At 44.5% G+C, this 72,089-nt stretch overlaps 2 long non-coding RNA genes across 2 annotated transcripts; both read left to right on the plus strand.

Annotated features, from left to right (window-relative positions):
• The first annotated feature begins 20,809 nt into the window (after positions 1-20,809).
• Positions 20,810-47,874, plus strand: LOC115081408. The gene is made up of 3 exons (XR_003853794.1): positions 20,810-20,944; positions 40,565-40,770; positions 47,810-47,874. It is a non-coding gene; the product is annotated as an uncharacterized LOC115081408 (long non-coding RNA).
• A 1,338-nt stretch (positions 47,875-49,212) lies between these two features.
• LOC115081416 lies at positions 49,213-50,983 on the plus strand. Its single transcript, XR_003853796.1, has 3 exons — positions 49,213-49,324; positions 50,011-50,132; positions 50,930-50,983. It is a non-coding gene; the product is annotated as an uncharacterized LOC115081416 (long non-coding RNA).
• Positions 50,984-72,089: the final 21,106 nt, after the last annotated feature.

Raw genomic sequence — 72,089 nt, forward strand, 5'->3', positions numbered from 1 at the left:
ATATGCAATGCAGGGCCAGAGCTGGTGTGTGCGCTCTGGCTTTGCTTTTCCTTTTTTTTGTTCGTTTTTCTAATTTATTTTACTTTTATTTTTTGCTCATTTATTTGGGAAAAAGTGTGAGTGGGTTTTTTTTTTTTCATATTTCCTTTCATTTTGTTACAATTTCACTTGCTGCACAGCCTCATCATATGCTGACTGTGATGCCTCCCCGCCAGCAGAGGTCTTCTCAGAGCTTCGTTCTGTGCTATCCACATCAGCTCCTCACAGCTCATTAAATTCAGCCTGTGGTACAGCCTCCTCACTACCAGGAGTCCTCACTATACCTACTCTTCAGCCTTGCCCAGCACCTCCTCCTTGCCTGTACCATGCCTAATCCTCAGCCCTATATAACCCTATGGGTTCCCTTTTTCGATGCCTTCACAGCGAGTCAGCTTTGGTCCTTTGCCTTGCCTTGTGGCCTCTTGGCCTTCTCGCTCCTTGCTTTGCCTTGTGGCCTTTGGTCCTTCTGACCCTTGTCTTGCCTTGTGCCCTTTGGGCCTTCTTGCCTCTCGCCTGGCTCCCTGGCCTATCTAGGCCTTACTCTGCGAGGCCTTTCCTGTCTAGCTAGCCTTCGGGTACCTGGGTTCAGTGTTCCTTGTTCGTGTGTCCTGTCCTTGCTTGCCCTGCCTCAGCCTGGGTCTCTGCCCAGTCCTTGTCCTGTGTCTGTCCTTGAGTCAAGCTCCAGTTCCAGGCCTTGCCTACACTCCAGCCTTAGTTCCAGTCTTTGTCTGGACTCAAGCCTCAGATCCAGTCTTTGCCTGCATTCCAGTTCCAGTCCTAGTCCTTACCTGCACTCTGTTCCAGTATCAGCTTCTGCCTTTGCCAGCAGTCACCAAGATGTACCGGTGCCACAGCCAAGCCCTACTGGCTCCCAGATCCCACGGCTCAATCTGCGGAGGAGGGAGCCAGCTAGGCGGAAGACCGGCCCTAGTCCTGACCTGCCGTCTCCTGGCACTCTCCTGATGTTGTTCCCTTAGTCCCAACCAGCCAATCCTAACACATTTACTTCCATCTGCTTTCTTCCTTCTCTTTGCATCTTTTTCCTCCATCTTCTACTTTTTACTTTCCTTCCATCTGTCTCCCTTCACTGAAGCTCCCTCCTGTCTCTGCTTCTGCTGCTCCTGATGGCATTGTCTTCAGCATCGTGGCCCTGCCTTTGCTGATTTTGTGGCACTGCTTCAGGCACATATTTTGTTCTCCAGAGCCCTGTGCTGGGCCACAATAATACATAGTGCTAAGCAAAGCCTGACAGTGCCAAGCATGTAAATTTACGCAATTAGACATCTTCAGGCTAATTTTAAAACAAGTGCACATGCATCCACACATGCGATTATAGGTGCATGAGCAGATACAACTCTCCTGTGTAAGTATGCTCCTAATTTTAAGAGATTATTCGTGCAAACCTACTTCACACATCTTCCATAGGACTTTGCCAGCTTTAACGCATATATGTAAGCAGATTTTAAAACATGTTCATGCGAGGGACATTCCCAGTTTATCCAGTTAGTCCACCAGTTTGCCCAGACAATGTCGTGGTCATCCAGACCCCTCTGGTTCTTCATCCTGCATGCCACCCTGTTGACCTGGACCCCTCCTCCTGTTGGGTAATTCCCTAAAACGCAAGATCTGCAGACTTGCTCCTATCAGGAGCAGCAGTAAAGTTACATGGCTAACAAGCCACCAAGTGCTACGGCCTCCAGGTTTTAAAATACAGAGTTACGTGTGTAACAGTTGGCCTCGCCCTGGAACGCCTATGCCTTGTTCCTCTTATTTTTTGCTCGCGCACATACACAGGTAAATCACGGCTTTTAAAATCCGCGTTGCTCATGCACGGCACACTTACTTGTGTATATGGGCATTTTTGCGCAAGCAATGCTTTTAAAATTGACCCCTTGGGATTTTTTTCATTTGTAATTTGTAATTGTCAATCACATTTTATACTAAATATCTGTCGATAAATCACTGCTTTAACCTGATACCCCATAGGCAGTATGAAAAAAAAAATCTCACAGGCCAAAATTTTCCTGCAATCAGGTCCTCTTCAGCTGCTAATTGCAGCTAATGAAAGAGTGGCTGCAGTACTCACACAAGCACAGAATGGTGCCTGCTGAGAAGCACAGGAGGCTCATGGTGCTGGCTGCACCAGTAAGAGACCAGAGCCTCGTTAACGTGAGTTAAAGGAAGCTTTCACCCCTTAGAGGTTCACAACAGTCAGTCTTTCAGTTCATTTTTTTTTTCTGCAGTTTGTATTAGTATGATTTTATGTGACTTTAAACATTACTACAAGAAGGAGGGTAGTTTTACAAATGCAAATATTGAGTTCTGGGCACAGAGACCTACAGTACACCTCTAGGGCATGCATATTTATGTCCTTAAGTCTCATTTCATAGGGCTTTTGCACAGACTGAATAGCATTTTGGTAGCCTTTCTCTGGATTTTGTCAACGCTGTTTAAATCCTTTTGGAGGTACAACCTGAAGAATTGGACAGACACAATACTCCATACAAATGACCTGTACATTATCACCTCCTTTTTCTATAGGTTATACCTCTCTTATGCACCTTAGCATTCTTTTGGCTCTGGCTACTGCCTTACCATGCTGTTTTGCATCCTTGAGCTCTTTTAATATGATCACTACAGGACCTCTTTCTTGTTTGGTGTATGCCTCTCCTGTATTACTCACTTGGATTTCTGCACTCCATATGCATGACTCTATTCTTTGAATTTTATCATACCACGTAATACAAGCAAATAGAGAATATCCCTTTCCTAGTTTGTGAGAACCATCTCAGAAAAAAACAGAGTTCACCTTGCTCTGCATTCTTTGAGCAATGGTCTGGGCAAAGGTCAGTATTTTCTTCTTTTCAGGCTAGATAATTTATGTTCATATAATATGAACTATGTTTGTTTAGTCATAGGGTATCTCTATTGAATATTAGTTTTTTTTCCAAATATGTTTATTGTTTTTTCCATATATTACACATTACAACAAGAACATCTGAAACACATAACTTGATAGTAAGAATTACAGGATTGAGAAAAAGCAATGATGGTGCTGTGAATCAGGCAATACTGAAATAAGCTAAATAATAGCCAAAACCCACTCTGAAATTGTAGAACCAGATTTACAGATTGAGGATAGCTGTCTTGGTTTTGGTGGGGACTATAGCTAAGAAGGGGCACCAAATCGCCAGCAGGAGTTCTTGTTTGTTCTTAGAAGATGACTGAGCAGAAAAATGTTCCAAGGTGAGCAATTTTAACATACTCACTTCCCAAGCCACCAGACAGGGAGACATTTTGCCTATCTAGAATGTTATTATCACTCGTTTACAATAACTCCAGCTCTATCTAAGAACAGGAATTGAGATTTGGGCAATGGCTTGTGGAAAGAAGTGGAAAGACCAAATAATCAAAAATGAAGATCCACAGGAAGGGGGACCCCCAAAATATTGGAGCATTTTGTAGCAATTGCAGATCAAAACACTTGAGTCTATACACAATACCAAATACTACGCATGTAATCATTATCCGCAGCAGAACATTTTTCACATATCGGAGATGGGCAGAGTTTAATTTTAAAAGCAGAGGAATGAGAAGTATATATCTGCCAGATAAATTTAAACTGTATCTCTCGTAATGTAACATTTTACGAAACCTCCGGGATATGAGCAAAATAATATTGAAGGTCTTTAGAGGACAACTTTACCTCTGGCTAATGAGACCAGCGAGCGGAGTGAAATCCATAGATTCTGCCAACAGGAATAAATGTTTAGGAAATAGAGCACAAGAAGGCTTCTGTTTCTTAGATACCTGAAATATTGTAGATAAATTATCAAGATAGCCTAGATAGAAGAGAAGTGATGTAGTGGTGTAGCTGAAGAAAGGCAAAGAAGTCATTACGCGGCAGGTGGTACCTACTCTACAAATCAAGAAAACTACATAATGTGCCTGAGCTGTCTATGAACAAGTGTCGAAGTTGGGTGAACCCTTTCTGTCTCCGCACTTTAAACACACTTTGTGATAACCTCAGGGGGGAAATCTGGATTATCACAAATCTCCAAAAAAGCTGTAATTCTATTATTTAGCCCAACAGTTGCAGAGCAAGTGCCAAGCCTGTCAACAAGAGAGAACTGTCATAAAAGATTTTAAGAACTTTGGAAGAGCAGTCCCGTTCATTTGCAACACAGAGGAAAGAGAAAATCCACCCAACCACGCCCATAAATGATCATTTGGTAAAAAGAGAGAAGAACCCATCAGCCAATCCTGAAGAATACGCAGCATACAAGCTAAGTTGTAATGTCTGAGGTCGGGACACTTAAGCCTACCTCTTACCAACGGCAATTGTAATAAGGTTAAGGAAAGTCTGACCCTCCTCCCTCACCATAAAAATGTTCTAAACACTTTCTCAATCTCCCAAATATCTTTTTGGAGAAGCCAGACAGGTAACATTTGTAATAAGTAGAGCCACTTAGGAAGCTCAATCATCTTCCAGAGATGAATCCTTCCAGTCAATGAAAGTGGTAAATTAATCCAATTACTGAGGTTGTTGCGCATGGATTGAAGGAGTGGCTGTATATTTGCTTTATAGAGGGATTGTATATCGACTGGAATACGGATCCCCAAATATTTCATTTCTGAGTAGACTCATCTCAAGGGGAAGGAGCCCTCCTATGTCTGATGCACTGTCCCATTCACGTTCAACACCTCTGTCTTATCTTGGCTAACTTTCAATCCCACAAAAGAATCACATTTTGCTTGGTATGCTAATACTTTGGGTAGTGAGATTTGAGGAGAAGTGAGAAAAATGAGGACATCATCTGCGAATGCAGCAATTTTAAATGAGGTATCTTCTACTTCTAGTCCTGAAATGGAATCGTCAGCAATGATTCGCAGAAGGGGGTCAATAGTAAGTAGACATAAGAGCGAGAAGAGGGGCACCCTTGCCGGACCCCCAATGAATTGGAAAGGGAGCAGACCTGCCATCGTTCACTAAGATGAGTGAAGTGAGATTGTCATAAAGAAGGGAAGTATTGGTCAGAAAATTGCCACTTAGTCCGAATCTACCCAACACTGAAAATAAGTCGGGCCAGGAAACTCAATCAAAAGCTTTTTTGGAGTCAAAACTGACAGCTATGGCTGGAATTCCCCCTTTTCCACAAAAGTTCATTGCCAATATTAATTTAATGATGTGAGTCCCAGCAGTCCTGCCCCTAAGAAATCCCACTTGATGCGAAGATATAATAGTGGGAAGGATGAGACTCAGTCTATCGGCAAGAACCTTTGCAAAGATGTTCAAGTCGCAGTTAAGCAGTGAAATCAGTCTGTAGGATGCTGGGAGAAAGGGATCCTTACCCGATTTAGGTAGGACTGTGATGTGCGCAGCATTAAAGTCTTTCGGAAAGTGACCACTACGAAAGACATCATGAAACAGAGCCTGTATCAGCACTGTGATGAAATCCTTCAAGATTTTATAATAATCCTAGGAAAATCCTAGGAAAATCCATCTGGTCCTGGGGCTTTACCAGATTTACTAGTTGAGATCACATTGAGAATTTCAAAGGTCTGTATAGGCCTATTAAGAAATTCGAATTGAATTTCTGAGATACTAGGCAAGCAGAGTCTCCAAAAAAAGGAGCTCTCTTCTGGAGGAATGCCTAGCCTATCCTCGAAATATAGATGTTCATAAAACTCTCTGAGAATATCACATATAGCAGATTGTTTAATGGCCCAAGCACCTTGAGGGGTCTTTAATTTCTCTATAAAGGTCTTCCCTTTCGATATTCGTACAGCATTAGCAAGCAGTTTACCTGCTTTGTTACCAAAGCAGAAATAACGGTGTTCTGAGAATTGTAATATACTTTGTGTCCTTTGGTGAAGACACATATTCAAGCTGTTAAGGATAGAGAAATACTTGGACCTGGAGGCCACAGACAAATTCTGAATCATTTGGTCTTTGACTAGTTTCAATTTGACCTCCAAGACTAAAATCATTTTATTTAGTTTTCAGAAATGCAATAATCTCTTCCCTGAGAACCGCTTTACATTGGCAAGGCAAAATCTTACCATTTTGTTTTAAGATGTTTTTGGAATTCTTTATTATCATGGAGGAATGAAGGAAACTTCCAGAGAGTAACCTTGTCTTCAACCTCAGTGAGATGAAAATCTACCCAAATAGGTGTATGATCGGAAACATCCATGGGACTAATCTCTGCTTGGAGAATTTGAGAGAAAAAATCATGAGAGCCTAGAATATAATCAGTCCTGGAGAGAGATGTGTGCACTCTGGAAGTATGTGTATAGTCTTTTAAGGTTGGGTTGAGAGTTCTTCATAATCTTGGACCTGCAGACTGTCACAAAGATAGGTGATGCCCTTCGGTTGAGGAGCTTCTCTCTTGGCCTGGTTGGGGGGGGGGGGGCAGCCTATCTAAGAGGGGATCATGTACACAATTAAAATCTCCTGCTAAGAAAGTCCAGCTCCTCTTGTTGAGAAGCAAAAGTTGAGTTACATTCTCAAAAAAACTATGATCAAATTCATTAGGACCATAGAGATTACAGATAGTTACATCACGTCCCTTAAGAGAGCCTACTAAAATTAGATATCAACCTGCAGGATCCTTAATCTCCATATGGAGTTGAAATGCGGTGTTTTTGTGAAAAAGTACAGCTACCCCAGCCTTCTTACCCAACACTTTAGAGTAGTAACAAGAGCCTACTCAGTCCCGCTGTAGCTTTATGCTCTCTATATCTGACAGATGGGTCTCTTGTCTGCAATGTCTGCTTTGTGTCATTTTAAAGTTTGCAGAATTTTTGCTCATTTAATAGGTGAACCTAATTCATTGACATTAAGAGATACCAGTTGAACACGATCACCCATATCCCCAGCAGAAAATTCTTAATGGATAAAGATAATATCCTCTCTGAGAACCACTGGCTCCTCAGCCAAGGCCCACGGTCTTGTAACAAGCCCCTACAGTTCTCGATGAAGAGCAATAAAAAGAACCCAGTCTCACCAGAGACATATCCTCTGAGAGGCCAAAAGAAGAAAGGTTTTTGCTATCTCCCTTAGTATCCAAACTATTCTCCCTCCCCCTAAACTCAACCATTGTTCACCGGTAGGAACACTCGGCGATTGGGGCCATGTTTACAAAATATGTGGGCACCATCCCCTCAAAGAAATAATTACCCAGCTTAAAGAACATGCAAAAGAAGGAAAAGTCAATGGGTTTCATAATAAGATCAGAAACAACACTATTAAAGGAAACATCAATACACCCAGCATGATAGAACCATCAAAATAATTTTTAAAAAGTCCCTTCTGGAACACTGGGGAAGACCCAGTCTAAGATTTGCCTCCGGCGTGACTCCCTCTTTCCATGGTACTCCCGATCACATCACATCTTATACCAAGACATGCATACCCTGATATCTCTCGTCAACGTAACTCTGGAGCAGGAAGAAGGAAACCATAACACCACCAGGAGATTGGCCGGGAGCTGACCCAAACAGCTCCACCCCAAAGTATTGGGTAACCAAGGTCCGAGATGACAACTGGAGAACTGGAGAGTAGCCACTGGGACTCCGAAGCTGTTGAGCCATGCCTGCAGGTCAGCTGGTCGGCTATGCAGACCCCATGATGTCATTCTGGGTATTGTGGCAACAGGACTTCGGGATTTCGATGTCTCGTGGGAGTTGAACAATGGGGCCTCGTGTATGTTGAGAATTTTAAAACTTTATTCACAGTTTCATTGTAAACAATACCATGAGACCAGAACCCCCCCCCCCCCCCCAAAAAAAAAAAACCCCAGAAGAACGAACCCCGGTTCAAAGCTGCAACAGGAACATGCCAGTTTAAAAACTCTGGAAAGACCCATATCAAATCATGCTAAACCATCCAGAAATGCTTTGGCTCACTGTGCATCGTCAAAGAAGTGAGTAGTGTTAGAATGCCAAACCTTCAGTCTTACCGGAAATTGGAGCATAAATTTCACTTGTTTTGCTGCTAAAGCCGAACAAATCAGAGAGAAGGCTTTGCGTTGCTGTGATACTTGGGATGAGTAGTTCTGAAATATCCAGATGAGTCCCCCCTTGATATTTAATGTCACGGTGCATTCTGTATGATTGCATAAGCTCTCATGTATGGGACCAGTTGAAGATCCTTGCTATAACAGTCCTAGGTCTCATGTCGCCTTCTTTCTTACTGCCCAATCTATGAGCCCTTTCAATTTTAAAATTAGCAGAGAGGGACGGGAGCTCTAATGCCTCTGGGAGCCAGGTCTCCAGAAAGCTCGCTGCTGATTATCAAGGATAGCTTCAGGGAGTCCTATAATTCTGATGTTATTCCACTGAGACCAGTTCTCTAAATCTTCTAGCTTCTCTGCTTGAGCCTCGAGTTGTTTTTCAAGCTTAGAGATTTGCACAGCAGCAGTGTTCGAGTCATCTTCTAAAGTGGTGATCCTGCCTTCGACCATATCCAGATGTGGCTGTAATTCAGCCAGAGAGTTTTAAGATCAGTTAATTGTGTTGAAATGTTGGTTAGTTTGATGTCTAATTCAGCAACCACTACAGCAGTAACTCTCTCCGTTAATGAGTTCAGAGAAGTAAATGGTAGTGAGGTGTCTTGAGAGTCTTCTCCCTCTGCAGACATTTTCTCCAGGGCAGGCCTTGATTTTTCTCTATCCTTTTCCCCCTTTAAGGGGCATCATTCCTGGAGATTTATGCATATATTTATCAATTGACATATATTCTTTAAGAGCTGAAAAAAATATACACGCTGGGGTTAGGATGGTTCAAGAATTGATGGATAGAGAAGGGATGGTGCTCAGAGCTCAGGAATCCACGTCTTCCTCAGCTCACCTCATCACGTGACCTCTGAATATTAGTTTTCAGCATTAATCAAATAGTTAATGCTGATTTAAAAAGAAGAAACAGAATATAAATATAACAAGGAAAGGCTACATTTTGCTTTCAGAGTATGAAATGTCATAATCCTTCAGTCATTAATAAGTTTCATGAGCTTGGCAACATGAAAATCAGGAATGTTTCCCAAAGGAGTCATAAACTTCCTTCTTTGTGAACAATAGCTTAGCTACATTCCAACTTACAGAATGCTTTTGACAACATAATACTGTATCATCCAATATTTTCAAGTATCCTGATATGCAGAAAAAAAATCTTGCCGCTTTTGAGCACAGTACAATTATCATTGCAGTATTCCCTCATTTTATTTGTATACCTGTAATTTAAAATGTGTACTCTTTTTCTCTCTTTTATTCACTGTAGCAGTAATCTTCCATCTTTTATTAGAATATCTTATTGTAAGGATCCGTTGCCGAATTCTCTTCCAGTCCACCCATCCCAGGCCCCATGATTTTCCCCCAACCTCCAGGCAGCCATCTTGTTTCTATTATAGACTGAGGCAGTCTTATCAGTCAGTCAGTCAGTTGACAGAGCTTAGTCCTACTTTCTGGTCCTCGAACTCTGGCTCATTTCTGTATCCAGAAGACTTCTTCATCTCTAGACTCTATCATCAGTGTCTGTGCCTGTTCTCCTTCCTGGATTCCTGGTGTGCTCCAGTCCTGGCTCTGATTTCAAGCTACATACTCCTTGCTGACTTCAGGAATTACCCCCGTTTTTCATGCTGCACCAGCAACCAGAACCTGCAGGCTCAACCCAAGAGGAAGGTGGTCTGCCTGGGTTTGCCTCTCTAGATATTAGACCACTCATTCATGGGATAACCCACAAATAACAACTATCACATCAAGCTCTGACTAATATAGACCCCCACTGAGCTGGACTTGTGTTTGGCAGCCAAGGGTAAGCTCCTAGGAGAGTTGAACCAACACTTGGGAGAGCTGAACCAATACCTGTAAGCCTGCAGAAGAAAGCTAATACACTTGCTCAAAACTCTCTCCCTGGGGCCTCTGGATCATAGTCACAGTAAGCGCCTCCTTCTGCTCCTTCACCCCCCTGAGCTTTTCTGGAGATCCAAAAGCATGCCCAGGCTTTTGGAATCAGTGATCTATAGTCTTTACCATGCAGGCCTCCCATGTTCCTGACCATAAGTGAACATATCATTACTAACTGGGGAGGCTCTGGGCTGGGCCTCCCCACTCTGAGAAAAACAAGACTCCTTGGTTTCAGACTGTGATGTTTTTGTCACAGCATTTAAATGCATTTTTGATGACCCAGACTTTTGCTTGATTTCTGTTTCTTCCTTCTCCACATGAAGCAAGAGACCTATATTGTGAGGCAGTATGCTGCGGAGTTCCATAAGATTGCAGCAGAGTCAGGCTGAAATAATGAAGCCCTTTTTATGGCATTCGGGAATGGATTAGCAAATCAGACCAAAGATGAGCTGATCTGCTGGATACCTTGATCCTCTTGTGTCTATGCAAGGATGCCCTTATTCATGAATGACAATCTGAGCTCCAGCCTTCTGCCATGAGTCCTACACCCTATGCAGTCTCATTGGCCAATCCTGCTCCGCCACTCAAGGGGCCATATTAGCACTTGCCTTTCCCAAATGGAGAAATATTGCAAGAAGCAGCTGGGGCTTTGCCTTTATTGTCCTGACCTTGGACACTTAGTCAGAAATTGTCCACGTAAACCCTTTGTCTGGTCAGCGTTCATCACCGGTTTCCCAAGAGCAAATTACTTTGAACCTTGTTGAGGTGTCCCTCAATTATGTGGCCCAGCGTTTCTCAGTTTCAGTCTCCTTGCATTGGCCATTAGGCCAGTGGAGACTCTTGCCCTTATTGACTCTAGGGCAGCAGGCAATTTCATTAGTCTGAATTTTTTCCGCCTGCATGGAATTCCTACCCAACCAAATCCTGCACTAGTCTCCATTGTCACCATTGATAGCTGTCCCTGAACCAAGGAGGGGCACAATGGGTCACAGTGGGCCTGAATCTTCTAGTGGGTACATGACACTCTGAAACGATTTCACTCTGGGTCCTTGAATCGCCTTGCTGGTTCTTTTGGGGTTACCATGGATTCAGTTACATAAACCACTCATTGACTGATGTTCAGGACATATTGTCACTTGGTCTCCTTCTTGCTTCACTTCTTGTGTTCCAGACCTGAGATCTATTGCTTCCACTTTTGTGGCCTCTGTAATGGAAATACTCCCAGGCCTTCCAATGCAACACCATGCTATTGCAGATGTTTTTAGCATGAAGCAAGCAGAGACAATCTTGAGGCATCAGGAGTATGATTGCACCATTGAACTGCTTTCTGGAACCATGCTGCCATGAGGCTGGACATAATTTTGTCAGGCCCAGAAACTAAGGCCATGTCTGAATATATTCAAGAAAATTTGACTCGAGGTTTCTGTTGCTTCTTCATACAAAAGAAGGATGGATTCCTTAGGCTTTGCATCTATTACCAGGGCTTCAATAAGATCACAGTTAAGGATAGTTATCCCCTGCTGCTAATTCCTGAAACTTTTTGATATATCTCAGAGTGCTAGATTTTTACCAAGCTGGACTTGTAGGGGGCCTACAACCTTGTTTGGATTCGAAAGGGTGACTAGTGGAAGACTATCTTCAAAATCAGGAATGGACACTACAAATATACAATTATGCTTTTTGGACTTTGTAATGCACCTGCTGTATTCCAAGTCTTTGTCAAATATATTTTTGAGACCTTCTCTCTCAATATGTAATAGTCTATTTTGATGAAATCTTGATTTTCTCTCCAAAACTTGCCACCCATATGCAGTATGTAGTAGAGGTCCTTTTTTGTCTTTGCCAGCACTAACTTTTGACAAGTTTGAGAAATAAGTGTTTGAACAAAATCAAGTCCACTTCTTGGGATACATAATCTCAGCTCAAGGGTTTAAGATGAAGCCAGATAAGGTAATCACAGTACTTAATATGCTGAAACCTTTGGTTCTCAAGTTGCTCCAACATTTTCTGGGCTTTGCTGACTATTATCAGCTCTTCGTTCAAAACATCTGCAAGGTAGTGGCTCTGCTTTCTGCCCTTATATATAAGAGCACACCATAGAATTCTTAAAATCCCCAAGCTCAGTGAGCTTTTGAAGAACTGAAGCAACTATTACATCAGCTCCAATCCTGCATCACCCTGATCCAGCCAAGCCTTTTTCATAAAAGTAGGTGCCTCCAAGGTGTAGTCTTGTCTCAAAGACCCGACTGGATTCTCAGCTCTACCTATATGGTTATCTTTCCCAAAAGTTCTCTCCTGCAGAATGCAATTTTAATGTGAGAAACTAAGAAATTCTTGCATTAACTGGGCTTTGGAAGAGTGGAGACACCTGTTGGAAGGAGCCACTTTTCCGATTACAATCCTTACTGATCACAAAAAATCACTTTATATTTGTCATGGATGTCAGCCCTTGGGCTGTGGCATGGTTGATGTTGCCTGCCAGGTGAATCTACTAGGACTAGAACAAGGGGGAAAGCCGACAGTCACTCGGTAGTGCATGATTCGGAGGAAGGTATCTTCGAAGGATTCTAAGGAAATGAGAGAGTTACAGCATCCCAACAGAGAGAGTCCAATTAAAAACAAAAGTAGTCTATGTGCCTGTAAGTAAAGAATCACCTGAGCTAAAGGATTCCAAATTATCCCTATCATCTGAAAAGTAGGTTGTTAATACAAACAAAAAACACACTTTGAAATGACTGCATGCCAATGCCAGAAGTCTAAGAAGTAAAATGGGAGAGTTAGACTGTACAGCAGTGAATGATGAGATAGACATAATTGGCATCTCAGAGACCTGGTGAAAGGACGATAACCAATGGGACAGTGCTATATCAGGGTACAAATTATATCACAATAATAGGGAGGATCAACTTGGTGGGGGTGTTGTGGTTTTATGCCCAGGAGGGCATAGAGTCCAACATGATAAAGATTATACAAGAAATGAAATGCTCAATAGAATCTGTATGGGTAGAAATCCCATGTGTGTTGGGCAAGAGAACAGTGATAAGAGTATACTACCATCCACCTGCCAAAATGATGAGATGGACAATGAAATGCTAAGAGAAATCAGGGAAGCTAATCAATTTGGCAGGGCAGTAATAATGGAAGATTTCAATTTCTCCAATATTGACTGGGTAAATGTAAAATCAGGAAATGCTTGAGACATAAAGTTCCTGTATGGAATAAATGCTTCTTCATGGAACAATTGGTTTAGGAACCAAAGAGAGGGAGCTATTTTAGATCTAATTCTTAATGGAATGCAGGATTTGGTGGGAGAGGTAACAGTAATGGGGCTACCTGGCAATAGTTATTATAACATTATTAAATTTGAACTAATGACTGGAAGGGAGACAATATGTAAATCTACAGTTCTAACACTAAATTTTCAAAAGAGAAACTTTGATAAAATGAGGAAATAGAAAAAATCTGAAAGGTGCAGCTGCAAAGGTTAAAAGTGTACAACCGGCATGGACACTGTTTAAAAATACCATATTAGAAGCAAAGTCCAGATGAATTCCATGCATTAAGAAAGGTGGAAGTAAGGCTAAACAATTACCGGCATAGTTAAAAACTTGAGGTGAAAGAGGTTATTTTAGCAAAAAAAAAATCCTTCAAAAGATGGAAGAAGGATCCATCTGAAGAAAATAGGAAAAAGCATAAGCATTGTCAAGTTAAGTGAAAAACATTGATAAGACAGCTAAGAGAGAATTTGAAATTAAGTTGGCCATAGAGGCAAAAACTCATAATAAAAACTTTTTAAAATAGATTTGAAGCAGGAAACCTGTGAGGGAGTCGATTGGACCTTTAGATGACCAAGGGGGTTAAAGGGGCTCTTAGGGAAGATAAGGCCATTGCAGAAAGACTAAATTAATTCTTTGCTTCCGTGTTTATTAATGAGGACATTGGGGAGATACCGGTTCCAGAGATGGTTTTCAGGGGTGATGAGTCAGATGAATTGAACCAAATCACTGTGAACCTGGAAGATGTAGTAGGCCAGATTGACAAACTAAACAGTAGCAAATCACATGGACCGGATGGTATGCACCCCAGGATTCTGAAGGAACTAAAAAATGAAATTTCTGATCTATTAGTTAAAATTTGTAACCTATCACTAAAATCATCCATTTTAGCTGAAGACTGGAGGGTGGCCAATGTAACCCCAATATTTAAAAAGGGGTGATCTGGGAAATTATAGACCAGTGAGCCTGACATCAGTGCTGGGAAAAATAGTGGAAACTATTCTAAAGATCAAAATCACACAGCATTTAGAAAGACATGATTTAGTGGGACACAGTCAGCATGGATTTACCCAAGGGAAGCTTGCCTCACAAATCTGCTTCATTTTTTTGTAGGGGTTAATAAACATGTGGATAAAGGTCATATGGTAGATGTAGTGTACTTGGATTTTCAGAAGGCATTTGACAAAGTCCCTCATGAGGGGCTTCTGAGAAAACTAAATAGTCATGGGATAGGAGGTGTTGTCCTTTCATAGATTACAAACTGGTTAAAAGGCTGGAAACAGACAGTAAGATTAAATGGTCAGCGTTCTCAGTGAAAAAAGGTAAACAGTGGAGTGCCTCAGAGATCTGTACTTGGACAAGTGCTTTCTAATATATTTATAAATGATTTGGAAAGGGGTAAAATGAGTGAGGTGATCGAATTTGCAGATGACACAAAATGATGCAGAGTAGTTAAATCTCAAGTGGATCGTGATAAATTGCAGGAGGACCTTGCGAGACTGGAAGGTTGGGCATCTAAATGGCAGATGAAATTTATTCTGGTCAAGTGCAAGGTGATGCACATAAGGAAAAATAATCCATGCAGTAGTTACATGATGTTAGGTTCCATATTGAGAGCTATCATCCAGGAAAAAGATCTAGGCATCATAGTGGATAATACATTGAAATTGTCAGCAAAGTGTGCTACAGCAGTCAAAAAAGCAAACAGAATGTTAGGAATTATTAGGAAGGGAATGGTGAATAAACGGAAAATATTTTAATGCCTCTGTAACACTCCATGGTGAGACCACATTTTGAGCAGTGTGACAATTCTGGTCACTGCATCTCCAAAAAGATAGAGTTGCATGGAGAAGGTATAGAGAAGGGCAACCAAAATGATAAAGGAGTTGGAACAGCTCCCCTATGAGGAAAGGCTAAAGAGGTTAGGGCTGTTCAGCTTGGAGAAGAGAACGCTGAGGGGGGATATGATAGAGGTCTATAAAATCATGAGAGGTCTATAATGAGTAGATGTGAATCGGTTATTTACTCTTTAGGATAATAGAAGGAGTAGGGGGTACTCCATGAAGTTAGAAAGTAGCTACCTTAAAACTAATCCGAGAAAATTCTTTTTCACTCAATACACAATTAAGCTCTGGAATTTGTTGCCAGAGGATGTTAGGGCAGTTAGTGTTGCTGGGTTTAAAAAAGATTTGAATAAGGTCTTGGAGAAAAGTACGTTAACTGCTATTAATCAAGCTGACTTAGGGAATAGCCACTGCTATCATTGGCATTGGTAGCATGGGATCTATTTAATATTTTGGGTACTTGCCAGGTACATGTAACATAGTTTGGCTACTGTTGCAAACGGGATGCTGGGCTTGATGGACCCTTGGTCTGACCCAGTATGGCAACTTTTTATATTCTTATGACCATGCTAACAGCAAGTGGACTAGCTCTTACTAGGACTGGAGTTGGAGCTTCACATATACCAGTCTCATTCCCCCAGGCTGCGCCTTTGGATTCCAGTGGCCAGCAGGGCTTAGGAAAAAGTCCCATAAGCAGAGGTCTGACGAAGTCAAGTCTCAGGCAGAGTTCAAGGCTGGCAGTGAACAATCATTATCTGGGTCCAGGCCAATGTCAGGGCAGGCAGCGAGAAAGCAGGTTGAGGTCCAAGCTGGTGTCATGGCAGGTGGCAGTCCAGAAGAGTAGTCAGTATCCTTAGCAGAGTCAGAACTAGGAATCAGGCAGAGACAGATGGACAAGACATGGCACAAGGGACCAAAGACACAGGAAGGGTGGACAGACAAGGCAGCAGAGAAACAGGACAAGATAAGGAGAAAATGAAGCATGGTGGAAGGTAACAAAGAGGTAAGGCTGGATAAGAAGGAAGCAAGATGAGGCAAAGGCACTGAGATGAGTAGCAATATACACTGAAATACAGGAAGACCTGCTGCTGAGGCACCAGCTGCAAACAAGGCTGGGATTTAAATCCCTAGCCTGCGCTGACGTTATATGCTGGCACTGCTACTGTTTCCCACCACAGGGTCCTTATAGTTCAGTGTGTGATGTATGTGCACACCTAGGGTGACCCAAGGAGGCAAGATGGTGGCATCCATACTGCATCAGCGTCAGGAATAAGTGCGGTCAGTCGCGAGGCTGTCCCGCTGCCAGCCAAACGCTACAATATTGAAGCTGCGAAACGTTTGAACTCTCGGCAAGCCCATTGGGCCATGTTCTTCACTCGTTTTCAGTTCATCATCTCCTATTGTCTTGGCTCAAAGAATGTTAAGGCTGATGTGTTGTCACAACAGTTTTTCTCTGAGAAGACTCCTGTACCTTGTGATAAAGACCCCATTATACCAGGCTCCAGGATCATTGCAAAAACTCAATTGTGATGTGATGTAGAAAAGTAGTCTGAAATCTTCAGTCTGGGAACTTCCTGTAGGGGTTTCTATCAGGAGTAATTTTGTTCCAGACACTTGCTGCTCAGATATTTTTAAATGGGGGTCATGATTCCAAATTCTGCAGACATCCAGGGATTAAGAACATTTTTTAATCAATTTCTGTGGGGGGGGGGCGGAGTTGTGGCCTTCTCTGTGCAAGGATTGTAAGACTTATGTCTTGGCCTGTCCGGTATGTGCTAGAACCAAGGTCTCTTGTCTACTCCAATTCCTTGTACACCATGGACTCACTCAGACATCATCATGGACCTTCTGATTTGCACTGAGTGTACTGCCATTTTGGTGGTAGTGGACATTTTTCCTGAATGGTGCAGGCCTACGATACTTTAGAAAATGAGGCCCCTAGTTTGTTTATATCTTGCTGCACCAGCTATTGAAATTCCTGCAGCCAATGACTTGGTTCAACACTTACAGAAAACCCAATAACAGATGTGCAATAATTTGGAGAAAACTGTGACCCAGCAGAAGAAATTCACTGACTGTCATTGTAAATGTGAACCCCGGTTTGTCAGTGATAAGGTCTGGCTCTCTACAAAGAATCTATGTCTGATGCTTTTTTGTGCTAAGCTTGGTCCCAAAAACATATATGCCTTTATTGAGAAAATCAATCTAGGAACCATGGACCTTCAGCTTCCCAACACTCTTAGGATACCATTCTCATTTTATGTCTCCTTGTTAAATTTGCCAATATAACACAGGAGCAAAGATGCACTTAACATATCTGATGTATACACTAAAGCGCAAATAAAACTTTACTTGGTCAAGTTTAGCACTTTAAGTTCCTTTATTTCACCTCGGTAGCTCCAAAGCGCAAATAAAACTTTACTTGATCAAATGTAGCACTTTAAGTTCCTTTATTTCACAAGTAAAGTTTTATTTGCGCTTTGGTGTATGCATCCTTGTTAAATTCGACCATGTCAGATCCTTTCAATAAGTGAGGAATACCTTGAGATCTGGCTCTGGTTGATAGTCAGTCTGAATTTAAGGATGAGGACATTCTGGAATCTAAAGTGTCCCATAAGAGTACACTACTTAGTTCATTGGAAGAAGTAATACCCGAAGAAAGATCTTGGGTTGATGCATCTGATCTTGAAAAAAAAATAACACAACAACACAACAAGCATTCCAGAGACCATCCCCAAAGGGGAGGAGGTGGGGATACTTTAAGGATCCTTTGCCTAATTCTTCTTTAGCTTGCAGTGACATTTTGAGCTGCTTGGACTATCTATCCAGTCCTCCCAGCCCTGTGCTCCTTGCTTCCCCTCTGGCAGCCATCTTGTTTCCTCTCTAGACTTGTATTTATACTGAGGCAGTCTCATCAATCAGTTGCCACAGCTTGGTCCTACCTTCTGGTCCTCGTACTTTAGCTGGTTCCTGTATTCAGAAGACTTCTTCATCTCCAGATTCTATCTTCAGTGTCCGTTCCTGTTCTCCTTCCTGGATTCCTAGTGTGCTCCTGTCCCTGGCTCTGATTCCAAGCTTCATACTCCTTGCAAGTAATGGATTACCTCAGTTTCTCATGCCATGCCGGCCACCAAAACCTGAGGGCTCAACATTAAGAGAAAGTGGTCAGCAATGCATAAGTGGAAAATGCCTAGAGTTCCTGCTTTCACTGCCATTGTCGTACTTTCACCTCTCTAGATATTAGGCCACTCAATCCTGGGTCAATCCACAGATGACAACTGTCATACATATGCCATATGCAGTCACACATAATTTGTTTACATCTTGCTCTTCCAGACAAGTCTTTCATAAGCTGTTGCAGGTTCACTCTGTGGGTAAGGTAAGAAATATATCCACTGCCCTGAAACACAAGCAAGGCCGATGTTCTACAAGTCTTTCACTACAAGAACTGCTGAACTGAAACACAAACAATGCCAGTTTCCTGAAGGCTTCCTTTCTAAAAGGGTCTCCTACACAATGCTGAGTCAGCATAATTGTAGATTCAAGGATAAGCAGTGCATTATGTTGCAGGCGTGGACTCTTGGGCCAAGGCAGAGTTGACGCAATCTGCAGGGAGGAGTCCTACAGATCCCCACTGTCAGCAGGTGGACCCAGATGAGGCAGAGGCCCAACTGGAGCTTCACCTTTACCAGCCCACATTCCCCTCGGGTTGAGCCTTTAGGTACCAGGACTGGTAAGTCTTAGGTGATCCTCTGCTTGTGGAGATATTGGTGGACATAGTAGGGTCGGAACAGCAGAAGGTGTGGCGTTCCCAGTGGCAGGCTATGGTCGAAGGCAGGCAGTAGTCAGGCTGGTTCAGGAGTCAAGCAAGGTCAAAGGCAGCAACAAGAATGCCTAGAAGTTAGGTGAAGGTCAATATCGAGTATCAATCTGAAGGGAAAAGAGGGAAGGATAGGCAGGGCAGACAAGCAAGGAGCAGAACAAGCAGGTTAGGAACACTGAAGAGGCAACCACAAGAACCGACAAGTAAGACAAGAGCCATGGAGGCTAGAGACAAAGACGAAAGCCGCTGGAGTTGAAGACAAGGGCAAAGACCACTGGAGCTGGAGACTGAAGACACAGGACGAAGGACGCTGGAACTGAAGACTAAAGACTCAGGATGAAAGATACTGGAAGGCAACTCACTCTGCTAGGACGTAGGGAGACCTGTTGCTAAGGCAAAGACTGAAGGAATCAAGGGCCTTTTATAGGCCAGAGCCTATGAGTTCATCCATGGGCACGGCAGGAAGTTTCCCACAGTAGGCCCTTTAAATCAGGGCATGTTGGGCACTCGTGTGCCTAGAGGAGCCTGAGAAGAGAGTGCAGGAGTGGCGGCATCTGCTGCATGTCAGCAGCGTCTTGCCGTGGCAAGGAGCAGCTGGCTCAGCCGAGATTACCAGTGGCATCCTGCCGCATACACAGGACCAGGTCTGAAGACATGCGGCGGCATTAAGCTGATGGCGGTAGCTCAGGCCTGGGGGCTGGAGGTAAGAGTGGCGGCCTGTGGGACAACCTGTTGTCTGCCGATCATAACACTTTATTACTAAAGCTAGGTTACGCTCCAGAAAGAAATGCAGCAAAGGTAACATACAGATATAGCAAAGACAATAGTTGCAATAATGCAGTACAAATACTTTTCTTACGATTATTAGGAGGGCAGATGAAGGTTCAGAATTCTCTCTGTTTGTCCCTCTCGTGCCTCTGTTAATTGTACCTCTTTTGTCTGTACTTTTGAAAACATGTTTTGAGAAGCATATGCGATTTCCCAAAGCATGGCCCAAGGTGCAAAACAGTTCTTTTTATCTTGTGACTAACTCTCTTCCTGAATGCATCCTAAACCAAACTTAGGCCAAGCAATCCCATTTCATAAGCTAACTTAAGAAAATCTAATTCTAATTGCACGGAGTGCTTTTTGGAGTTGATACTGTAAACCAGCCAATACAGTATTTATAAAAAAAATATTTTTCAATGAGTCATAAAGAATAACCACCAGGAAATGGTAAGGCCAGTTTGGATGATGTCTCAATTCTCTCTCTAGTTTAGCTTGAATATTCCAAGCTGTTTCCAACTTTGACTAGCTCTGTGCTCTCTTGACCTACCTCTGCTGTCCATTTCTGAGTTGAATCAATATTAGGGCTAGTGAATGAGGCCCTTGTTTCCAGCTGGATAAGGAAACAGTCTTTTCAACAATATTAAATGAGGTGGGAAGTTTACATAAGCTGTGCTGATGCTTTTAATCTAAAGGCTGAAGAAAAAGGATGGGAGCTAGCATTGCCAACTAGCTTAAATTCTTCAAGACAAGCTCATCCAGTCCTGTATTTATCTCACTGCATACATAAACTTCCGTCATGCTTTCCTTAGGGAATTCATTATAAAAAAAAGTATTTTGGGGTAAAACTAGAACTGGATCAACCTGTCAGGATAAAATGAAACCAGTTAATAACACTAGATGGCAGTTAGATTGGTGATTTACCAAAAGAGACACACTACAGTGAGTGCAATGTGATCAGTCTTGTCAAGCAGTTCCTGTACTCCTGCATGTAGAGGGGACGTGATGAACTGTAAGATAAACTGAACTGAAGTGCACTGCAGCACAAAAAGTTATTGGTGATTGCTGTTGGCTGATGTCAATTTGATGACATGCAAAAACAAAAATCAGTGTGTGAACTACAGAGTCAGTTCTGGCAATTCAGCTCTGGAGAAAGGGAACAGCAGAGAAAGTTTGCACCTGCCAACCACACAGCCCATGCCTCTCAATAGCCAGAGTGTTATTTGGATGTGTGAACACACTTTCAACAAAGTCATGGGAACTACATAATTTTTATTGGCGAGCAGACAGCAGGTAAGCAGTGGCACTACAGCTTCTTTTAGCTGAACTTTAGAAAATGAGCTGAAAGGCTCCAGCATTCTCAGATTTTCTGTAAATATATTTCTTAGACTTCAGGCCTTATTTTATTTTAAAAAATGACTTTTTCCTATTCTGTGTCTATGGAAAAATCTTTATTGAATAAAACTATCTAATATAATATTTATTTTTTATGTTATAGCCCTACAGCTGAAAATCCTATACTAAATTTACATTTATATGAAATTGGTTCTTCGAGGTGAACTAGTTAGCAACTGAAAAGATACTCTTGCTGTATGATAGATTTTCACCAGTATTATTTAGTATTGTGTGATGTCTACTTAAAGTTTTAATGTCCTTCTGAGGACTCCTACCTAGTAACAGGCAGTTCTTGGTCGAAACTATGGTAAGTATTTAAGAAACTGCTTTCTAATCAGAGTCTTTCTCAAATCCTTAGGTATCACCAGGCAAAGTCCCTATTTTAGTTCTTTAATGTCCTCATAATTGAAGTTAGTTGAAGTTGGTTCTTCTGGAGTTTCTGAAGGAATATGTTTTGAAACAACAATTTGGTATTTTCCACCATTGGGAATTGAGTCGGCCTTTTGAAATAAGGACTGGGCATTTGAAACAACAATTTTATATCTTCTTTCATCATGGGACTTTTGAAATAAGGACTGTTGAAACAATAAATTATATGCATTGAGCCATTATTGGGAATTGAATTTTGAATCATTGAGGATTTTATCTTTTGAAAAAAAAGGAAAAAGATTTAGATGTGAATAAGAAGCTAGCATTTATTTTGAAATGTTAAGGTGGATTTTTTGCACATTTGTGGGTATGAAATAAGAGTGGGGTTTTATGTATATATTTTTAGGGGGATGTGGTTGTGTGAATGAGGTGTGAATGATGTATTTAAATAAGTGAAAATAATGTGTATATAGAAATTTGGAAATAAAATTAGTAAATTAACATGATGATGTGTATGGAATGGTGAATTGGTGAGCAGAACAGTTAATGTTCTCTTGTTTTGTTGAAAAATAATCTCAAACAGCTACACAAAAACACTATGGAATCTTTTTTTAATATACTAAATTTATGATCATTAGTGTTGTAGCTGTATGAGAAGTCTGGCTTCTCTGAGAGTTATTTTCTAGCTCTTTGGTGGTCATTTATTAAAATACGTTAGGGTATTATCGCCCTAACACCCACTTAATCCTTATGCAAATTTTATTTGAGGGGGAGGAGTTTGGGCAGAGTACATGGAAATGAGGGCTAGTTAACATTACGTGCGGGATTTAACACTGGAAATAACTACACCTTTTTTCTGGGTGTTTTGCCTGCGATAGCTGTGCGTTACGGCCAAAACAGGATTTATCGCAAATCCTGTTTCGGGAGGGAGAGGGGAAGACGGGGAAGGGGGAGGGAGAGAGAGAGAGAGACTCTGTGGAGGCCCACTGATTTTTGAACTTTTTATACCACTTGAAGAGGGGGCGTAGTAACTTGGGGTGAGGTTTGTGGGGTGGGGTGGATTCTGGGGGGCAATTTGACATGCATAGTCATACGTACAAACAGCACAGTTTCCATCAGTGAAGATTTTATGTGATTTAGAGGGATGAAAGGTGAAAGAGGAGAAGATTTGTACCATGTTCTCTCTACCTAGCTTAATGCATGATCTACCTAGCTTGATGCAGATCTACCTAGCTGCAATCAAGCTAGGTAGAGAGAACATGGTACAAATCTTCTCCTCTTTCACCTTTCATCCCTCCAAATCACATAAAATCTTTCTTATATTTCATATTTCCATCTCTGTATCCTCAGGGGAAGAATCTAGTAAGAACCAATATGATCCAGGAGGAGATTCCAGTTATGGTCTGTATCAGTTGCAGGCTCTGGACCTTGGTGGTCTGAACTTGTGCCCTGATCAGCCATTCAAAGTAATTCCGCTGAGAAAAAATCTAAACATGCTAAAAGACAGCAAATGTTAGTTAAAGAACAAGCTCTGGCAAACGTTGATAAAAAGGAGAAGGTGAGAGATGTTCCCTATCTGGAAAATGTAGTTAAAGAACTGACAGAAACTGCCAACATAAACACATACAGTATGGGCTAGATATAAAAAAAATAAGTGCACGCATCCATGTGTGTGCGCTCCCCGGTGCACACACATGGATGCGTGATTTTATAACATGTGCACGCCGGTGCGCGCGCATGCGCAAGGGGGGGTGTCAATTTTGGCAACATTCGCCTGGCATCGCATCAGGGCCTTTTCTACCCCCTACCCTAACCTCCCTTCCCCTTCCCCTTCCCCTCTCCTCCCCACCCTCTAAAATCCATTTTTTAATTTTTTTACCCTTTATTTTGCAAGTTACTTCAGGGCCCCACCTGAAGTAACTTGTGCATGCCGGCAGCCGGCCGGCACACAAGGCTCTGGGACAGCGAGGAATGGCACTGTCCCAGACCACCCCTTCACAGAGGCCTGGCTCTTGTGCGCGTAACAGAGGTTACAAGTGTGGCCGGGCCTTTTCTAAAATGCGCGCAGCGCGCACAAGGCCTGGCCACATGCATAACCCCCGTTTTTTACACGCAGGGAGTATTTAAAATCTGGCCTTATGTGTCCTATAGTCCTTCTGAAACAGAGGCATCAGTCTGTGGCAGGCATGAGTGTTTGCCAGGCCTAATGTTCTGGTAAAAGCTGAAATGGCATTTGAAGAGTTAAGTACTGGGGGGAAACAAAAAAAAGTCAGATGTCAATTGACAAAGGAGATGTCTATTTTATAAAAGTTATGGATTATAAATGAAAACAAATTTTGTCACAATGATAAGTTATGGCTACTACTGATTCAGTATTTGAAAGTCTTTACTTGAGCCTCATTGTTTACAATGAAGGACCTTTTGTTTTCAGTTTTTATTTTATTTTAGCTGGGAATTTCAATGTTTATAACAACAAAAATCAATGGAAAAATGAATTTTCCACCAAGTTTTCTCCTCTGTTATAACAATCATTTTTTCACTTTTTCTTTTTATAGCATTGAAATGCCCAAGAACAATAAAAGCTGAAAACGAAGGTCCTTACTTATAGTGAAGAGCAGGCATGAAAACTCACTTATGGTTTAACTGCTAAGTTTGAGGTGGTTAATTCTAGATACTGTGACAAACGCTACAAGGGAGGTGGTGCCCCTGAGAAAGTTTAGCTTTGGATCTGCAGTTTTCTGAATTGTTGATAGTGAGAAACTGGCTTGTGTTAGTAGCAGGAAGATTTTGTTATGCAAAAATAACTACTTAGATTTTGGAATGCAAATAAGAAGCAATGCAGGCTGCACCAATTGTCAGTTCAATATAATCACAGAATCAGAAATCTGTATGTATGCTTATTAGATTGATGTACTGGATATTTCAGCAGTAGTAAAAATGTCTTCCTCTGGGTCCTAATTACTAAGCTGTGCTAAGATAGCAATGCTAAGTAAATGCTGAATTTGGTGTTAAATGTGCATTAAAACCATGTTAACATGCAATATTGGCTATGTCTACGCGAAAAGTGCCAATATCACAAAAAACTAGATTCAACAGAAGGAAAATATTAATGAACTACATTGCATGCAAATCAGCTCATTAATATGAAAACAGAGTAATGCAGATGGTGATACATTTTGTGATCCATGTTAATCCTTGTAAAGTTAATTACAACCCTCCCTGCCACCATAATTCTTAAAGGGGCAGGAAACCCCAATAAATACTCCCTCACACTCAAAACCTCTCCCAGCACTGAAAAGCTCCTTCACAAAGCGGATTCTCCTCTGGTTCCCCTTCTCCAGGAGAGCCCCCCCCCCCCCCCCAACAACTGTACTACGTTTAGCTCTGTCTACACATTGCTGAAATCCTGCCTCCACCCAAAATGGAAATATCGAGGTAAGAATGCTTGGGAGGCTGGAATGAAAATGTGTTTCGTAGGTGCATAGTTGGTCCCCTGTTTGTGTAGTTAGCATTAACCAAAGGGGCTGTGGGTGCGGGTCCAAGATCAAAGGGTGGGGGGAAGCTATCGTCTTGGGCCCTGACGCGGGCAGTCACTACTGCAGACTAAGGAGCTCATTCCAGCTGGATTAATCCCCACTATGTGCACGAGTGGCCAATATAAGAGCAAAAAAGCCAGAATTAGCAAAGTGGGTAGAAAGTAAAAATAAAACCACAGTGTCCATCCATTCAGCCAGTGCATGGGACAAAAGAGCAGTTGTTTTCTTTAATTTAAATAGGAGAATCCAGCCAAAATCACAAAGATAAAAAACTAATATAAAAATATTAACACAATGAAAACAATGGTCCATTTTTTTTATCTTCTCATCACTCTCCCTTCTCTTGCACCTTCATCTATATAGAAAATATCCTCCTCTTGTAGGGTAGGATAACTAGAGTGAGCTAAGTTCCAGCATATGCAGGTCAGGGTGGGAAAAATATCCCCAAGCACAAAAAATATCTTAAGCAGGTTCCAACAAGTCAAAAAAACTCCAGATATAATCCAGTTTCTCAGAAGTCTCAAGTCTCTTGATTCTCTTCCCAAACCACAATTTCTTCTCACCCCAGCTGTTAACAAGTGTAGCCTGAGCAAAAAGATCCTTTGATGCAGCCTTTTGAGATACATGGGGGATCAATCTTTCTCCGACATTCTTCTCAAATGCAATAGCAAGTCTTCAAGTCACTGGCTCCCAGGGATGAGGCCATGACTATCCAGAGTTTCTCTCCTTCCTCTCCTTCCTCTTTTCTTTCTCCAATCTCCTTCCACCCACCAAAGACTGGGCATGCTCATGGGGAATTGTTGTATCCCACACAAGCCTCCCACGAAAAGATGGGGTTATGGCAAGGTGAAGAATCCTGACATCAGATCCCCTCCCACTGACCATTGATGGAAAAACCTCATGGAAGCAAATATTTGTGGCTGGCATAATCCCGTCACATATGCATATTTTTCTTTTACTGTTACCACTCAGAGTTTTGTTCTAATAAAGCGGAAATAAAATTTAAGTAAATAAATTACAAAATGGGCCGCCCTCGCTGGATCTCCATATCCACCCTCTTACCACTCTCTGGCAGCATCTGGGTCCTCCCGGAACAGGAGCGATCCCCTGTTGCTCATACTGATGTTATCATGGAATTGTCTCTTTAAAAGCAGTCTAAAACAGCTCTAAAATGGGACTTTGTTGTTGCAACTTTTTCCTAAGTCTTTTTTTTCATTCTATTCCAGCGGTGCTGGGTAGAGTAAAAGGTAATAGTGTGGTATAATGACTGACTTCCATGGGAGGAAAAGTATATTTTAAAAATGTGTTTTTCCTCCCATAGAAAATACTGGGAGCTGTGCAGGCAAAATCAAGGCCATCAATCTTCTCCTGCTCTGAACTGGAGAAAATATATTTAGAATGGAAGCCGTAGAGAGGTGAATAAAACCATGCATCTAGTATAGAATAAATCTTTTAGGGCTGGGAGCAGAGATGGAGAGGAATCTGATAACAGAAAGCATGGGCAGACTCTATCTCTTGTTTGCTCCAAATATTATGATTCAGCTCCTTGCGTATAGTCTTTTTAGATTTTGAAAACACATCAAGAAGCAATTGAATAGCACTTTTTATTGCAGTAAATATTTGGAAAACTATAATGTTTGACTTCTGAAGGCCAAAACCAATATGGTGGGGGATATTTGAAATGACTCCTATTTGAATACAACCGTAGCCACCCCTTGTCCTGATTACTCCTGAAACATCATGCAGGCCCAGTGGATCCAGCACGGAGCATTTTAAGCTTCAGGAAGGTTATGCCAGCTAATTGAACGGGATCCCTCCTGATCCACTTGTTAATAGTGAACCTTAGCAAGTGAGAATAAAATGCTGGGTCAGATAGAGTTTAAGTACCGGTTTTAAATACCATCTCTCTGTGTACTCTGGTATAGTATTAATCAACTGTATAATAACATCTACCCTGCTACTGGGAAAGGTACTGTGATGATGTCTTTGTGTTTTGGAAAATAAACAAGAGAGATGGATTTCACTGAAATGTCCTAGGTGTTTACTGCAATGCATATGCCTAAGTTTGGGTTTAACAATGGAATAGAAATTCTGCTAGAAATTAATGACTCTTGTAACATCATACATTAAAGATGTGAATGACCATCATATAATGTCTGCTGTGTCAATAGCTGTTTCAGTAAAGCCTTTTCTGGCACAGTGACCTGGTGTTTGTGGTGCAACTGGCCCTTATGATGTGGCCTTAGAGCACAATACCCAGCTTAATCATCGGTCATTCACTAAAAATGTCCTTATTGTGGCTAAGAGTAGCTGTGACTGTAAATATCATGGGATAGTGCACACATGAAGGTCATATACTGTGCACTTATCTCTTTGTGCTGCAGTCCTAAAGGAGGATCACTGCGCATAAAAGTATAAGCAAAACCCAGTTTTGCGCATACTTTTATGAACACTGGGAATATGCATTCTGTAAGGTGGAATCAGGGCAGGGATATGACTTACACGCATACTTTCATATTTTAAAAAATATGCATGTTAAGTTACCATGCACAAATTATGCCCTGCTTGGAGGAGGTCTAAATTTATGTGTTGACAATTCCGCACAGATCCAGCCAATCTAATTTAGGGAAGGATTTTCAAAGCAAACTTATGTGCTTAAGTTTAACTGTCAAGCTGCTTCTTGATAAATAAAAAGTTTCAAAAATATTTCTTGCTAAGATCTGTGTGTATATTATACCACTATGTGCGCAGTTACAAAATTAACCTTTTAATGTGGACAAATGCAAAGTAATGCAGATAGGGGAAAATAATCCTAATTTATATGTACACAATGCTGGGTTCCATATTAGGCGCTACGACTCAGGAAAAGGGTTTTGTAGTCATTGTGGACAATACATTGAAATCCTCAGCTCAGTTTTCAGCAAAGTCATAAAGCAAATATAAAGTTAAGAATTATTTGGAAAGGAATAGAGAATAAAACTGAGAGCATCATAATGCCGCTGTATAAATCTGTGATGTGACCATATCTTGAATATTATGTGCAATTCTGATTGGCCTGTCTTAAAAAAGATATAGCAGAACTAAAAAAAAGTGCAGAGAAAGGCAAAAAAAATGAGAAAGAGGATAGAATGACTCTCCTATGAGGAAAGGAGATTAAGACTCTTCAGCTTGGAAACAACAAGACAGAGAGGATATTATAAAATTGTGAGTGGCTTGGAACATGTTAAAAGGGAGCAGTTATTATCTTTTCAAATAGTACCAGGACTAAGGGACATTCAGTGAAAAGAACTGGTAACAGATTTAAAACAAATGTAATTTAAGAAAGTGTTTTTTTTCAGTCAACTCACAATTAATCTGTGGAAGTTGTTTCCAGAGGTTGTAATCAATGCTGATAGCATAGCTGAATTTTAAAAAGTTTGGTCAAGTTTCTGGAGAACACACCCATTAACAATAGTCAGGTAGACTTTGAGAATGACAGCTCTTAATTCTTGGAGTAAGCAGCAAGGCATGGATCTCCCCATGAGGATCTGCCAGGATTTCCAAGTGATTTTGATTGGCTACTGTCAGAGATAGCAAATGTTGCTTACCTGTAATAGGTGTTCTCACAGGACAGCAGGATGTTAGTCCTCACATATGGGTGACATCATAGGATGGAGCCCAATCACAGACTTTGACTGGCACCTACTAGGCATGCCCAGCATCGCACTAAACCTGCAGCCAGCAGGGGTCCCCCTTCAGTCTTGTTTAAAGGTACAGAAAGTGCCGAAAAATAAAATAAGAAAACGAACCGAACACCGCGGGGTGGCGGGCGGGTTTCGTGAGGACTAACATCCTGCTGTCCTGTGAGAACACCTGTTACAGGTAAGCAACATTTGCTTTCTCACAGGACAAGCAGGATGGTAGTCCTCACATATGGGTGAGTACCGAGCTGAGGATGTCCGAGAAATGCACCAAATGTACCCAAGATGTGCAATAGGCACAAGGACTGGGGTGGAATTTGGTAGAGGGTATCCTGAACCTTAACGGGCGGGTGGAAGGGTGTTGGTACATCAAGTTGTAAAAAGGTTGTGCAAGACAGACTGGCCGAAGATGGAATCTTGTCTTCCGGCCTTGTCTAAGCAATAATGGGCTGGAAAGGTATGGAGGGAACTCCAGGTGGCAACCCTGCAAATGTCAGGAAGCGGCACCGAGTGTAGGTGTGCTACTGAAGTCGCCATGGCCTTCACAGAGTGTGCCTTAACACGGTCTTGAAGTGGAATGCCTGCTTGCTGATAACAAAAGGATATGCAGTCCACTAACCAGGAGGAGAGAGTCTGCTTACCCACAGGCTGCCCCAATTTGATGGAATGGAAAGAGACAAACAATTGAGTGCTTTTCCTGTGGGCAGCTGTACGGTCTAGATAGAATGCTAGAGCCCGTTTACAATCAAGGGTATGCAAAGTCTGTTCTCCTGGATTAGAGTGGGACCTGGGAAAGAAGGTAGGTAGTATAATGGATTGATTAATGTGAAACTCCGATACTACATTAGGTAAGAACTTAGGGTGATTGTAGAGTACTGCCCAGCCCTGCAGAAGTTTAGTGTAAGGCGGATAGGTAACTAGGGCCTATAACTCTCTAACTCTGCGAGCAGATGTGATTGCCAAAAGAAAAATCACTTTCCATGTGAGATAGCGAAGATCACAGGATTGGAGAGGTTCGAATGGTGGTTTCATGAGCCGACCCAAAACCAGATTGAGGTCCCAAGAAGGGGCCAGAGGACGCAGTGGAGGCTTGAGGTGAAGCAAGCCTTTCAGAAAACGTGTTATGAGGGGTTGTACCGAAATAGGAACGTCCCCGACACCTTTATGGAAGGTGGCCATCGCACTGACATACATTCCGATGGAGGAAGTTTTTAGACCTGATTCTGACATGTGCCAGAGATAGTCTAGAAACTTTGTGGTGGAACAGGTAAAGGGATCAAGGGATTGAGAAGAACACCATGACTTAAACCTGTTCCATTTGTAGAGGTAAGAATTTCTCGTGGAAGGCTTCCATGAAGCAATCAGGACATGGGAAACTGGCTCTGAAAGATTAAGTGGTTGAAGAATTAACCTTTCAACATCCAGGTCGTCAGGGACAAAGCTTGAAGATTGGGGTGGCATAGGCACCTGTCTTTCTGAGTGATCAGAAGCGAGTATGTTCCCAAGGGAATGTGCGTGCGAATGGAGAGATCCTGAAGTATTGGAAACCACACTTGGCGAGGCCAGTGAGGTGCTTTCAGGATCATGCATCCTTTGTCCTGACGTAACTTCACGAGAGTCTTTGATAGAAGTGGAAGTGGAGGGAATGATTATAAGAGACCGGTTGCCCATGAGAGGGAGAATGCATCTCTTGGCTGAGAGTGTTGGCTACGAGTGAGAGAGCAAAAGTTCTCTACTTTGTGGTTTTGAGGTGACGCAAAGAGGTCTATGTGAGGATAACCCCAACATTGGAATATTGAGTTCGCTACTGTGGGGTTGAGGAACCACTTGTACGGAAGGAATGTGTGACTTAGCTTGTCCGCCAACATATTGTCCACTCCCGGCAAGTAGGTGGCCTTGAGGTACATCGAATGGGAGAGGGACTCCACCCATATCTGCGCAGCTTCCTGACACAGTAGGTAGGAACCCATCCCTCCCTGTTTGTTGATGTACCACATGGCCACCTGGTTGTCCATCTGAATCAGGATGACCTGATTGGAAAGGCGATCCTGAAAGACCCAGAGAGCATATCTGATTGCTCGCAGCTCCAGGAAATTGATTTGGTGTTTGGCTTCCTCTGGAGACCAAGTTCCTTGTGGCTGCAAATCGGCGACATGTGCTCCCCAGCCAAGGTTGGAAGCATCGGTGGTGAGAATTATTTGAGGGTCTGGAGCCTGGAAGGGTAGGCCTTGGAGGAAATTGATCTGATTTTTCCACTAGGCTAGAGACTGATGAAGTGAGTCGGTGATGTGGACAGTGGTCAATAGAGGTTGGATGGACTGAGTCCATTGTGACCTCAGAGTCCACTGCATGACTCTCATGGCCAAGTGGGCCATTGGGGTAACCTGTACTGAGGATGTCATGTGTCCTAGCAGGATGAGGAAGTGGGGTGCAGTCGTGCGGTGCTGAGACTGTAGCTGGTGTGCGAGAGAGATGAGAGTGAGACCTCGCTGTCGAGGCAGAAATGCCTTTGCCTGCAAGGTGTCCAGGTCTGCACCTATGAATGATAAAGTTTGAGATGGGACTAAGCAGGATTTTGCGTAGTTGACGAGAAAACCTATCAAAATCAGAGTGTGTAAAGTAAGATGTAGGGATGACAGAGCAGCTTGCTGAGTGGGAGCCCTGATCAACCAATCATCTAGATAGGGGTAGACGTGAACACCTTGAGTCCTGAGGAAGGCTGATACTACTATGAGGCACTTGGTGAAGACTCATGGTGCAGATGCCAGGCCGAATAGTAGCACTCAGTACTGATAGCACTTGGGGCCTACCAAAAATCTCAGGAACCTGCGATGAGATGGAGTTATCACAATGTGTGTGTACGCGTCTTGGAGATCGAGAGAGCAGAGCCAGTCTCCTTTTTTGCAGAAGAGGAAGGAGGGAACCCAAGGTTACCATCTTGAACTTTTCTTGGTGGAGGTACTTGTTGAGGGCACGTAGGTCCAGAATTGGACGAACGCTGCCTGAATTTTTGGGGATTAGAAATTACCGTGAATAGAATCCTAGGCCTTGTTTGGAGTAGGGCACTGGCTCTATTGCTCTGGACTGGAGGAGGAGGGAGACCTCCTGCTCCAGGAGTAGTGAGTGGTCGGAAGTTCTCCATGTCGGTAGAGGTGAGGAGTCCGGTGGTATGGAGAGAAAGTTCAGGTGAGAACCCTGAGAAATTATGGCAAGGACCCATTGGTCTGAGGTGATTGTATGCCACCTGTTGTTGAAATGGCACAATCAACCTCCCACTGGTATCTGAGGCAGTGGAAACTGGCTGCTGCTCTCTATGCAGGAGTCAAAAACCGGAAACAGGGCCCAGCTGAGGAGCTGCTTGTGGCTTTTGTTTACGAGGTTGACGAGACTGGGCCTTTTGGAAAGGTCTCGTGGAACGAGTTGTAGACGGTGGTGGATAGGACTTCTTTGGACGGAAGAATGACTTTTTAGTATCCTTCCTGAAAGGCTGTTTGGAGGAATACTCAGAGGGCATCAGAGAGAGCTGGCAAAGGGTCTCATGATGGTCCTTGAGTTCCGCCACCGTCCGCTGAATCTGTTCCCCAGGGCAGATCAGATAATCTGTCTTGTACTTCAGGGTGCAAGTCCGAAGACTTGAGCCAGGCCCATCTTCTTGCCGAAATAGCAGTTGCAGATACCCTGGAAGCGGTGTCGAAGATATCATAAGAGGATCTTATTTCATGCCTCCCTGCCTCGAAACCCTTGTGTACCAGGATTTGAAGCTGTTCCTGGAATTGCTGAGGCAGGGACTCTGCAAAGTCCTGTATTTGCTTGAATAAGACCCTGTTTTACTGGGTCATATACAGTTGGTAGGAGGCGATCCGAGAGATAAACATTGATCCCTGGAAGACTCACCGGCCAATGGCATCCAGGAATTTCTGTTCCTTACCTGGGGGAAAGGAAGAGTGGGGTTTTGATCTTTTTGCCCTCTTTTGGGCAGATTCTAGAACCACAGATTGGTGATCCAGCTGAGGTTTCTGGAATCCTGGGGCTGACTGGACCAAATAAGTGGTATCAGCTTTTGTTGACTGGAGCAACAGAACCAGGGTGTTCCCAGTTCTTTTTGAGGAGATCCAAAAGAACCTGGTGAATAGAGATGGAGGTTATTTCCTTGGGAGCATCCAGGAATTGTAACAGCTCCATCATTTGATGCCTATCATCTTGCTCAGTCTGTAATTGGAAGGGATCCAATTCAGACATTTCCTTCACAAAATTTATGAAGGACAAGTCCTCTGGAGGAGAACGCTTCCTACATTCAGTAGGAGAAGGTGGCAATGGTAAATCATCGGTGTCTTGAGATGAATCGTCAGTCCAGGTGTCATAGGGATCAGCATCTGTCCCTGTATGAACCTGAGAAGGACAGGATGATGGTATTCCTGAAGGTTCTGGTCTAGGATTTGAAGGCATCGAGGATAGTACTGGAGGCACTGATGAAGGCATCGAGGGCACCGGTGCAGGCATCGAGGGCATCGATGGATGGATCGGTGGCGCCGATGGGCGCATCGGCATCAATGGTTGAGGCATCGGAAGGACTCCCAATGGAGGAATGCAGAACGGTGTTTCCCCTCCCAATGACAGGGGAAGGCACCGGAGCCATCGGTGACCCAGGATCCATTGGTGGAAAAGTGGCTATGAGCGCTTCCATCATCGAGAGCAGCGGTGCCAATGCTGCCGGAATGGGATCGATGGTCGGTTCCGCAACCGGCACCGATTTTGGCGCCGGGGGACCTTGGAGTTTGTGCATCATCTTATCGATGGCCTCCTGAACCATCCGGTCCAGTTCTTCATGGAGACCTGGAGCTTAGCAGCCCCAGCTCTGGAAGGGAAGAAGGAGGCAGAGGCATAGCCGGAGGGACCACCGTTAAAGGCGGAGTCACAGCTCCCGATACCCGTCCGGGTGAGGGTTGCCTCGGTGACCCGGTCGCAGAAAGGGTCGGTGCCTTTTCTGGACGGGGTTTCTTCGATGGCTGCTAGCTCCATCAAACCACTTCAGATGGCCCAGAACGTGACGGCCAGAATACTTACAAACACCAACAAAAGGGAGCACATCACCCCCATCCTCCAGAACCTTCACTGGCTGCCTATTAAATTCGGGATTCATTTCAAAGCCCTCATGATGATACACAAGGCCCTACACAACATCTCCCCCCTCAACCTAACTTTTCAACTGCAGCAGCACATTACTAAGAGACCTGTAAGAAGTGCATACAAGAACATGCTACACACCCAGCCGGCAAAAACCTCACTGAGGAAACGTGCCCTCTCCACTGCTGGTCCCCCAATTTGGAACTCGCTCCCTCCGGACCTCCGCCAAGAACCCTGCCTCATGACATTCAAAAAGAAGCTAAAGACTTGGCTTTTCGCCCAAGCGTTCCCGGAGAGCTAAGGCCCAATGAAGTCGATGACATTATAGACCCCGGCCCATCTATCCCTCTGTACATATGTTTTTGAGTTGTACTTTATTCCTGCTAATAGTCTCTTTGAATGTAGTCCGTTTTATCTCGCTGCAAGTTCTTTTTTCAACTTGTTCCATGTATGTCGCCCCTGAGGCGACTGTTTTCAGTTCCTTGTAAACCGGTGCGATATGTATATTATACAGGAACATCGGTATATAAAAAACTAAAAATAAATAAATAAATGGCGGCTCGGACGATGGCGAGGTCAAAGATTTTCCTTCCTCGATGGTCCGAGACTTGCGGTGTCGATGCCGATGTTTTTCTCTACAATCCCCTTGGTCCTGAGGGGGAGTAGAGGTAGTCGATGGCCAAGAAATCATCGACGCTGGACGGTCACCGGCCGGTGGCCGATACTGGCGCAAAGTGGACGGTGCCGGTTCAGTCGACGTCGATGCAATAGGCGGCATCGGAGTTTGAGAATGGAAGAGAAGTTCCATTTTCTCCATTCTGGTGTCATTAAGGCACATTTGCTGCAAGTCAGGTCATCATGCTCGCACCCGAGACACATTACACAGACTTTATGCGGGTCTGTTATGGACATGGTGCGAGTACAGTCTGGGCACTGACGGAACCCCGACGCCATTGCTTTCGAAAAATTTAGCTGTGGTACAGTCGATGGCCAGTAGGCCGCTAGGGCCAAACTCGACGGGAATCAACCGAAAACGGGTAAAAACTTACCGGAGTACCGCGGAGTCAAAAAATTCGAAGGAGGGACCCCTGTGGGGTATGAAAGTTTTTAGTAATTCCGTGAGGAAAATTCCTGTCAGGAATCTCTGTGGAGCTCCTTAACCCGCGTGGCTACTGCTACGTGGAAAGAAGAAGACTGAAGGGGGACCCCTGCTGGCTGCAGGTTTAGTGCCATGCTGGGCATGCCCAGTAGGTGCCAGTCAAAGTTTTAGAAACTTTGACAAAAGTGTTCCGTGATTGGGCTCCATCCTATGATGTCACCCATATGTGAGGACTACCATCCTGCTTGTACTTTGAGAAAGGATGTTGGGATTGATAGACCATTGTTCTGATCCAGCATGGCATTTCTTACGTTCCCACAGCAAAGGTGAAGGGGCCAATCCTTACCAAGAAATCCAAGAAGAAAGGTGTAAGGAAATATGGCAGTTCAAAAGCACATAAGTTCCAAAAGTTGGGAATTTAAAATTATATATAACAATTCTCAATTATTCAATCAAATACTGTCCTTTATTGTAGTTCAAAACTTAAACACGGCACAATCTTATATGAAACATTGGTCCCCCGACACATAGGTGTTTTGCTGATAAGTTGCATCCAGAGGGACAGGGCACTGTTACAGCCGGATAAACCCTTAAACATTCTTTAAACAGTACAAAGTTGAAAGAGGAATACACAAGATTGAAGTGATTTAAAGAGACTCAAAAAGGCGCCTGTGGTAACTTGGGTGAGTGCGGCTTGAAAACAGCCAGAGAAATAAGGAGGCAGATTCTGACTGTTCCTTAAGTGAAGTTTATTTACAGTGGAAAAAACCAAAATCAAAACAATAAGTGCAGCTCACCTTAACTTCAGGTAAAATACAGTCCTTAAATGTAATAGATCTTGTCGTACAGTGGGTCTCTACCTGCTTCCTGGGGCCTGTTTAACCCTTCCAGGCCCTGAGTTCTTAAACTTTGGTAAGGGGCTTCTCCCTTCACCCTGGATTCCTTGTGGGTCTGGATTTTAAGAAAGATTTGGCGACACAGCTGTGCCTGGTCCTTTAGGGTATTCTTGGAGAGTTTTCTATAGACTCCCTCACAGCACCAAAGAGAATATCTTATGTTCCCCCATCTCCAGCAGTTACTACTCTTAACAGAAAGGCATGGGATAAACACAGAGGATCCCTAATAGTTAAAGGATGGAAATGAAGAAAGGAGTAACCTGTGTTAACTGGGTATCCTGCACCAAGCGGCAGTTACTACCCTTAACAGAAGGCATGGGGATAACCCTAAACAACTTGCTGAATAGAATGGATGGACCACTTCGGTCTTTTTCTACTATCATTTACTATGTTACTATATCTACCTTCCTCTACCTTCCTCAATCTTTCTCCCCCATCTCCAGTATCTGCACCCCCTACCACCTTCTCCTCCATCCCCAGCATCTGCCCCCCACCCCCCGTCTCCTTCCCTCCTCAGCATATGCCTCCTTGCCTCCATCTCCTTTGTCCTCAACAGCTACCTCTCTATGTCTTTCTCCACTTGCCCTGCCTCTTCCCACCTTCTGCAGTAATCTGTAGTCCTCCTTCCCCAGCAAGTATCCTTTGCCTCTTCCAACTTTCTCTCAGTACCCTCCTTCACCCTCTTCCTCCTGCCTCTCCCCAGCATCTGCCTTCTATCTATCCTCTGCCTTTCCTCAGTTATGTGTGTGAGCCAGTGCTCAAGTCCTTCTTCCGTGTTGCCCCTTTAAATTGCTGGCCTGGGGCAGCAAGGAAGAAGGAGGCAATAGGAGCCACTGGGTGGGAGCCCAGTTCCTCACCTGTTTTTTTTAGGCCCATGGAAAGGATCACTGCTGAGCAGGGTCCAATGCAGAGAGCAGTAATGAAACACAAGTTCAGCAACAGGTGTCCACTTCTCAGCTCCTTCTCATGCACCAGCTCTACGATTCATAAATTTTAAAAATAAATAAGTAATGCAATTTTACTGATAGTCTTGTATGCAACTTCTTATAACAAAACTTTGGTGTTAATAAACATGTGGATAAAGGTGAACCGGTAGATATAATGTATTTGGATTTTCAAAAGGCATTTGACAAAGTCCCTCATGAGAGGCTTCTAAGAAAACTAAAAAGTCATGGGATAGGAGGCGATGTCCTTTTGTGGATTGCAAACTGGTTAAAAGACAGGAAACAGAGAGTAGGATTAAATGGTCAATTTTCTCAGTGGAAAAGGGTAAACAGTGGAGTGCCTCAGCGATCTGTACTTGGACCAGTGCTTTTCAATATATATATAAATGATCTGGAAAGGAATTCAACGAGTGAGGTTATCAAATTTGCGGATGATACAAAATTATTCAGAGTAGTTAAATCACAAGCGGATTGTGATACATTACAGGAGGACCTTGCAAGACTGGAAGATTGGGCACCTAAATGGCAGATGAAATTTAATGTGGACAAGTGCAAGGTGTTGCATATAGGGAAAAATAACCCTTGCTGTAGTTGCACGATGTTAGGTTCCATATTAGGAGCTACCACCCAGGAAAAAGATCTAGGCATCATAGTGGATAATACTTTAAAATCGTCGGCTCAGTGTGCTGCAGCAGTCAAAAAAGCAAACAGAATGTCACGAATTATTAGGAAGGGAATGGTTAATAAAATGGAAAATGTCATAATGCCTTTGTATCGCTCCATGGTGAGACCCCACCTTGAATACTGTGTACAATTCTGGTCGCCACATCTAAAAAAAGATCTAGTTGTGATGGAGAAAGTACAGAGAAGGGCAACCAAAATGATAAAGGGGATGGAACAGCTCCCCTATGAGGAAGGACTGAAGAGGTTAGAGCTGTTCAGCTTGGAGAAGAGATGGCTGAGGGGGATATGATAGAGGTCTTTAAGATCATGAGAGGTCTTGAATGAGTAGATGTGAATCGGTTATTTACACTTTCAAATAATAGAAGGACTAGGGGGCATTCCATGAAGTTAGCAAGAAGCACATTTAAGACTGATTGGAGAAAATTCTTTTTCACTCAATGCACAATTAAGCTGTGGAATTTGTTGCCAGAGGATGTGGTTAGTGCAGTTAGTGTAGCTGGGTTCAAAAAAGATTTGGATAAGTTCTTGGAGGAGGAGTCCATTAACTGCTATTAATCAAGTTTACTTAGGGAATAGCCACTGCTATTAATTGCATCAGTAGCATGGGATCTTCTTAGTGTTTGGGTAATTGCCAGGTTCTTGTGGCCTGGTTTGGCCTCTGTTGGAAACAGGATGCTGGGCTTGATGGACCCTTGGTCTAATCCAGCATGGCAATTTCTCATGTTCTTATTACTGTATATTTACCTGACTATGAGTCATGGTCTGTGACCCTTGCTAAGGACTGTCACTGCAATAGCTGGCCTAGATGGAAGGGGGTATACAAAATAGGAAAAAATCGTGGGTAGATGTAAATGAAGATTTATGACCCCATAGCCTAGTGCAGGCTGGTTCTGATTAGACTAGGAACTTGAAGGAATGGGAGGAAACTACCAAATTAGAAAATGTATGCACGAATATTGCAAGCTAGGACTTTCCATTTTAACAGTTTATGTACAATGAGAACATTTTCAAGATGTTTTTATTCAATGAAATTTGATGGAAAATGTGATACATTTCCAAAATTAGTTCTCTTTTTCTGTTACTTGACATCTATAGATTTAAAGCATTTCTAAAGATTGCAGAGCCAGAAAAAGTCTAACTTTCACACTCCTGCCAACTGTACTGACAACTGCTGGTTTTTTAAAAATGTCTTTTGGCTCCCTTAGACAATTAAATATGCAGAACTAAAAATAGCCACTAGTCATAAATACCTCAATTTACAAATGCCCTTTGCTGAAATGCAAAATGTCTGTGCTGTAAATGAGTGCACTTCACATTGTATTAGGTGCAGTTTGCTTTCCCAGTTTTAAGATTAATGGCATGCATTGTCTTCCAGAGAACCAAGTATGCCTGCACACCCTTTAGAAGAATTAGATCAAGTGGGAAGAAAACAAGAACCTGAATGTTTCCCCCGAAGGCTGAAATGATACATTATATCACTTCTCCCAGAGAAAGATTCTGACAGTCAGCATTCCCATAGTGTTTGAATTATTAGGATTTACACAAACTTGGAGAGCTAAATGCTCAAAGGTTTTTCATTTTTTTCGTGGATTAAATGCATCGTGCCATGCAGTCATTAAAGCTCGACAGGCCCATTAAAGTCTATATTCATTAATACTACCTTGTGGACCAATAATACTTCTACCGACTCTCCAGGGCATGAGGTCATTCTTAAAGCCAGCAGAGAGAGAGAATAAAAAGACAGCATTCTGTGTTCAAACTATGTTAAATCTAAACTCTTATGTCATAATAGATCAGACTCACTCATAGGCAAGATCAACAGACAATGGTTTATCCTCTTTTTCAGGAACTGGGATTTGACAATGTAGATATAATACCATTTCCTGTAACGCTGAAGTTCTAGTTATTTCATTGTCTCTGGAGAAAACAGGAGTCTTGGGAGGTTGTGACACCTTTTACTGGTCCAACAAAAAGAAGGTTAGGTCATGGTGCCTCCTTCAGATGAAACAACAGGACTGAAACAAGGAGCATTTATAGCTAGAGAATGATGGGAGGTGGGAATTCCCACAGTAGATTTCTTCAGGAGGCTGGGAGATTATCAATATCAATGCTGCTGTAATAGTGTAAGGACCAGAACTAGCCAGTATTAAAGGAAGATTATGCAGGGGCTGGTAAAGCTGAAGCTCCTGTCCAGGGTACCTGAATAAAGATATCTAGATAAGTAGCAGGTTATCTGGCTAACCCAGCTGGATATACCCAATATTTGGCTAGGTTAGCCGGATATCTCAGCCCCTCCCTGGAAAGTCCCTCTTTTTTTTATCTGACTAAATTATAGCCTGATAAGAACATAAGAACATATGAAATTGCCATGCTGGGTCAGACCAAGGGTCCATCAAGCCCAGCATCCTGTTTCCAACAGAGGCCAAACCAGGCCACAAGAACCTGGCAATTACCCAAACACCTAGAAGATCCCATGCTACTGATGCAATTAATAGCAGTGACTATTCCCTAAGTAAACTTGATTAATAGCAGTTAATGGACTTCTCTTCCAAGAACTTATCCAAACCTTTTTTGAACCCAGCTACACTAACTGCACTATTTGTCTATAATTTAGTCAGATAAGTGGCTGAATATGCCATATTTGCTATTTAGACATAACTTTTGAATTATGCATCTAAATAGGTTTTGAATATTATTTATTACTTTTATATACTGACATTCAATCAGTGATATCACATCAGTTTATATTGAGGTACTGTAGGTATTTTCCTATCCCCAGAGGGTTTACAATCTAAGTTTTTTTGTACCTGAGGCAATGGAGGTTAAAGTGACTTGCCCAAGGTCACAAGCAGCAACAGCAGGACTTGAAGCCTGGTCTTCTGGTTCATAGCCCACTGCTCTAACCACTATGCTATTCCTCCTCATGGGGTATATCTTGGATCCAAATAGGAGACCCAGGAAGTATTCAAAGACAAGGATACTGCCTGGAGGGAGCAGCAGGCAGATCCCTGATCCAACCTGGTATTCCCTTAGAGCTTATCAAGAAAAACTCTGCAATGCTAAATGAACAGAGCTGTTGAAGTGTACTTGCTTGTTGCAATACGCATTGGTTTTAGAAAGAAGAAAAAGCCCACAGAGAGGACATTTCTTTGCGTTGTTGTGTTGTCTAGTTTGTTTGTGTTTCAGATGAAGAGAAGGAATCCAGCGTCTAGACATGAGCCCGTCTGTCTTCTTGGACACAGTTGGAATTGAGCGGAACCAGATACCTACTCCAGGAAGAGAGCTCAAAGAAAATAAGCATTCTGAAGGAGATAGCAGCAAAGAATAGCAAATGAAGCAGATAAAAGAGTAATGGTCTATCCAGTCTGCCCATCAAGTTGCTTATGCTCCATGTAAGTTATTCCCTATTAGGGATGTGAATTATGCTTCTGACGATTGAAAATATCGTAGATGGCCCGCGCCATTTTTAAAGATGGCGCCGACCATCCATTACTCCTACCATGTGACAGGGGCCGGCCAATGGCACAGATACCCTGTCACATGGTAAGGGCAAAGGGCCATCGGTGCCATTTTTATTAGTGGCAGCCGATGGCCCGAGAGCAGGAGATCGCTCCCGGGACTTCCACTGGACCACCAGGTACTTGTAAAAAGTTTTGGGGGGGTTCAGGAGGGTGGGGGAAGCTAAGGGAACAGTTTTAAAGGGTTGAGTGAGTTTTTTTGTTTATCGGCTCGAGCGCAGCCAATAAACAAAACCGCGATCAGGCCGCACAAAAAAAAATTAACGATGTGAATCGGAACCGGAATCGGAACCGATTCCTGTTCCGATTCACATCTCTACTCCCTATGCCTTCTGATAAGGGTAGTAACTGCTGTTCTATGCAGGTTACTGTGAAAAACAGAGCATTCTCAACAGCAGGACCACCACTATGGAACTCTAGCATCATTGTAATTCTGTAATTAATTTATGCATCATTGTAAATAATTTGCTCTCAGCTAATCTCTTTTCTTCTTCTCTCCCTTCATCTCCCAGTTGTGCACCTCCCTGTTTTAATGTAACTGCAATTTTCTAACCATGCATTTGTTATAATTTTAGTTCGCTGTATATATCACGCCCTGTTAAATGTAAACCGGCATGATGTGATTCCTGTCATGAATGCCGGTATAATAAAAACACTAAATAAATAAATAAACCTGTCAGAGGAAGCCTCTTCTTCTATGGTGTCTATGTGGCTGATGGTGTGTAAGGTAGAGACTTACAATGTTGTTGGCAGGGGATACAATCATAAGAAATTGCCATACTGACGGCTCGATCCAGTAAGGCCGCGGTAAAAACAGTGAGGTAGTGTCAGGCGCACCCTTCCTCCCCGCACGCACAGTTCTCTTCACTAACTCCCCGATACTCTCCTCTAATCGCATGCAAATGCATGCCGCGGCTGTGAAGCGTTAGGGAAGGGTTATGCCCGCGCAACCCATTTTACTGTATAGGCGCTGTAACAGCGCCTATACAGTAACCTGGGTGCGCTGGTACCTGTCATTTCAAATGACATTTGAAATGACAGGCACCAGGAAGTGTAAAAAAGTTTAAAAAGTGTAAAAAACAAAAAACCTGTGTGTTATACCTGTGTGTTATATAAAAAAATAAAACAATTTTAAATACCTGTCGGAGGGCCGTGGGTCCAGGCGGCCGGTGGGCGGCGGGCAGCCATCAGCGGCATCCGGTAGTTCCTTCTCCCTTCCTCCCTCCCTCCCCTGCCTGGATGAGCGCCAAAATCGCACGGGCGGGTCGGCAGCGGGGGGGGGGGGGGGGGGGCGGCAGCAGGATCCGGGAGCGGCGGGTAGGCAGCAGCGGGGTCCGGGGGGGCAGGGGCAGCGGCAGCGGGGGGGGGGGGGCAGCAGCAGGGGGCGGCAGCAGGATCCGGGAGCGGCGGGTAGGCAGCAGCGGGGTCCGGGGGTGGCAGCGAGATCCGGGGAGCCAGCAGCGGCAGCATGTTCGATCGCGCAGGCAGGTAGGTGGCAAAGTAAAGATGGCCGCCAGCACGGGAAAATCGTGCAATTGGCCGCTGAAGACGTGACGTCGTGACGTCGTGACGTCACGTCTTCAGCGGCCAATTGCACGATTTTCCCGTGCAGGCGGCCATCTTTACTTTGCCACCTACCTGCCTGCGCGATCGAACATGCTGCCGCTGCTGGCTCCCGGATCTCGCTGCCACCCCCGGACCCCGCTGCTGCCTACCCGCCGCTCCCGGATCCTGCTGCCGCCCCCCCGCTGCCGCTGCCCCGGACCCCCCGGACCCCGCTGCTGCCTACCCGCCGCTCCCGGATCCTGCTGCCGCCCCCCCCCCGCTGCCGACCCGCCCGTGCGATTTTGGCGCTCATCCAGGCAGGGGAGGGAGGGAGGAAGGGAGAAGGGACTACCGGATGCCGCTGATGGCTGCCCGCCGCCCACCGGCCGCCTGGACCCACGGCCCTCCGACAGGTATTTAAAATTGTTTTATTTTTTTATATAACACACTGGTTTTTTGTTTTTTACACTTTTTACACTTACCATAGCAGGCCCGAGCCTTGCTACTTTTTCGTTTGTTTTTTTTTGCCCTGGTCCCGTCCGGTCTCCTGCAGCCCCGTCCGGTCCGGACGGGGCTGCAGGAGACCGGACGGGACCAGGGCGGGTAAGCAATGTTTTTACCCTACACTACACTACACTACACTAACTCCTACTAGGGGGAGGCGGTAAACTAGCAGGTTAAGGCCGCGGCAGAACAGCGGGTTACGGAGGAGATAATATCAGCGCCCGTTACAGTATCGCAGGGGAATAGCTAATTCCTTCATTATACAGCTTTTTCGTTCATTTACATGCCGGGTGCGGAAAGGGTTATGCGTCTGTTTTCAGAAGCGATACGGACGCGTGAAACTGGACACTGTATCGCCGAACTGCCTTGCGCGCCCGAATTGTGCGCTACGAGCACGTTACAGACGGGCAATCGTCGAGCGGACGATACTGGATCGAGCTGTGAGTCAGCCCAAGGATCTATCAAGCCCAGCATCCTGTTTACAACAGTGGCTAATGCAGGCTACAAGTACCTGGCAAGTACCCAAACACTAAGTAGATCCCTTGCTATTGATGCCAATAATAGCAGTAGCTATTCTCTAAGACAACATGACTATTAGCTGTTAATGGACTTCTCCTCCAAGAACTAATCCAAACCTTTTTTAAACCCAGCTACACTAACTGCACTAACCACATCCTCTGGCAACAAATTCCAGAGCTTAATAGTGCGTTGAGAAAAAAGAATTTTCTGCGATTATTTTTAAATGTGCTACTTGCTAACTTCATGGAGTGCCCCCTAGTCCTTCTATTATCTGAAAGAGTAAATAAGCAATTCACATTTACTCATTCTAGACCTCTCAGGATTTTAAAGACCTCTATCATATCCCCACTCAGCCATCTCTTCAAACTGAACAGCCCTAACATCTTAGCCTTTCCTCATAGGGGAGCAGTTCCATCCCCTTTACCTGTACCTTCTCCAGTGCAACTATATCTTTTTTGAGATGCGGCAACCAGAACTGAATACAATATTCAAGGTGTAGTCTTACCATGGAGCGATACAGAGGCATTATGACATTTTCTGTTTTATTCACCATTCCTTTCCTAATAAGTCCTAACATTGTTTTTGCTTTTCTGACTGTTGCAGCACACTGAGCCATTGATTTCAATGGATTATCCACTATGATGCTAGATCTTTTTGCTGGGTGGTAGCTCCTATTATGGAACCTAACATCATGTAACTAAAGCATGGATTATTTTTCCCTATATGCATCACCTTCCACTTGTCCTCATTAAATTTTATCTGCCATTGTCGAGTTCCTTACAAAACTGAATCCCTCTTCCCTGCACCATTGTCTCATCCATGCATTGAGACTCTGGAGCTCTGCCTGCCTCTGGGGACCTGCATGTGGAACAGGGAGCATTTCAGAGAATGCCACCCTGGAGGTTCTGGATTTCAGCTTTCTATCTAATATTCTAAATTTGGCTTCCAAAACCTCCCTTCCACATTTTCCTATGTCGTTGGTGCCCACATGTACTATGACTCCTCCCTAGCACTGTCTATAATCCTATCTAGGTGACGCGTGAGATCCACCACCTTCGCACCAGGCAGGCAAATTTACCAGGTGGTCCTCACATCCACCAGCCACCCGGCTGTCTATATTCTAATAATTGAATCACCAACTATGATGGCTGACTTAACCCTTCCCTCCTGGTGTTGTGGGCTGACTCCTCGAGAGGGAGGAGTTAGCAACCTGTTGTGCTAATCTGCTCAGAGTTAGCAATCTGTTATAGGAGCTGTTAGGAATTAGCAGTCTGTTAGGGTTTGCTCCTCCCAAGGGGAGGAGTAGCAATCCTTTGGAGCTTTGCTCCCCCAGATGGGAGGAACTAGCAATCTGTTATGTGTAGGACTGCGGAGTAGCAATCTGTTAGAGTCCCCGCTAAGGTTTAGCAATCTGTTGGCAACAGTTGAGGGTTAGACTGCAAGGTAGCAGCTTGTTGTACTCAGCTCTTGAAGTGTGAGAGATGAGCACTCTAACGTAGAATGGTGAATCCTTGGGCCGATGGCAGATGACCGTGCCCTCAGGAGGATATCATGAGAGGGACCACCAACTAGGCTGGAGTAGACACAGATTGTTCTTTATTAGACAGGTAGTAGAACCACCAGAGGTGGCAGTAGTGAGCTGATGTGCCCAGCAGGGCTGAAGTCCCTCAGATCCTGGAACTGCTATGTCCGGGTTTGCTGAGCTGTAGAGAGAGACTCATAGATAGTGAGTAGACAGGGTATGCTGGATACATAACCAGAAGTAGATGATATACTCACATAGATTAATAGGAAGGCTCAGAAGCTGGAGAGTGTTAGGCCCTCGAGGAGCAAGTACCTGGTTCCAGGGACAGCTCTGAGAGAGCGATGGTAACTCGCAGTTATCTATCTCTGTAATGGTTTCTAGGCAATAGAGAATAGTTAGTATATTCAGGAACAGGAGCCTCAAGGCGAGTACTGGTTCCTATATGCAAACTGAAATAAGAACTCACAATATCTGTATATGAAATAGCTTCTGAAATAGAAGAGAGACTTTGGAGGGTTTTAGGAACATGGGCCCTCGAGGAGCGAGTACCGGTTCCTATCTACAATCTGTAATAATAACTCACGATTTCCGTACCTGTGATAGTGTCTTAGACAGATGAGAATCTTCAGAGTTCTAGGAACATGGGCCCTCGAGGAGTGAGTACCAGTTCCTGTATGCAACTGGAATAGAAACTCACAATGTTCATGTCTGCGATCGCTTCCAGGCAATAGGGAGTCTTCTGAGCATTCAGGGACGTAGGCCCTCGAGGAGCGAGTACCGGATCCCATCTTAGCAATCTGAAAACAAGAAGAGAGAGTGGGGCCCCCGAGGAGTGGGTACCCCTGGTAAGTTCGAAGAGGCAGAGCAGCGGAGAATGAAGAGGGTCAAGATGATCCCTGCAATCAAACCCTTGCTAACTCAAATCATAAGCGTAAGCAAAAACCTTTTATGTTGGAAGCGGTTGACGTCACTATGGGGGGACGCCCCGAGGTTCGCGCCCTTGCTGGTACAAACTTCGGAGCGAGCGCGCACGCATGCCCTACATCATCAGGAACATGGTGGATCTGCAGCATCAGGCCAGCCCGGGGACTCCGGGAAGAAACGGTGAGGAGAAGCCGCGGCAGCAACTGTCCATCAGACCCGATGGGAGTCGCCTCAGAGGTAGAGAGGGTGGAGTGAGGGCAAGAGCAGGCACGAACGCAACACCTGGGCAGTAGCCCTGGGAGACTTGTCCTCAGTGTGAGAGGACAATGCATCACCTGGAGAGCAGGTACTTGCTACAGGATCACTTTCTGCTACACCAGGATGAAGCTCTCCAATTGTGAAACCTTTCTGATCCAAGGCAGCAGCGGGGCTGCCAGACTGGATTTGGGACTTGGCAACTATGTCCCTGAAGGTCTCATCAATGTACCTCTCTGTCTGCCTCAGCTCTTCCAGGACTGCCACTCTAGCCTCCAGAGATCGGATTCATTCTCTGAAAGCCAGGAGCTCTTTGCACCAGGTGCACATATACAATCTTTCACCGGCAGGTAAAAAAATCATACTTGTGACACTTGATGCAGAAGACTGGAAAACCCCCTCTTGTTGCTGGATTGCTGCCTTCAACTTAATTTTGTTGAGTTCCTAGTTAAGTTTAGGTTGCTATGGGAGTTGGAATTAGATTACTTTATAAATTATAGGGGGTAGATTTTTAAAAAGTACGCCCACTCGTACTTTTGTTTGCGCGACTGGTGCAAACAAGAGTATGCCGGATTTTAATACTTATGTGCGTAGCCATGCTTATCTTTTAAAATCTGGTGTCGGCGCACGCAAGGCTGCACAAAATCAGCAGCCTGCGCGCGCCAAGCCACGCAGCCTGCCTCTGTTCCCTCCGAGGCCGCTCTGAAATCAGAGCAGCCTCGGAGGGAACTTTCCTTCCACACCCCCCACACCTTCCCCTCTCTCCCCCTACCTAACCCACCCCCCAGCCCTATCTAAACCCCCCCCCCCACCTTTGTTTGAAAAGTTATGCCTGCCCGAGGCAGGTGTAACTCGCGCGCGCCTGCCGGCCGCCAGCTTGCAATTCCCCGGCCCAGGAGCAGTTTCGGAGGCCTCGACCACACCCCTGAAATACCCCTGGGCCGGAATCACGCCCGCGGCCCTGCCCCTGTATGACGCGCTGCCGCGACACGCCCCAACACGCCTCCCCCAGGAAAGCCCCGGCACTTATGCGCGTCCCAGGGCTTGCGCGTATCTTACGCGCATACCCCTTTGAAAATCTGCCCCTAGGTGTATTCACCTCTTGGGTGTTGCAAGGGGACTGGGCCCCACCCAATATCATCTCCTGCAGGTAGGGAGGGAGAGCAGGGGTGAAAGAAGTAAAGGAAAGCGAAGTGTACCAAATAACTGGATTGCTTGTGCTGAGCAACAAACAAGATTTATTAGCATAAACAGATTATTTGATTAAGCAAACAAAACAAGGTGCAGTGTTTCATGAACAATTTTTATTAACAATAATTAGAATTTTCTTTATAACACTCCGCAGTCACACAAATTCTAAGTATTGTTGATGACATATACTGAATGAAGTTTTCTCCATTAATGGTGCTACGTGGCATGACAACAGTAACAAAGTAAAGATACATGATACATGAGGTCACAAGTTTTAAGTTAATGAACAACACTGTGACATCGGCCCTGCAGACATAACACATGTCCTGCTCAAATTGATTGCCCCTGAGGCAGCTCTATACACTAGAGCGAAACTCGGCCAGAGTCAGGCACGTTTCAATAAAGGGCTTTTTCCATCATCCCATTCTTGTTTTCTTCACTGTTACACAGCCAACTGAATCGGCTTCCGTTTTGCTTTTTGGGACCAAGAACAACTGTTCAGGAACAATTATCAGATAAGTATTTCGCATACATATTCACACTTAGGGGCGGATTTTAAGAGCCCTGCTCGCCTAAATCCGCCCAAATCCGGGCGGATTTAGGCGAGCAGGGCCCTGCGCGCCGGTGAGCCTATTTTACATAGGCCTACCGGCGCGCCCAGAGCCCCGGGACTCGCGTAAGTCCCGGGGTTCTCCGAGGGGGGCGTGTCGGGGGCGGGCCCGGTCGTCGTGGGGTTTAGGGGGCGTGTCGGCAGCATTTTGGGGCGGGTACGGGGGCGTGGCTGCGGTCCGGGGCGGTCCGGGGGCGTGGCCGCGCCCTCCGTACCCGCCCCCAGGTTGCGTCCCGGCACGCAACAGGCCCGCTGGCGCGCGGGGATTTACGCCTCCCAGAGGGAGGCGTAAATCCCCCGACAAAGGTAAGGGGGGGGCTTAGACAGGGCCGGGTGGGTGGGTTAGGTAGGGGAAGGTGAGGGGAGGGCAAAAGGAAGTTCCCTCCGAGGCCGCTCTGATTTCGGAGCGGCCTCGAAGGGAACGGGGGTAGGCTGCGCGACTTGGCGCGTGCCGGCTATACAAAATCAATAGCCTTGCGCGCACCGATCCAGGTTTTTAGCAGATACGCGCGGCTCCGCGCGTATCTACTAAAATCCAGCGTACTTTTGCTTGCGCCTGATGCGCCAGCAAAAGTAGGCCAATTCGCGCTATTTGAAAATCTACCCCTAAGATTTTAGTAGATACGCGCGGAGCCGTGCGTATCTGCTAAAAACCTGGATCGGCGCGCGCAAGGCTATTGATTTTGTATAGCCGGCGCGCGCCGAGCCGCGCAGCCTACCCCCGTTCCCTCCGAGGCCTCTCCGAAATCGGAGCGGCCTCGGAGGGAACTTCCTTTTGCCCTCCCCTCACCTTCCCCTCCCTTCCCCTACCTAACCCACCCACCCGGCCCTGTCTAAGCCCCCCCCCTTACCTTTGTCGGGGGATTTACGCCTCCCGGAGGGAGGCGTAAATCCCCTCGCACCAGCGGGCCTCTTGCGCGCCGGGACGCGACCTGGGGGCGGGTATGGAGGGCGCGGCCACGCCCCCGGACCGCCCCTGGCCGTAGCCACGCCCCCGTACCCGCCCCCAAAACGCTGCCGACACGCCCCTAAACGCCGCGACGACCGGGCCCGCCCCCCCGACACGCTCCCCTCGGAGAACCCCGGGACTTACGCGAGTCCCGGGGCTCTGCGCACGCCGGTAGGCCTATGTAAAATAGGCTCACCGGCGCGCAGGGCCCTGCTCGCCTAAATCCGCCTGGTTTTGGGCGGATTTAGGCGAGCAGGGCTCTGAAAATCCGCCCCTTAATTGCTTGAAGTTTGGCAAGTATTAACCAAAATATGAATAGTAAAGTATGTCCAAGAATTTGAATCTTTCTGCTCACTTTCCTTTGCAGGTGTTCCTGTGTCCCTGCTTCCAGGCAGTAAAATAGAAAGTAAGTATGTCTACTACTTAAAGTTTAAGTTGCAAATGTCTTGTAGTTTGTCAGTCTTCTTTTGTCAAATGACATTGTCTCTCTAACTCAGACTTTTCTTGGTTTTCTCCTTTGTTGTGTAGGTATACACCTTAGTTTAACCCTTTGTCTCTCATATACATTGGTCTAGTTAGGCTTTGTACAAGGACACTTAGCTGGGTCCTTGTAGCTTGGGGCCTTGTTTCCAAAGTGTGACTGGTGTATTTCCTCTCACGGTCCCACAGTTTCTTGAATACTTGATCTGTGGATGCCTGCTCCATGGAACTTCTTTTTCTTCTTTTCATACAAATGTGTTCCCTATTCTGTAATTAAATAATTTTTCCCTATATGCATCACCTTGCACTTCTCCACATTAAATTTCATCTGCCATTTGGATGCCCAATTTTCCAGTCTCCCAAGGTCCTCCTGCAATTTATCACAATCCACATGTGATTTAACTACTTTGAATAATTTTGTATCATCTGCAAATCCGATCACATCACTCATCGTGGTTGGTGATTAAAAATATTTTTAAGTGTGAAGTATGGAGAGTAAATTGGAAAATATGGGGTAAAAAGTACATGATCTTGAAAAATCAAAACATTTTGAAAAATGTTGCCAACCTCTCTCTTTGTCCCTTTCTTATTTCTGTCTGTAACCCTGACTAGGATCCTGGAGGGCTCCAGCTTTCCAGTTTCATTAAGGAGTATGCTCAGAGTGTTCCTGCTCTCTTCAAGGTTATCCAGAGGACAGAGAGTTCTGGTATTGCAGAGGTTGTGCTGTTTACAGGGTTGGTACGCTTTGTGTATGCCCTTCCTGTTCTAGAGGGGGAAAGGGGGATTAGGAAGTGGTGTTTGCAGGGGATGAGAGAATTGTTTTTGAGATAAGATATTACTAATAGGAGGTACATGCCCTCTAAGTGGGGATGGGTCATTGATGGAAGGTTATTTAAGATGCTTTTCCAGGCATCTTAACAGAGAGAGTTGGACTTGGACTTGGGAGTGTAAGGGCTCCTGAGATAGAGGTAATTGCTGTAGTTTTAAAAAAGCTGATAGGACCCCAAGGACAAAAGGGGTGCTATCTTTTCTGGGGAAGCTCCAAGAAAGAAGTTGACCCTTGCTGCTCAGGAGTTCTTGGGGCTAAGTGGGTAAGTGGGATTTATTGTAATTTCTTCCTCAAAGAAAGCTATTTGAAGAAGATTTCTGCTGATCTTGTTTGAGTTTTTTGGACTGTATCCTGTGTTTCAACTGAAGTTTTCTCTTGTGAAGAACTGTTTTACCTCTGAACTTTCAATACATTTTCTTTATTTGGGACCAACAATTGTTGTGGCCTTGGACTCTATTATAAATAGTAAGTCTTTCCTTGGGCCTCCCAGAGACTGATCTGGTCCCCGCTGAAGAACCCCGATTACACCTGGAGCTGCAGCAGTGCAAATAAACTCCTTACGCAGCTTCCAGAGATGACCCCAAGGATGGGGGGGGGGAGGTTTCAGTATCTATGAGAATTTTTGTCTAAGTGAAGAATTTTATTCACAGTTATTTTACAGGAGTAGTAGTGAAATATTTTTTCCATTAACATTGCTTTCAGAGCCCAGTCTGGAACTGGAAGAGGGAGGAAGAAGAGCTGTTGTTTTGCAGGAGGGATAGAAGATAAAGTTTGTCTATTTGTGGATGATACTAAGATCATGCAACAGAGTGGATATGCCTGAAGGAGTAGAGAGAATAAAAAGTAATTTTAAAAAGCTTGAAGAGTGGTTGCAGATTTGTGGGCCAGTGAAAGTAAGTTTACTGAACTTCTAAATACGCTGCGTTATGTTCAATCATAGTTCACTGAACACGATATGCTGGTGGTCTGAGGTCTTTTCCTCCACTTTTTCACGGATATTAAGTTCAGCTGTATTTGGTGATATAAAAATTGAATGTTTAGGTGAAAGTTATTGTTTGGTTTGAGTGGGATTCAATGCTACGAAATGCAGAGTCATGCATCTGGGATGTGGCAATCCAAAAGAGCTGTATGTGATTGGGGATGAAAGACCAAGAGAGAGATCTTAGGGTGATAGTATCTGGCGATCTGAAAGCGGTGAAGCAATGTGACAAGGCGAAAGCTAAAGCCAGAAGAATGCTGGAGTGCACAGAGAGAGGAATAACCAGTAAGAAAAAGGAGGTGATAGTGCCCTTGTAGAGGTGTTGGATTCGTGGACCCTTGGGCCGATCGGAACCAGAGGATGAATTGCTGTAGATGGTGGCAGCAGAGGCCCCGACCGGGAGGCGGCAAGACAGACTCGTGGATGGCCGAAGGAGGATCCTAGGAAGCCCTCTGCGACCAAGGGCCGTGGCAAGGAAGGACGAAACGGTGGAGCTGGTACAATGGTGAGAGGATCTTCGCCCTGGAAGCCGACCCTCCCCCGAGAGGAGCTCGTAGGAGTTCGGCCGCTGGGACTTAGGAGATTCACCCTGGAAGCCGGAGCCCCCCCAGGAGGAGCCCGTAGGGACCCGGCCGCTGGGACTTAGGAGAGCCCGTGGGGGCTGAGTCCGACGGAGTCCAAGGTCGTTGCTCACCAGTCCGGAGTCGTGTACCAGAGAATCGTCGCTTGCCAGTCCGGGATCAGAAGCCAAGAATCGTCGTAAGCCAGTCCAGGATCAGGAACCACAGGAGATCAAGAGGGTACAGGAACGCGGCAACTGGAGACAGGTAAACCTGGGAACCTCGTTGCAAGGCAATATCCTGGTCAAGCTGCAGGGTTTAAATACCCTGCAGCGTCTGATGTCATCCGGAGGCGTCCCCTGCCTTTTCCCGCGCTGGCCCCTTTAAATCCTGGCCTGAGACGCGCGCGCGCGTCTAGGGGGCGGGGCCAGCTGCCGAGGGACGCCGGCTGCTGTGTCGCAGCGAAGAGGACATGGCAGGAGAGACTGCAGGCCCGGGCGAGGTGGGGAGACGCCGAGCCCACGGCGGCCGAGGTCCCCAGAGGTCCGGGGAACGCGGGCCCAACGCAGAACCCCGACGGAGTAAGTAGCGATTCCGGGGCCGACCCGGAATCGCAACAAGAGGTCCTTGGTGAGGCCTCACCTGGACTACCGTGTTCAGTTCTGCAGCCTCAAAAAGGACAGAGACTGGATGGAGGCGGTCCAAAGAAGGGCAACCAAAACGGTGTGGGGTCTGTATGGGAAGATCTATGAGGAGAAGCTGAAGGATCTGAAAATGTATACCCTGGAAAAGAGGAGGTGCAGAGGAGATATGATACAGACATTAATGATGCATGAACTTCAAACCTTTTCCATTGGAAAGAAAACAATAGAACTAGGGATCATGAAATGAAACTCCATGAACCAAAGAACCAAAGTCGGGAAATATTTCTTCATGGAGAGGGTGGTGGATGCCTGGATGCCCTTCCAGAGGAGGTGGTGAAGACAAAAACACTCAAAGAATTCAAAGGGGCATGGGATAAACCCTGTGGATCTCTAAAGGCTAGAGGATGGAAATGAGAAAAGCATGCAGGGGGGTAACTTGCTGGTACAGTAGTTACTACCCTTAGCAGAAGGCATAGAAATTACTATCCTTAACCAATATGCCTTGATGCTTTTAATGCAATTGCAACATTGCTCCCCACTTATACAGCAGGGAAGAAAAGAGGAATTGCGTTCAGATGACAACCAAGGGCCCCAACTTCCACGGTGTGGGATACTGATACACAGACATAAGGGGAAAAGCACAGGACTGCTTCTACAACCAAGTCCATAAGCAAAGCATGTCAGCAGCACTGTTTGAATTTTCAAGAAAGCTTATCACCCAGTAAAACATGTTGTTAGCTGAAATCTTTATGGGTTATCCTAAGTCTTGGGGATAACTGCATGGAGCAGCAGTTATTACCCTTAAGATAAACATGGAAGTAACCTGCACAAAGTGGAAGTTACTATCTTAAGAAGCTTGCTTGAAAACTGGATGAACCATTTGGTCCTTTTCGTCCATCATTTCTATGTTTCTGTGTTCCAAACTGGAGAAATTTTGTGTATTTTTCTCTTCCTAGAGTGGTCTAGTGCTCTCCGAGGCCAGTTGAGGGAGGGTTACACATGCATACACTATCCTTTCTTTAACAGAAATATTTCTTTAGATTATGCCTGAGCCTACCCTCTTCAGCCTTCATCCCATTACCCCTCTAAAGGGATGCTGGGATTCCGGGAAGGCATCCTAGCAATTTGAGGGCTGAGGGACGAGCCATGAGAATTGAAACTGGACTGAACTGTGCATTTGTTTATTGAAATCCTGCAAGGGTGAGCCATGTCTTACGCTTTCTATTGAAGCATATATATGTAGCACCCTTCCTCCCTTTGACAAGGGGGTCACCTTTAGAGACTGCTAAGCTGTTTGTGAGTCAGTGTAGAATCTGGGAGATACACAGAATTGTGCTGTGTGGAACAGGATTCACCTATGAGGCCCAGGGGATAAATAGAAATAAATAAACCAATCCAAATTCATGTTGAGATCCAATCAAAATAAATTTTACTCGAGATCTACAGATATTTCAGTTATACAGAAAAATGCAGCAAAGGAGTTCAGGAAAAGAAATCCAAAAGAAACAGTTCAAGTTTGCTCACCACATTCTTATGTTACTTGAGTGCTGGATGACAAAAGGTTTTCCCCTTTCTTCCTCAAGGCCCAGATGGAAAAAGAAAAATCTGGGAATTCCTCCGTTTTCACAGTTATTTACTGGCTGCAGATCATCTGAGACAATCCTCTCTCCATGTTCTAGGGGTCTGAATAGTCCTGGATGGCCTTCCACCCATGAAAGAGAGGGTGTACCCCTCTCTTGCAAAGCCCAAGACTGAGCACAGGGCCTTTGGCTACCTCTCATTGAATTCCGAACCACTACTCAGAGCTCCTCCTCCTCCATGATTCTTGGAGTCACCTTTCACATTATCGTGTGTGGTTCCCCTACAGGTTAGCCACTAGATGTCCCTAGTAGCCCACAAATCATCTCAAAGGACTACCACATTTCAGCTCCTCCTCCAGAGGCTGCTTGAGTGGGTGGACCTTCCCTTTGTAAGTGGGGTACTATCAGTAGGAGGGGAGAAGAGGGCATTGGAGACAGTCCCTAAAGAAAGAAATTCTTTTGTGTGCCCTGAAGGATGATGCCCCTTCAACGAAAAGGGTTATATAAAATGGCAACCAGCAATGTGGGGCTCGAGGGTGGTGGAAAAGTAAAACTGTTTGATTTTGATAAAAAATGTGATATTTTACAACAGTACTGTGATTTTTTTTAAAAACTTGGGGAAAAAATGTCCCCCATAGAGACTAATGGACTAAAGGTGGCCACCAGCCCTGGCCATGGGGGAGGGGAGGAAAAATCCCTGTACCTCTTACTAGAGGTTGGAAAAAACAGAGACCCGCAGTGGGAGATCCTTCTGGCGTCAGCCGGGAGGAGGAGAGGAGAGGGCTGAACTTCCAGGAGGTGACGTGGCCCAGAGTTGAGGAGGTGGGCTGTACTTGTGGGAAGGCTGACCTCTTTGCTGGCTGGGGATTTCATGGTTCTCCTCCTGCTCAGAGAGGGGAGACAGCAAAAAGAAAAACCGGTGTGGATTCTTGCGCCCAGGGAACAATATCTGCCGCCGCTGAATCCAGGGGCCTTGCACAGGAGGAATGCTGCCAGTCCACATGCAGTTCGGTCCCACGCCAGTGGAGCTGCCAGAAGCGGGAGCTGCTGCTGCTGTGTGAGTTAACCAGGGGAAGTACAAAGGCTGTGAAGAACTGGAAAGAGATTGAACTTTGCCTATGTGTATATACATTTTGCATTTTTTCTCCTCCAGGTCCCGGGATGTTCACGGGAAATAGAACTAAGTTGATGGGACTTTGAGCAAACTTACAGTTTGAAAACAAAAATGAAAATACCATAAAAAAAAGAGCCAAGTTTAAAAGTTTAACCTGCTTGTGGGAGCATCCATGCCCTTGGAAGAGCCCTCTGGCCAGGCTGAAGAAGCAGACAGGCAAACTATAAAAATAAAAGGAATACAATAAAAGAGAAAAGAAGCAAAATACATTAAAATAAAAGGAAAAGGGGTGCAGAAAGTTGCAGGGGGGACTGTAGCAAGCCCCATGGTATGGAACAGGACACTCAGCACCTCAGGTGTCCCAGTAATGCAATGGGGCACAGGGTAGAGCAGCGATAGCCTCTGATGCTGTAACAGACTGTCCTGGAGAGAGAGAGAGAACCCAAGAGGCAGAGTCTATGCAGCTCCTGGAGGAAAACCATTTAAATTGAATGTTTTAGCTAGGATTGGGATTGGAGTATCCAGTACTAGCCCCCTATCAACTGAGCAAGGGTGTTTTGGGAAGATTTTTGGGGCCAGGCAACAGCCCCTGTGCTGGGACTCTAGTGTAGGCAGGAATCCATGCCAGGTTTTCCTGCAGGTTCACTATCTCCCCTGTAACAATACCCAAAAGCACGAGGGCTAGCTTCCTGGCTTTTGGAGGAGATTTGTCCAGCATAGGAACACTAAAATTGTGTGTGTGTGTGTGTGTGCCTGAGAGAGGCATTTCCCAGAAGTCTGTCTACCTTCACAGTATCTCTTAGGCCCTTCCCAGAAGTCAGCCTACCTTCACAGTATATCTCTCCTGCTCCCAGAGAGGTCTGGAGCTCCCACTCTTAGATAGGACCTGTAGCTTCTACTCCCAGAACCACGGGGCCCGTCTTCTCTCTGCTGGGCTCAGCAAGTTAACCTTCCCTATACTGGGCACACCCTCCAAGTACCTCCCACCAGGCTGGGTCCCGCCCATAGACATTCACCCTCTAAGGGAGATAAAGGGTGGTCCTGCTCATGCTCTAAAGGGGACACTAGGGGCGCTGCTTCACATATCCTTCTCCGCTTAGGAACGTTGGGCCAGCCAGGGAAGTACTCCAAGCTGCCAAACCCCTTCACCGGGGCTCTCACCCTCTAGCATTGGGCGAGGGAAACTAGGGTTCTGCGTACCCCCACTTATTAGTGTCACCCTAGAAACTACAACAACCACCACCCCACTGTACCACCAGCAACATTCCTTCACTTGGGTTCTTCTGGTGCTCCGAGTTCCAAGTTCCCTTTGACAAGATTTTTGTAGCCTCCCCTGGGTGCTATGGTTGCCGCTTCTCTTTTATTCTGTCTGCGAGGAACTTCGCCGCGCGCCTCTTTCTGTGGTCTTGGGGGCCGCTCCCTCTGTGGTCTCGGCAGTAGCTCCATCTAGGCTCTTTTCCGTTCCCTCTGGGCTCTCGGCGGCACCTCCCTCTGGGGTCTTCCTAGCCTCTCCTTCAGGCTTCTGCCCGCTGGCCCCTTTCACAGGGCCTCTCACCTCAGGCTGTTGCCATGGCTTGGTCAGCTCAGCGGTCATCTCTGCTAGCATTTCATCTGTCTTCTCTAGGAGCTATTGAGGCTCCCTGTCCAGCCACTCTAGACATTCACTCTTGTGTCTGGCCTGGGTCCTTGGGAATGGGTTCTCGGGCTCCCTTGCGCTGGCCGACCTCTCCAGCTGCCAAACCTGCAATGCCAGGTTTTCCCTCTCACCCCGCTCCTGGGACTGGGGCACTCCCCCTAAACAGAAGTACATGGTAGTGCTTTCTTTTTTCTTATAGTTCTTCTGGCTGCTTTCCCCCCCCCCCCCCCCCTTTCTTCACCTGGACTTCTTGCTGAAGGCTGGCTCCTGTGCCCCCACCAGCAGTTTCACTCTCTGCTGGGCCATGCCCTCCAAACACATCCACTGGCTCCTCTCTTTTCTTACCTTTTTTTTTTTTTTTTTTTTTAATCTGTGCTTCAGTAATCCCTACTGGTTCCCAATCAAGCTTTACTGGGATACTGACTAAGCTTCCAGCAGCTGCTCCTTGCTATCAGTTTCTCTTCTGCTCTGCCCAGAGCACAAGTGCTCTTTCTGTTTTTCTGTTTGTGGGGGGGGGGGGGGGTTTCCTGTCCTTTCTACAAAAAAACAAAAGAAAAGCAAAAGAACTCCTGCTTGACCAGCTGTGGCTAAACTTTTGTTGCACCTCTATCTCAAAACAGGGTTAGCCCCTTTAGTCTCAATGAAAAAACCTAACTTGCTTCCCTAACAGGCCCCTTAGACCTCTCTTTGGGTTTAAAGCAGTTTGGGTTCTTTTTTCTTCAATGATCTGCAGAGCCAGCAGTGTTGCTCCCTGGATTCAGTGCTTTGCCAGCCATGCCCTGCTGCTCCCAGCTGCTTCTAGCAGGCCACTCCATCAAACAAAACTTTTCCAAACTTTTTCCATTCTCATTCTGTTTGTCCCCAGAGCTATCCAGCAGCTCCAGCTGCCTTCTGCAGTGTGCTTCCCAAGCCACACTCTCCCTCAGCAGTTCTGCTCAGAATTTTTTTTTTTTACCTCAGTCTTTTCATCTGGAGACTGATTTCTCCCTCTGTGCCTTGCTTAGAGGGATCTCATGATGACACCATATGTGGCACTCCAGCCGTCAAGGCTGTGTCTTCAATAACTTTATTTACAGTGCCACAGAAACACCAAGTCAGAATGGGAAACACCAAGTCAGAATGGGAAACACACTTAAACTATTCTCTAATTTTAGTAACTCAAAGTAACTAGGCACTTCCCGGAAGTCTGCATACCTTCAAAGTATCTCCCAGGTACTTCCCAGAAGTCTGCCTACCTTCACAGTATATCTCTCCTGCTCCCAGACAAGTCTGTCTTCTCCCTGCTGGACTCAGCAACTTATCTTCCCATATACTGGGCATGCCCTCTAAGCACCTCCCGTCTGGCAGGGTCCCACCTATAGACATTCTCTCTCTAGGGGATTTAATGGGGACCAGGCTTTTAGCCTGGTCCTGCACATGCTCACAAGGGGACATTAGGAGCACTGCCTCACACTGCGGTTAAGTATTCTTCTAACATGTCATTCTATGAAGGGATATATAACAGCTTGGCTTCTTTGGTTTTTTTTTTGTGCTTTACGGCCTGCTGTAGTATTTGCAGTGCTGTCTTTTCATAGGTAGGGTTGTAACTGAGTGCTGACAGTTAGTGCTGTTTTGGAATGGGAGGTTTATTACATTGAAATTGTAATTTAGTTTGCTCATGGCTTTCTGAGGACCAAGCCCACACCTAATATGCATTACAATAGTCCCAATACCATATGAGTTCCAAGTGTCTATTTTTATTTTTTATGCAGGTTTTCTGGTTGACATCACATCAGTGCATATAAATATAATATACATGCTGTTATATTTTTTTACTTCAAAAGACTGTACTTTTTCATGTAAAATATTGTATTATAAATGCATAATTTTAAATTGTGTGTGGAGAGGGCCAGGCATAAAGCTGTAATATTACTTAGGATGCCTAATACCATTGCACTGGCCCTGATTAGAAAAAAAAATACAAATTAAATGTTAAAAAAATAACAGAATGAGGAGGGACCAGCACAATAATTGTTCAGACAGGTCAGGAAAAAACCCCAGCACTGGCCCTGCGCAGCAGTGCACTGTGGTGATATGCTAGAGGGGTTCCCATCCCTTCCTTGTGAGAAGAGATCCCAGGCAGTGGTTGAGTGGGAGGGGGGGGGGGGTGAGTGACTGAAAAGGAAGTTATGGGAGGAATGGCAGGGAGGGGAGAGTGATTGAGAGTGAAGGAAAGAGGTGAGGGAAGGGGAGAGGGGTGAGGGAAGAGGAGGGGTTTAGCAACAGAGGGAAGGGAAGAGGGAGTGAGTGAGCGAGTGGAAAGGGGAAATGAAAAAGTAGAAGAAGGGAGTAAGAAGAAAGACAGGATAGAATGGTTTTGTGTGTGTATGTGAGAGAGGAGAAAGTTGCATGTTCCCTGCTGCCCTGCACCTCCTCTCCACTACTCCACAACAATCTCAGAGTGACTGAAAATCAAAGTTCCCAGGTGTTACTTCAAAAGGTTTATGGCTGTTACTGCGGGTTGCAACAGAATTTTTAATTTTTCTTTTTTATGGTGAGTTGGTGTGGGTCTGTCTCTTGGACAAGGCATCCCTTTTGGGTACCTTAGCAGGGGTGGCATTGGAGGGGGGGGGGCATTCATCCTATCCTATCCTATCCCCTCGCCTCAGGCAGCAGATTGCCATGAGCTGTTCCTAACTGCCGGCCATCAGTTACTGATAAAAGGAAAGCTCTGCTCCTGCTCTGGGCTGACCAACACTCTGAACCTCCTCCCACAGCCTGACATCATCATCAAAGGCAAGGCTCAATGTCGCACGTGTTAGCATGTCAAAGGAGACATTTTGAGCCTGGCCTTTATTATTGATGCCAGGCTGGGAGATAGCTCACATGGCAGCAGCACATTTTCTGATGCACCACAAACTTCAGCAGTCACCCTATGCCCCTGCAACAAGGGGTTTAGGGGCTAAAAGCTGAGGATGTCTGTGTTGCATCAGGGAACTGGGCATCTCTTTCCCTATCCTCATGCCCTAGTTCTCCCAGCTTGTTCTGTGCACTCCAGTTGTGACATCTTATCCAAGAAGGGGTGGAATGGAAACTTAAACTTCAGAGTTATTTAAAGGAAGCATGTGTTTGTGAAGGGAATGCTTCTCTGTGATGATGTGCCATGCAGCTGCTAAAGGAGGGAAGGCAAGGCAAAATGTGCAATGTGTATGAGATCCTTTTGTGCTTTTTTCAGACTTCATCACTAAACATGGTATATACTAATTGTGCATAATAGAAGTAAATAGTCTCACACAAAAAAGAGCAAACTTAACTAAGTAAAAATAATGGAGAAAATAATGCTTTACACTAGAAAGGGGAGAGAGTAAGTAAGTGATTTAGGTCAAATTTTGGTAATCTGCAAACAGGACAAAAATTAAGTATATTTCCAGTGGAGCTTGATTGGTACCTTCTTATTAGAACTTTGTGATATTGTTTCTAGTTGTTCAATTTACTTTCATACCCTCATCAACAAAATTATTTATTATTTATTTATGTAGATTCATATATTACATTATTAAAAATAGCACAAAGCGATTTACATAATTGTTGTTATGTTATATTTATGATTTATGTATGTGAAATTGTAAGCCACCCAGAGCAAATGCCTGGCAATTGGGCAGATAAGAAATCAAATTGCTGTAAATAAATGATACATTGAAAAAAATCTATGAAATACACCTAATAAATATATATTTCAAAATACATTAAATACAACTAGTAGAATCTCCAACATCCTCACAATAGAATTATACACTTCTTACATATATAAATATATATTATAGTCTGAAAAGATAAGTTAACCACTCCATAAATCAAAGCAACAAATGTGCAAGAAATCATTAGTACAACAGGGATTCTGAGTGAGGAGATGGAAGATAGATTCCACTGGAAAAAGGCTAGCTGATTTTACTTGCAGGACAGCTGAGAAAAAGGCAGGGATTTTGGTAGGTCTTGTTCATTTCTTTCAATAATAAAAGTGTCAGTACTAAGTGACTATTCTGTGGACCATATGGAGAGAAAGAAGATCCTCAATTACCAAATGATGCAATTAGAGACCAAGAAAATGTGGCTGAAAGATGCAGAAATTGTCTCTATTGGGTGCCACTGGCCTGATTAAAAAAATAATTTTCAGGAGTTTCTAGACAGGTTGCCTGTGCATACAACACCTTATGAACTCCTGAAGGAAGTTTACTTTGGTATAATACAAGTTTTAAAAAGGACATTAGCAGTAAATTTGAGACTGAAATCATACTGAACATATGTTGACTTATAAACAAGGTTTCATTTCAGTCAAGATATGTGCAAAATTAACCAATCTGGGGAAACTACCTCAGAAGGATAACTAGGAAACATAGCTAAACCTATAGCTACTGTTACTACTTCTTCCGCTGTCCATACAGATTTCCTTATCCACAGTATGAAACCGTTTCAATATGAAAGATGTTTGCAGGTCAACTCCCTCAGGAAACAGGTAGCAAGACTGAGAATAATCTAGGACAATGAAATGTTGAAATGTTTATTCAGGCATCAAAGATAAGATCATAAGAAATACCATGTTGGGTCAGGCCAAGGTCTATTGAACCCAGCATTCTGTCTCTGAGTTACAAGTACCCATCAGATTCCCAATAGTTGATCTATTTCTTGTATCATACTTTCAGGGATAAGCACTGGCTTTCTCAAGTCTAACTAGCTAATAATTGTTTATGGACTTTTCCTTCAGGAACTTGTCCAATCCTCTTTTGAACTCCATTGTGTTAGTTAGTTTGATCACATTCTCTGACAACTGATTCTATAGCTTAATTGTGTGCTGAGTAAAAAATCCTTCCTATGACTTGCTTTAAATATGCCGGATGCTAGTTTCATGGAGTATCTCCTAGTGTTGTTTGAAAGTGTAAATAATCATTCTCTATTTACCCGTTCCATCCCACTCATGATTTTATAGATTTCTTTCAATCATATCCCTTCTCAGTCATCTCTTTTCCAATTTAAAGAGCCGTAATCTGTTTAGCCTTTAAACATAAGGGAGCTTTTCTATCCCCTTTATCATTTTTGTTGCCCTTCTCTGTACCTTTATCCACTATGTCTTTTAGAAATGGGCTACCAGAACTGCACACAGTACTGAAAGTGCGGTCGTACCATGGAACTATACAAAAGCATTATATTTTCAATTTTGTTCTCTATTTCTTTCCAAATAATTCCTTAGATGCCTTTTTGACTGCCACTGCACACTGAGCTACGGATTTTAAGAAATTGGCCACAAGGACTTCAAAATCCTTTTTCTAGGTGGTGGCTCCTTACATGTAACACAGCATCCATCATGTACCTGTAACTGGAATTATTTTTCCCTATGTACATTACTTTGCACTTGTCCATATTAAATTGCAACTGCCATTTAGAAGTTGGCCATGGAGGCAAAAATTCATAAAAACTTCGACCATTTTGCCCAGGACTGATATCAGACTCACCGGTCTATGCTTTCCTGGACCACCCCTGGAGCCTTTTTTAAAAAGTGGCATCACGTTGCCTACTTGCCAATCTTCTAGTATCGTGTCTATTTTAAATGATAGGCTGCAAATCACCAGAATTAGGTCTCCAATTTCATTTTTTTAATTTTTTCAGAACTCTAGGGTGAATACTATCCAGTCCTGGTGTTTGTTATTCTTTAGTCTGTCAATCTGAGTTATTACGTCCTCTAGTTTCACAATAATTTCATCTAGGCCACGCAGAGTCATCACCATCATAAAATATTTATGGTGTGGGTATGACTCTGACATCCTCCTTAGTAAAGACAGAGGCAAAGAATTCATAGTTTTTTGCTGTTCCCTTGTCCTCCCTTGTCCTCCTTGACCATCCCTTTTACCCCAAGGGGTAAAAGCACCCCGGCTGACTCCTCCTCAGACCTTTTCCTTCAAATGTACGTGAAAAGGTTTTTATTGCTAGATTTTATTCTATGGAAAACTCAAGCAGAGGGGAAGGTGAAACTGAGCCACAAGACAACACCTGGACCCAGATTACCGTAGTCACCAGAACCTACACCCCAATAGCTGAAGAACCACAACACCACCCTGGAAGTGGAAGAGGAGAAACCATCCCAGCCCAAAGTTGCAGGCTCAGCACCATGCACCTAGATGAAGGGGAGTGGTGGCTGGTGACTCCCTTTTAAGGGCATGGAGGCATTCATCTGTTGACCAGACCTTGTTCCAGGAGGTGGTGATGTTTGCCAGGTGCTAAGCTCTGAAATATTATAAAAAGATTTCTGGGAATCAAGCAGGCTACTAAGTTCTATTTGATGCTGCTCATCCATGTTGGCAAGAATAGTCCCATCAGCAGTATGGGCCTGAAGGAGAAGGCTTCTGCCGCTGGTGTGTTTGGGACAGGGAGAGACGGAATTACTGTACATGCGTGTGAGAGTGAGAAAAAGTGTGTGTGTATGTGAGAGAAGAAGAGAAGTGGAGTGAGAATGGGTGAGATAATGAGAGAAGTGACTGTGAATGAGCATGTATGTGAGATTGTGTGAGAGAGAGTGTGAATGGGCAAGTGTGTGAGTGGGAAATAGGGAAAGAATTGAGAGTGAGTGAGCATGTGTGTAGGTAAGAAAAGAGGAGAGTGTAAGTGAGCGTGTGTGTGAGAGAGAGTATATGGGGAGAATGAAAGGAGTGTGGGTCAGCATGTGTATGAGGTTATGTGTGTGAGAATGAGCATATGAGAGAGTGAACATGCGAGTGTGTTAGAGTGCATGGAGAAATCTGTACGTATACCGCCCCCACTTCCCCCAACTAATCCATGACAATCTCAGGGTGACTGAAAATCAAAAATTCCCAGATATGTCAATCAACTTGTATAACCCAAGGACATGTATGCTTTTCTCTTCCAAATAACACAAACCCACTCCTTCTTGTGGACAATATATGTCTGCAGCTTTATTACACAATTTACAAGTTACTTCTAATACACAGCTATACTTCCAACATCACAACTTTAATAACATTTGGGAAAATATTTCTATTGTACTTGTCACCACTTTGCCACTCCTTCCCACGCCCTTACTCAAAGGTCATCAGCTGTTGGCTGAGGAAGCCAACCATATGTAATGATTCGTCCTGAGAGAATGCTAATTATACTGCTGCCCAGAATAGCTGACCAGACATTCCCTCCCAATAACAGCCCAGCTGCTGCACTGAACAGCCAGGCCCATATCACAAAAAAACCAGCAGTGATGTCCCCCTAAGTGGTAAATGCACTGTGATGGTCCCTAATAAGCTGTGTTAATACCACTCCATACTCTTCATATTCAAAACGCATTGGATGAAAGGACAATACCTCTCTTCAGGATTCATCCACCATATTTCCCATTGAAATCTACTCCATACATATTAGCTTGGTAACCCTCCCCTCACCTTAACTCCTAGAACAGAGCTTCACTAATTTTACTTACAAAATGTTCCCTAAAATATTTAAATTCACACTTGTTCTAATATTATTTAACTGTTCTTTTCTCTTCCCTCCTTTTATGTTCAGCAAACCCACCTTCTCACCACTCCTGATAAGAATAATTTCTCTTCTCAGCTACTTATTATTTATCTGTATATGGGCTTTTTATTTATCATTTTAATTCTTATCCTCCTTTGCCATGGCTAAGCCAATGGCGACAAAATGCCCTGCGGTATGCTCAGTGATGGATTTAGGTCTTTGCCGCCCCTAGACAATGTTGGTCTTGTCACTCATAGCCCCTCTCAACTGGAAGGTCAGACAATAGAGAGCAGAAGGTCTAAGGTACACCCCCACACTTTCCTGCAGCAACTCAGGGTAGATTCTGTAGCAGCAATTAGAAAATTTTGAAGTAAATTGAGAAACATGTTCATCTTTTATATTACATTATAAAAATAGTTTTCCAACCTTGCCTGTGTCTGTGTAATTTATTTTGTCGATATTGGGTGAGGAAAAGGAATCTGAAGTGTCACTACCGAGAAGAGATCTCAGGAATGAGGAGAGGAGCAGGAGAGGGTGATCCCTCTCTCATTTCCCTAATGATCTCTCTCTCTCAGCCACTCCTAACCCCATCATAATAATCACGCTCTTATTCTTTCCTCTGCAACCCTCACCCCCAGTGCCACACTCTCCCTTTCATACCCAGCTCATACCTTCAACATCAGCACTGATCTGGGCTCTGTTAATCCACCACAGGAGATCAATGATCTTACAGGCATTGTCCGCAGCCATGCGGTTGGGTATAAATACAACTTGATCCATATGATGCAGATGGGATATTACTTTATTCAGCCTTTCAGCTAGTACCCTAGCCAATATCTTGAGATCCAAATTAATCAATAATATTGGTCTGTAGGATCCACACTGATATGCCAGCTACATTGGAGTTATGTGGAAGAGAACCACCCCCTCTGATATAATGAAACATCTCTGTTAAGGTAACTGTTACGGATCTGCTAGGGAGATAGCGATCTGTAGAGATCTGCTAGCAGGCGTTAGCAAGCTGTTGTCAATCTGCTGCTGGAGACTCCTGTTGGAGGAGGAGTCAGCAATCTGATGCAAGTCTGCTATGCAGATGGGAGGAGCTAGCAGATGAGAATAGCAGTCTGTTAGAATCCCCTCTCCAAGGGGAGGAGTAGCAATCTGTAGAGTACTGCCTCCTATGGGTCTGCTAAGGAATGGCAATATGTGTGATATAGACTGCAGAGTTGGGAATCTGTACCAGCGGAGTACTAGAGATGGTGCACAGCTGGACAGAGAGTAGATAGGTGAATCCTTGGGCCAATAGCAGATGACAGTGCCCCCAGGAGGGAGTCCCGAGAGGGACCACCGGCTAGGCTGGAGTATGGAGACAGACACAGATAGTTCTTTTATTAAACAGGAAGTATAACTACCAGAGGTGGCAGTAGTGAGCTGGTATGCCCGGCAGGGCTGAAGTCCCTCAGATACTGCAACTGCGATTCTAAGGTTTCTGAGCTGCAAAGAAACTGTAGATAGTGAATAAACAGGGTATGCAGATATACATAGCCAGTACTAGATGATAACTCACATACTTCTTCTGCCCCAGGGCTGAAGTAAGTTTTGAAACAAAAAGAAAACATCAAAAAAGGTAGGGGGGAAAGGGCGGGGGAGGTAGGGGGAGGTAGGGGAAGGGAAGGTGGGGTGGGGGGAAGGGAACGGGGGAAGGCAGCGTGGCTTGAAGCAGGCTCAGCTCGTGCAAAGTGCACAATTGTGCACCCCCTTGCGTGCGCCGACCCTGAATTTTATAACATGCGCGCGCCTGCGCGCGCATGTTATAAAATCGGGCATACATGTGTGTGCGCCGGGTGGCGCAAGCACATGTACGCCGCATGTGCTGCTTTTAAAATCTACCTCAGTGTCTGCATGCACTTTTACATGCATAGAAAAGAGGCATTCAAAGGACTCAGAGTTGGGACTTCTCACATACTTTTATTTTCAAAAAGTATGTGCATAAATTCTCTTTGCAAATCAAGCGCCCCCAAACAGCAAGTTTAATTGTGTGCACATAGATTTTCCAGGATAATTTTCAAAACAGATTTATACATAGAAGTTTGCTTTGAAAATTGATGGTACGTATGCTCACATTTGCTAGCTAATTTATGTCTGATGTTAGAAAATTCAATGTATTGACAAAGGAAACGCTTGATTTCCTGCATTTTTTGCTGGAATGTAAACCGATGTGATGTGTAAAATCGAACACCGGTATATAAAAATAAATAAATAAATAAATAAATAAAATTACCCTCCCTGTCAGCTAAACTAGAAGCTCCACACAGAACTAAGGTAGTTTACTTTCCGGAATATATAGGCACATGTTTGTGCACACACCCGTGTGGATCTAGAGAAAGCAGAGTTGCTTTCCTGTAACAAGTGTTCTTCGAGGACAGGATGTTAGTCCTCACACATGGGAGTCATCAGATGGAACCCTGGTCTGGACCTTTTATCACAAAGAATCTAGAATTTAAAAAAAATGCTCTACTGAGCATGTGCAGTTGTAGTTATCACCCTGCCCCCCTAGGCAGAGTCCCTCAGTCCATGATATAGCTCATACAAGGAGAAACCAACTCCCAGGGGAAGTGGGTGGGTTTCGTGAGGACTAACATCCTGCTTTCCTCAGAGAACACCTGTTACAAGGAAGCACCTCTGCTTTCTCCAAAGACAAGCAGAATGGTAGAACTTACACATTGGTGATTCCCAAGCTATAGGCTGTCGGAGCAGAACAAAGCAGGAAACCTAACAGTGCTGAAAGCACCACCTCTCTCCCTTTTGCCTGTGAGGCAGCTGATCCATAAAGAGGTCTAGACAGGAAAAGAGTTCATTTTTTTAAAAAGAAAAACATAGAACAGACTGAGTCACAAAACCCCAAAGCGTAGCAGAGGTGCCTAAGGCAGGGGAGTGATGCAAGTGCCAGCAAGAAACATACTCCACATCATGAAAAACATTGCAAGCAGAGTTTTGGATCAGTAAATCCTGACAACAACAGTAGCTCTAGAACCTCCTGGGTACAGGATAAAGTCTAGAGATATAAACATAAGAAGGACTCTTGGACGATGACCGTATAGTTTCCTTTGGTGTTACAAGACAATCAAAAACCCTACTGGGGCCCGAGAGCTCCTCAGAAAGAAACTGAGGTCCACTGGCATCTCAAGGACAGAATGCATCTCCAGAAATTCGCCCATGTTTGGCTGGTAGGCACAATGGGCAGAAAACCCCAAGCAACGCTTGGAAGAATAATCAGCAATAACTGCAGGGTCTGTGACAGACCCTACATGCCAAAGTACCAGACATAGCTGACCACGTAGAACAGCATCAAGAGTTTCAGCAGATGAAAGACAATCTCTGAATGGGATCGCTAGCTCAAACTAGAGATGTGCTTCGTTTTTTTCTACCGGTTTGTTTTTTGACTCGGATACTTCGTGGTAAAATTTGGGTTTTCTCGTTTAGTTTTTTTGAAAAACGAAACGAGGAAACCTGAAACCGGGCCAAAAAACGAAGCGGGAAACGAAGCTAAAAAAAAACCCCACCCCAAGCATTTAAAATCATTTTCGTACATACATACAAACTCCCCCCCACCATCCCGATCCCTCCCCAAGACTTACGAACATCCCTGGTGGTCCAGCGGGGTCCCGGGTGCCATTTGTTCCTCCGTGCCCATGTGCGCCATTGCCAGCCTTGCTCAAAATGGTGCCAAATAGCCTCTGAACTACCATGTCACAGGGGCTACCGGCGCCATTGGTCAGCCCCTGTCACATGGCCATCGGCGCCATCTTGTGCTCCTACCATGTGACTGGAGCTGACCAATGGCGCCGGTAGCCCCTGTGACATAGTATGAGCAAAGGCTATCGGCGCCATTTTGATTATTGGCAGCCGACAACGAAATCGCTCCCGGACCCCACTGGACCCCCAGGGATTATTGGCAAGCCTTGGGGGGGTCAGGAGCTATGTCACAGGGGCTACCGGTGCCATTGGATGGCCCCTGTCACATGGTAGGAGCACAAGATGGCGCCAGCCGTCCATTGCTCCTACCATGTGACAGGGGCCGACCAATGGCACCAGTAGCCCCTGTGACATAGTAAGGGCAAAGGCTATCGGTGCCATTTTTTAAAATATTTTCTTATTTTAACTTTTCATTTCCTTTTACAAAGAAACAATAGTAATTTGGTACATTTTAACAATCTTTAAGGACTTCTTGCCGGTCCCTCCTCGATGACGTCACAACAAGGAAATGCGCACAGAAGTCCCGTCGGGGCAAGTCGCTGTTTCTCACCCCCGGATTAGCTTCTGCCGCAGATGTTGGGTCCTTCTCACCTCCACCTCCTATCGGCGCCATTTTGAATACCGGCAGCTGACGGCCCGAGTGCAGGAGAATGCTCCAGGACCCCCACTGGACCACCAGGAACTTTTGGCAAGTCTTGGGGGGGGGGGGGGGTCAGGAGGGTGGGGGGTTGTAAAGGGTTGGGATGGGTTTTTTTTTTTAACTTTAATGGTAAACGAATACCATACATAAGTAATGGACGAATCGGGGTCCCCCGAAAACGGATGAAACGGATTTGGGTCCCGACGAATACGAATACCGAATCAAATGTATCCGTCCCTGCTGCACATCCCTCCAATTAGTTCACAGCTGTGTAAATGAAAAGGTATTACTATGTGTTTTTACATAACAGACCAAGAGCAGCATATACCAAAGAAATCTGACAAAAGACCATACCAAAAAAAAAACCCCAAGAGATAAACAAAAGAGTACTACTGTTATAGTTTTACTAAATTCTTCTTAAAATATTATAAAATCAATAAAAAGTATGACACCCCCCATGTTAATTTTTTATTATTATTTTTAATTGTTAGACTGTGAAAATGCTACAAAAGGATCTATTTCCGAAAGAAAAGACAGCGAGAACCTCAGAGACAGCAGCAGACCTTTGCACAGGGATACAGTAGAGAAAGAATGTGAAAGCATGGCCTTAAATACTTGTACTGGCTCCATGAAAGGACCAGAAAGCAGTGAGACTAGAGGCTCCTTCCAGTATCAGAACCAGGTCTGAATCCCAAATGTGCCATTTTCAGGAATATGAGCAAAGCACTTATCTCTCCCAGGTGCGATTCAAGGCCACGATGCAATGCAGAAAGGTTTTAATTGTCATCTCCACCCACAATTTAAGATCCATGCGCATACGCTCATGAGCACGCGTTTGCCGTCATGCGCACATGGACGCGCCGATTTTATAACATGCACGCGTATATGCGCATATATGCATGCGGGTTTTGAAATCGGGCTATCCAGGCATACATGTGCACACGATTTTCTATTGACGCGCACATGTGCATGCGAAAGCCGTCTCGAGTGCGTAAGTGGGGGGAATTTTGTTAGTTATGCGCGGCGACGCCATAGGCCTTTTTTTAGTTCGCTCCCAGTTCGCCCCAGTAAAGGAGAGGACTTCCTAAACCCCCTAGCTAACTTGCCTTGCTTTTACCCTATTAGCCCCGAGCCTTAAAACCCCACTGACTAGCCTTGGGTTGTATTTTTTTTTTTATGACTTACATGCCCTCCATAGCAGAAGTAAAGTTACGCGGTAGGGGACCCCGGCACGCTTGTGCGTGTAACTACTTACACGCTGACTTCATGGTGCAGTCCCGGACTTCTCATGTCCCACCCACGCCCCTTTTTTCAGAAAACATTTTTATGTGTGAACCGGGAGATAGGCGCATACCCGCGTGGTTTTTAAAATCCGCACGGCGCGGTGCCTATCTTCCAGCTTTGGCACGCGTGGGGCTTTTAAAATCCACCAGACTGTTATTAGTAATGGAGTTAAGCAGGCTCTTCAAAACTCCTTCTTGGCTTATTCAGATGTGTGGCTCACTGCATGGATATTTACATGGAGAATCCATAGAACATGTTCATCAGCAAAATTTAGCACCGGGAGAGTAAAAGGGCAGAGAATTTGGAACCCATTCAGGGCTTTTCTTACGCATGAAACCACCATTTATTGTAGTGTTCTGTTTTCTCATGGTGAGCTGATTTATATCTTATTTTTTACCTTGAGGAGTTTTCTTATGGAAAATGCACATGCACGTGCACACACACACACAAATTGTTTAAATTCCATAAAAGCATGGTTAACCATCTGTTAGTCACTCTGCTCCAGCCACTGCTAGTAAGTGCAGAGTGTGGCTAGGAGGTAACAGCCATTACTGGTAGCAGGATTGGATGAATTGAATCCTTTTGTTTTTCTTTTCATTTCATTTCTCAGTAATTATGACAAGACAACCTTGTGCTCAACTGTGATTGAGCAGAGGTATAATAATTTGAGACATCTTTGCATCTGCATTCAATTAGCCTCTGCTGGTTGGGAGTGGAGTTGCATTGTCAACCATAGATCTAACATTAAAAGGTCCTGGTGCAGCTTTGATGTTCAGCCTCCAAATGACGGCCTTCGTTTACCCCGATGCTTCCCGAGACACTACTGGGAATTGCTTCGTAATCACAGAGAATGGAAAGAAAACCACAAGAACAGGAACCCAGCCAAACTATCAGTAGTTACAAGAGGCAGATGGTGTGTGTTACAAGAAAGGATATCCAGATTTTTGGTTTGCTTTTTCCCTAACAACAAGATCAACAAATAAGTTTTCCTTCGTGGTGACTACATCTCACCAGCTTAACTTCTTAGGTGTCTGTGCATTGGTTGCACAATTTAAGCAGTTCACAGAGTGGGTTCTAAAGCCAGTCCAAGATTTCTTTTTTCCACTTGCATTCTGTTACATACCCTATCATTTTGGGGGTTTTTTTTTAAAGGAGAAAAAAGGGCACTACAGATATCAAAGTGTAAAGATTGGGAATAAAAATTCTACAGCAACGTTCTAGCATGGCTAACCTAAAATACTACCCCACGGATTATGGTGGGGTGGCAGTGCCACCATAGTAATGGTCAAAATGTCTCTTGTGTTCAAGGGTTCTGGAGTCCTCTGATACATACTGTGTTTCAAATTAGCAAAAAGGATGAACACACTGCATGTGACATAATTGTTGGATATCATCACAGAACCTTTCATGACATCATTTTTAAAGTAATGATTTATGAGATGCGACAATGAATCCAGTTAGAAACATAGAAATATGATGGCAGAAAAATGGCCTGCTCATCCACTACTCAGATTTAAAGTCCCTATCACTCCCACAGAGTTACTATGTGCTTATCCCATACTCTCCTGAATTCAGATACCGTTCTCGTCTCCACCACCTCCATAGGGAGGTGAATGCTTGGAATGTTCCAAGCATTCACCACTCTCTGTTTAAAGAAATATTTTCTTAGATTACCCCTGAGTCTACCCGTTTCACCCTTATCCCATGAATCTTTATTCTAGAGGCTCATTTCCATTGAGAGAGGCCTGTCTCCTATGCATGGAAACCCTGGAGGTATTTAAATGTTTTTATCATATCGTCCCTATGCTTCCTTTCCTCTAGGGCATAGGCTCCTTCAGCCAGTCAGGTTTTCAGGATAGCCACAATGTATAATCATAAGATTAAATTTGCATGCTATGTAAGTAATGGATGACAATTTATTTCATGTATATATTCATTGTGGCTATCCTGAAAATTTGACTGGCTGGGGGTCCTCCAGGTCAGGTTTGGGAACCTTTGCTCTAAGCTATACATGTTTAGTTCTTTAAGTCTGATCCCATATGCTTTGGAACAAAGAACACTGCTCATTTTAGTAGACCTTCTCTGGACTGACTGTAACCACTTCATATCCTTTTGAAGGTGCAGACTCCAGAACTTTGTGCAGAGGTCTCACCAGAAATTTAGATGGGGGCAATACCA

This window comes from Rhinatrema bivittatum, chromosome 1, assembly GCF_901001135.1.
Source record: "Rhinatrema bivittatum chromosome 1, aRhiBiv1.1, whole genome shotgun sequence".
Taxonomy (NCBI): Eukaryota; Metazoa; Chordata; class Amphibia; order Gymnophiona; family Rhinatrematidae; genus Rhinatrema; species Rhinatrema bivittatum.